The 72089-nt window shown below is 43.2% G+C and overlaps 1 protein-coding gene and 1 long non-coding RNA gene across 7 annotated transcripts; one reads left to right on the top strand and one right to left on the bottom strand.

Annotated features, from left to right (window-relative positions):
• Positions 1-16628: 16628 nt before the first annotated feature.
• LOC137518293 (xin actin-binding repeat-containing protein 1-like) lies at positions 16629-57710 on the top strand. 6 transcript variants are annotated; one of them, XM_068235949.1, is made up of 4 exons: positions 16629-16715; positions 44906-45078; positions 46451-46511; positions 49404-57710. In XM_068235949.1, exon 4 carries the CDS (start codon positions 49406-49408, stop codon positions 56414-56416), a length of 7011 nt encoding a protein of 2336 aa, XP_068092050.1. In that variant the 5' UTR covers positions 16629-16715; positions 44906-45078; positions 46451-46511; positions 49404-49405; the 3' UTR covers positions 56417-57710. The 6 variants fall into 6 exon arrangements, with proteins under 6 accessions (XP_068092050.1, XP_068092053.1, XP_068092054.1 ...); XM_068235950.1 differs by lacking the exon at positions 16629-16715 and adding an exon at positions 36350-36465; XM_068235952.1 differs by lacking the exon at positions 44906-45078 and having other exon boundaries at positions 16637-16715.
• LOC137518294 (uncharacterized) lies at positions 29949-31094 on the bottom strand. The gene is made up of 2 exons (XR_011020779.1): positions 30878-31094; positions 29949-30029 (listed from the first exon to the last, which is right to left on the bottom strand). It is a non-coding gene; the product is annotated as an uncharacterized lncRNA (long non-coding RNA).
• Positions 57711-72089: the final 14379 nt, after the last annotated feature.

The following is a 72089-nucleotide window of genomic DNA, read 5'->3' as shown; positions in this document are numbered from 1 at the left end:
TACTGTAAGTGACAGCATTATAGGAGAAAAGTAATTTATGGCTCATTTTACTCAGGAAAAAATGTACTTCTTATTTGTATATGTTTGCACATATTTTACATTTTATAGTTTTTAGCTTTAGTGCCCCTTTAAATACAACACAATATTTTTTTAAATGCTATTATCTCTTATCATTTCCACTACGCGCCCTTTTTTCCCCGACGCCCTTTTTTGCATGGCTGGCTGTTGCCTACCTGGCTCCACTTGAAGGGGCACTATGGCAAAAAAATGTTAAATGTAAAATATGTGCAAACATAGACAAATAAGAAGTACAATTTTTTCCAGAGTAAAATGAGCCATAAATTACTTTTTCTCCTATGTTGCTGACACTTAGGCCCCGTTCACACTTGCGGTTTTGCTAAAACCGCACCGGATGTCCGGACCGCACCGGAGCCGGATCGGACCTGACCCGTACGGTTCCGGTCCGGATCCGGTCCGGTTGCATACGGTTTCCGTGCGGTATGAACACGGTTGCGGTCCGGATCCGGATTCTTAAAGAGAAAACAACCTGTATAAATACCTGGGGTTCTGGGAGGTCAGCAGAAGCTCTGGGGTCATTGTTGGAGACAGCTGGACGTGTGGAGACCATCCTTGGATACAGAGACAGCAGTTGGGACCATGGATCCAGTCATTTTTTACGCTTATTACCTGGGAATTCTCTCCTTCTTGTTGTTTACCTACTACTATGTGGGGAGAAGGCGTGCTCCTCGCAGGAGATGGTGGGTGCACCCTCTACTAGCCAGGAGGCAGAGGAAGGGAGAGTTCCAGGCCCTCTACCGGGACCTCAGACGACACCCACAGAAGTTCTACAGCTACACTCGGATGTCTATTCCCCTGTAAGTATCTAGGCCTAAATACACCAACCCCCACCATCCCTAAACACCCCACCCTCACCCCCACAACACCTCATCCCTGTATACCTAGCTAAACACACCACCCTGACCCCCACACCCCTGTATACCTAGCTATACACTACACCCCCACCCTCCACAACACTCCCAAACCTCTGTAAACACACCTCCCCCATCCTCCACCCAACACCTTGTCCCACAACATAATTTACAGCTTCTTCCTTTCCATCTCCTGACAGGTTTGATACCCTTTTGGAGATAATGAAGGATGACCTTAGGAAGAAGGATACCACGTTCAGGAGAGCAGTCACACCACAAGAACAACTACTCATCACACTGAGGTATGTAAAAACAATTTTTTTTATTGCAAAAACAACCACTTTCCAACATGGAAACATTCTTCCAACATGGAAGACAAAAACTAACATATCTATGGTATAGCCCGGTCAGTTTTAAGGAACACCAACCACCAACTTTGTGCTGGAAGAGTTGCAGGGCATAGCTGCCCAAGTGTCTTTCGGGGACACCAGTCCCTAATATTAAAGTGCTTCAAAAACCTAACCACTGGCACAGGACCCTCTGAGCCATGGATGAAGGACACAGGTCAGTGAAAAGGCTAGGCCTCTCACCGACCAGTCAAGGTGTCCTTCACCCATGGCTCCAAGGGTCTTGTGCAAGTGGTTAGGAACAAGAACAAAGTGAGGAGCAAGAGGAACCGATGGCAGAGGTGCATGACTACAGGTGCAGTGCAACAGGCACAAGGTTGTGACCCAGGTAGTGTCTTTCGGGGACACCAGGCCCTAAAATTGAAGTGCTTTAAAAACCTAACCACTGGCACATGACCCTCTGAGCCATGGATGAAGGACACAGGTCAGTGAAAAGGCTAGGCCTCTCACCGACCAGTCAAGGTGTCCTTCATCCATGGTTCAAAGGGTCTTGTGCAAGTGGTTAGGAACAAGAACAAAGTGAGGAGCAAGAGGAACCGATGGCAGAGGTGCATGACTACAGGTGCAGTGCAACAGGCACAAGGTTGTGACCCAGGTAGTGTCTTTCGGGGACACCAGGCCCTAAAATTGAAGTGCTTTAACCTGCCTGGCGTTCTATTAAGATCGCCAGGCAGGCTGCGGGAGGGTTTTTTTTTAATAAAAAAAAACTATTTCATGCAGCCAACTGAAAGTTGGCTGCATGAAAGCCCACTAGAGGGCGTTCTGGAGGCGTTCTTCCGATCGCCTCCGGCGCCCAGAATAAACAAGGAAGGCCGCAATGAGCGGCCTTCCTTGTTTTGCTTACATCGTCGCCATAGCGACGAGCGGAGTGACGTCATCGACGTCAGCCGACGTCCTGACGTCAGCCGCCTCCGATCCAGCCCTTAGCGCTGGCCGGAACTTTTTGTTCCGGCTACGCTGGGCTCAGGCGGCTGGGGGGACCCTCTTTCGCCGCTGCTCGCGGCGGATCGCCGCAGAGCGGCGGCGATCAGGCAGCACACGCGGCTGGCAAAGTGCCGGCTGCGTGTGCTGCTTTTTATTTCAGCCAAATCGGCCCAGCAGGGCCTGAGCGGCAGGCTCCGGCGGTACTGGACGAGCTGAGCTCGTCCAGACCGCCCAGCAGGTTAAAAACCTAACCACTGGCACATGACCCTCTGAGCCATGGATGAAGGACACAGGTCAGTGAAAAGGCTAGGCCTCTCACCGACCAGTGTAGGTGTCCTTCATCCATGGTTTCAAGGGTCTTGTGCAAGTGATTAGGAACAAGAACAAAGTGAGGAGCAAGAGGAACCGATGGCAGAGGAGCAGGACTACAGGTAGTGTCTTTCGGGGACACCAGGCCCTAAATTTTTAGTGCTTCTAAAACCTAACCACTGGCACAGGACCCTCTGAGCCATGGATGAAGGACACAGGTTAGTGAAAAGGCTAGGCCTCTCACCGACCAGTCAAGGTGTCCTTCATCCATGGTTCAAAGGGTCTTGTGCAAGTGGTTAGGAACAAGAACAAAGTGAGGAGCAAGAAGAACCGATGGCAGAGGTGCATGACTACAGGTGCAGTGCAACAGGCACAAGGTTGTGACCCAGGTAGTGTCTTTCGGGGACACCAGGCCCTAAAATTGAAGTGCTTTAAAAACCTAACCACTGGCACATGACCCTCTGAGCCATGGATGAAGGACACAGGTCAGTGAAAAGGCTAGGCCTCTCACCGACCAGTGTAGGTGTCCTTCATCCATGGTTTCAAGGGTCTTGTGCAAGTGATTAGGAACAAGAACAAAGTGAGGAGCAAGAGGAACCGATGGCAGAGGAGCAGGACTACAGGTAGTGTCTTTCGGGGACACCAGGCCCTAAATTTTTAGTGCTTCTAAAACCTAACCACTGGCACAGGACCCTCTGAGCCATGGATGAAGGACACAGGTCAGTGAAAAGGCTAGGCCTCTCACCGACCAGTCAAGGTGTCCTTCATCCATGGTTCAAAGGGTCTTGTGCAAGTGGTTAGGAACAAGAACAAAGTGAGGAGCAAGAGGAACCGATGGCAGAGGAGCAGGACTATAGGTAGTGTCTTTCGGGGACACCAGGCCCTAAATTTTTAGTGCTTCTAAAACCTAACCACTGGCACAGGACCCTCTGAGCCATGGATGAAGGACACAGGTCAGTGAAAAGGCTAGGCCTCTCACCGACCAGTCAAGGTGTCCTTCACCCATGGCTCCAAGGGTCTTGTGCAAGTGATTAGGAACAACAAAGTAAGGAACAAGAGGAATCAAAGGCACAGGTGCAGGACTACAGGTGCAGTGCAACAGGCACAAGGTTGTGACCCAGGTAGTGTCTTTCGGGGACACCAGGCCCTAAAGTTCAAGTCCAGCAAAAACAAAAGTTCCCTGACATGGTCATCTGAACACCTCTGAACCTTGGTTGAAGGAGATGGGGCAGGGAAAAGGTTGGGCTAAAAAGCCCTGGGATGGTATCCTTCCTCCGAGGATCGGAGGTATTCAGAGGAGCATGTCCAGGAACAATTTGACTTTTTTTTTCAAATTGTATCGGCACCACTACTAGAAAAGGTGGGAGTTGCTGCCTGGAAATCTGGACTCTCTTGGGTGCTGGTCGTGGATGAGCTGGACCCTGACAGCGGTGGCCCATATTGACTGCCTCTGTAGCCGGTGTACATCTGTGATGATTGCCAGGTGGGCACCGCTGTTGGTTGTGGGGGTCTAAAAATTGGTGGTTGCAATAATGGCGTGTCCATGTGTTGTTTGATCACCTCCAGCAAAGTGGAATGGCACGCCATCATGTTTTGGGAAGGCACCTTTTCCAAATATGGTATTAGAGACATCTCAGTGTGAAAACACGGGTGTGCCTGCAATTTCAGTAGTTCCTTGCTTTGTTGATGCATTTGCTGCATCATGTTCTGCAGCTGGCCCACCGACTGATGATGCTGCGCACGCAGTTGGTCGATTTCTCCTCTGTGCATCTCATGCATCATTTTAAGCTCGTCCCTGTAGTGCCCATGTACAGCGTCGAGCTCACATTGCAGTGAAGTGATGTGGGACTTGTACTGCTCCATGATATGGCCCCTGTCCTCATCTTGCAACTGCCGGGTTATGAGAGTTTGGTGGCTCTGAAGAATCCCGAGAAGTCCGGAGACAGCCCCGGACATCTCGGACTCTGTCTCTCTCCTTGTTGGGGGGAGGGTACCTCGACGCCTCACTGGTGGGGTGGTCCTCACTGGTGGTGTGGCAGCATCTTCCCGTCCTCTGGCCTGTGTCGGGGTTGCCCTGCGCGCTGGTTGTGCTGCAGTCTCTCGGTGCTCCTCACTTTGTTCTTGTTCCCCTGGATCTTCCATAGCGGTCGATTGTGGAGGTGCAGCTTCTTCCACACTCGGTCCTGCAACCTCAACATCCAAGCTCTCTTCTACCAAGTCATCATCAAAGGAGAGAGCTGGGATAGCTAAGGACTCCCTCCTCCTACTCCTCTCCTCGGGGCAATAGGTTACATCGGCGACGTCATCATCCACCAAGCTCTCCTCACTGCTGAACCGTGCCTCCTGGGTCGGTTCCTCTTGCTCCAAATTGTCTTCAGTCCTGTAGATAAAAACAATATTTATTGGTGTGCCAAACAGCATGTGGCGTCAATTCACAGAGCTAGCAAACACTAGCAAACACTTTATCAACCGTTTCTACCAAACATTTGATAAAGCTTGTGAGAAAAGTTCGCTAGCCATAGGAATTGAGGCCAGTTTATAGCAATACATGGCCGAAGTCATGGTAGTTGTCTGCTAAAATGAGCTCTCAGTTCCTGCCCACAGTAGTGGTACTTACAGTCTAGGTTCCAGGCTTGCATTGATAAAAGACAATTGCTTGGCAAATTGGTAGTCTTTTTGTCGCTTTCCCCCGCCACTGCCACTTCGTTCGGCAAGTTTTTTCTTCCGTAGCCATTTCACGTATGCATCACGTATATTGCGCCACCTTGTCTTGAACCTTTCTCCTGTAACGACATGAAAAATTGATTTCGATTATTTCTCTTGTAGGTACATCGCAACTGGACAAACATATACATCGCTACATGTCACATTTCGTATTGGGAAGAGCACGGTGGCAGGCATCGTCGTGAGGACTTCGAGGATCCTTTGGACGCGACTGAGGGCCAGATACATGCCTGTGCCGGACACCACGAAATGGGAGGAGATCGCCCAGGGCTTCTGGACCGAGTGCAAGTTTCCTAATTGTGTTGGCGCACTGGATGGGAAACACATCCGGATTCAGAAACCCGTGGGTAGTGGCAGCCATTATTTCAACTATAAAAAATACTTCAGCATTGTTCTAATGGCAGTGGCAGATGCGGACTACAAGTTTGTGTACGTGGACGTGGGGTCGTACGGTAGTTCCAATGACTCTGGAATTTTCCAGCGTACGACCCTTTGCCGGCTGATGGAGGAAGGCAGACTGCGTCTCCCCCGTGACAGACCCTGGCCTGGGACAAGGGCACCGGCCTACCCCTATGTGTTTGTGGGGGACGAGGCCTTCGCCCTGTCCGACCATGTAATGCGTCCGTACCCAGACAGGGGACTTGATGCCAGCCAGCTACACTTCAATGCTCGGTTGAGCCGTGCAAGGAGAATGGTGGAGTGCACATTTGGGATCCTGGTGTCAAAGTGGAGGGTGTTCCACACGCCCATGCTGCTGAAACCGGGCAACGCAGTTGTCGTGGTGAAGGCAGCATGCATCCTCCACAACTTTGTGCGGCAGGAGGAAAGAGAGACTCCGGAACCCCCGAATGTGCTTCCACTAATGCCCCTGCGGAGGTATGCAACCAGGCCAAGGGTAGTGTCACTGCGGAACAGGGACCAACTGAGACTTTATTTTACCACACCACCAGGACGAGGGTGAATGTTTGGTTTTTAATATGTTTTGTTGAAATGTGTTTATTTTGGAGTTTCAAGTTTTTAAGTGATTTTAAATGTCTTAATTTTTTACAATAAATTGATGTTTAATAATTGGTCATTGTGTATGTTTTATGTGCACAGGTGGGGTACATCGCAGGTGGGTGGGAGACATCACAGGTGGGTGGGAGACATCACAGGTGGGTGGGATACATCACAGGTGGGTGGGATACATCACAGGTGGGTGGGATACATCACAGGTGGGGTACAGGTGGGTGGGATACATCACAGGTGGGTGGGATACATCACAGGTGGGGTACAGGTGGGTGGGATACATCACAGGTGGGTGGGATACATCACAGGTGGGTGGGATACATCACAGGTGGGTGGGATACATCACAGGTGGGGTACAGGTGGGTGGGATACATCACAGGTGGGTGGGATACATCACAGGTGGGTGGGATACATCACAGGTGGGTGGGATACATCACAGGTGGGGTACAGGTGGGTGGGATACATCACAGGTGGGTGGGATACATCACAGGTGGGGTACAGGTGGGTGGGATACATCACAGGTGGGTGGGATACATCACAGGTGGGTGGGATACATCACAGGTGGGGTACAGGTGGGTGGGATACATTACAGGTGGGTGGGATACATCACAGGTGGGGTACAGGTGGGTGGGATACATCACAGGTGGGTGGGATACATCACAGGTGGGTGGGATACATCACAGGTGGGGTACAGGTGGGTGGGATACATCACAGGTGGGTGGGATACATCACAGGTGGGGTACAGGTGGGTGGGATACATCACAGGTGGGTGGGATACATCACAGGTGGGGTACAGGTGGGTGGGATACATCACAGGTGGGTGGGATACATCACAGGTGGGTGGGATACATCACAGGTGGGGTACAGGTGGGTGGGATACATCACAGGTGGGTGGGATACATCACAGGTGGGGTACAGGTGGGTGGGATACATCACAGGTGGGTGGGATACATCACAGGTGGGGTACAGGTGGGTGGGATACATCACAGGTGGGTGGGATACATCACAGGTGGGTGGGATACATTACAGGTGGGGTACAGGTGGGTGGGATACATCACAGGTGGGTGGGATACATCACAGGTGGGGTACAGGTGGGTGGGATACATCACAGGTGGGTGGGATACATCACAGGTGGGGTACAGGTGGGTGGGATACATCACAGGTGGGTGGGATACATCACAGGTGGGGTACAGGTGGGTGGGATACATCACAGGTGGGTGGGATACATCACAGGTGGGGTACAGGTGGGTGGGATACATCACAGGTGGGTGGGATACATCACAGGTGGGTGAAATACATCACAGGTGGGGTACAGGTGGGTGGGATACATCACAGGTGGGTGGGATACATCACAGGTGGGTGGGATACATCACAGGTGGGTGGGATACATCACAGGTGGGGTACAGGTGGGTGGGATACATCACAGGTGGGTGGGATACATCACAGGTGGGTGGGATACATCACAGGTGGGGTACAGGTGGGTGGGATACATCACAGGTGGGTGGGATACATCACAGGTGGGTGGGATACATCACAGGTGGGTGGGATACATCACAGGTGGGGTACAGGTGGGTGGGATACATCACAGGTGGGTGGGATACATCACAGGTGGGGTACAGGTGGGTGGGATACATCACAGGTGGGTGGGATACATCACAGGTGGGTGGGATACATCACAGGTGGGGTACAGGTGGGTGGGATACATCACAGGTGGGTGGGATACATCACAGGTGGGGTACAGGTGGGTGGGATACATCACAGGTGGGTGGGATACATCACAGGTGGGGTACAGGTGGGTGGGATACATCACAGGTGGGTGGGATACATCACAGGTGGGGTACAGGTGGGTGGGATACATCACAGGTGGGTGGGATACATCACAGGTGGGTGGGATACATCACAGGTGGGGTACAGGTGGGTGGGATACATCACAGGTGGGTGGGATACATCACAGGTGGGGTACAGGTGGGTGGGATACATCACAGGTGGGTGGGATACATCACAGGTGGGGTACAGGTGGGTGGGATACATCACAGGTGGGTGGGATACATCACAGGTGGGTGGGATACATCACAGGTGGGGTACAGGTGGGTGGGATACATCACAGGTAGGTGGGATACATCACAGGTGGGGTACAGGTGGGTGGGATACATCACAGGTGGGTGGGATACATCACAGGTGGGTGGGATACATCACAGGTGGGGTACAGGTGGGTGGGATACATCACAGGTGGGTGGGATACATCACAGGTGGGGTACAGGTGGGTGGGATACATCACAGGTGGGTGGGATACATCACAGGTGGGGTACAGGTGGGTGGGCCACGGGTGGGTGGGCAACACGTGGGTGACACAAATCCATAGCAAAAGTGGAATACATCACAAGCTAACCACAAGCCCCCCCAAAAACTTCTAGTCAACATACCCTCTGTGCCTTGCTGTCTCTTGCTCAAGTGCTCAAAGTCCTCCACATACAGCTTGGCAATTTTTTTCCACAGGCCTCTGCATTTTTTGATGTTGCTGTGGTCCGCATCCCCCTTGTCCCACAGGGCTGGTACCTGCTGCACCTGTAGGATGAGGTCTTCTGATGTGTAGGGCCTCACCCCCTCGTTATCAGACATATCGTCAGACATGTTGCTGCCAAAGAGCTCCAGCATGAAGTCACTGCTGCTCCACTCTGTGAACGCTGGTGACATGTGGACCCCATCCAAAATGGCCACCATACCATAGAGTCAGCATAGGAAGTGTGGTATAACATCCGGTTTTTATAGCCAGTGTGTTGTGCGCTCTCCGGTTCTCATTGGTTTCCATTGGCCGGATGCAACATTCCGGCTCCGGTCCGGATACGTCAGCCGGACCAGCCGGACCAAAAAATAGCGCATGTTGGAACGGACGCCGGAGTCCGGATCCGGTCCGGCTCCGGTCCGGACGAAACGGACGCATGTGAACGGTCGCATAGACTTTCATTGCTATGCCGTGCGTCCGTTTCGTCCGGTCCACATGCGGTCCGGCTCCGGCACGGCTCCGGCACGGCGATTCCGGATAGCAACCGCTAATGTGAACCGGGCCTTACAGTAGGTAGTAGAAATCTGACAGAAGTGACAGTTTTTGGACTAGTCCATCTCTTCATAGGGAGTTCTCAGCAAGGCTTTTATTCTTTATAAATATATTCCCTAAAAAGGATTTAGTCGGTCATCATGCCACTGACTGGGTCCCAGCTTTTTATACCCTCTTAGGCCTGGAACCCACTGAAATCAGCAAACGCAAAACGCAACCGCTAGCGTTTTGTCTGAGCGGTTTGCAAGCGGATTCATGCGCGTTTTTGGTCGTGTTTTGCAACATTGTATTTTTTTGCCCAGCGGGTGCGTAGCGTTTTGCGTTTTGCGTTTTTATCCTGATTGGTCCTGTGAATTATTTTTAATTTTGTTACAGTGTGCTGAACCGCAAAACGCTAGCAAAACCGCTCAGTTTAGGTTTTGCTGAGCGTTTCTGCTAGCGTTTCAATACTTTACATTGAAGCGCTAACGCTCCCAAAATGCTGCAGGTCCTGCGTTTGCGTTTCTGGGAAACGCAAACGCTCCTGTGGAAGTTGCCCCATCCATTAACATTAGCCCAGCGTTTTGGCAAACTGCTAGCATATCGCAGTGCTGCCAAAACGCTGCCAAAAGCGCTCCTGTGGGTTCCAGCCCTAATCCTCTACATGGGGTAACTGAATTTAGGTATTTGGGCATTTTAATAACAAACTCTGTGAATGATTATATTAGGCATAATATACGGTCGGTTATTGAGGCCTTTCGTAGGAAATCCCAGACTTGGAAAAACCTACCGCTCTCACTTATTGGGAAAATAAATATATTTAAAATGATCTTTCTACCCAAATTTCTATATGTCCTTCGCAACTCGCCAGTAGCTATTCCTAAAAAATTCTTTAAAGACCTCCATTCCTTAATCTCATCTTTATCTGGTCAGGGCAAGTTCCCAGAATTGCTCTTAATACGTTACAACTAGCTATTGATCAAGGAGGTCTGGCCCTTCCTAATATGCAACTATACTACTATGCTGCAATATTGGTCACGGCCAGATGGTGGTTTTCCCAAGATAACTATAACCCTGCAGTGGTGACTGAGGTGGCTTGTTTGGGTTCCTACGAGAGACTTACTCTCCTACTGTACAGAGGTACTAGCAATGATAAGCGCTGCACTGTCCCAATGCAAACAGTATGCAAAGTATGGTCTGCAGCGGTTAAATATCTAAAGGTAGAGAAACTAATATCTCCCTACACACCTATATGGGATAATACTAATCTGGTGCATTTTACTCAGATACCTGACCCCAAGCTCTGGGCGTCGGCAGGAATTAAGAATCTACAACATATCATTAAAGATGGTACACTATTAACGTTTAATGAACTGAAGCAATCCTACTCTATTACAAATAAAATGTTTTTCCGCTACCTGCAGCTTCGGCATGCCTTCACAGCGCAGTTCCCTGGGGGTACGCCCGTGCTGGAGGTACACCACCTTGAAAATACTCTTCTGTCAAAGCATCTGGACAAATCCTTGTCCGTGATATACTCAGACCTAATGTCCAAGAATAATGAAAAGATTCTTCGCTGCCAAGAAAAATGGAATCTGGACATTCTAGGCCTAGATAGTACTGATTGGGAGGACATTCTAGCTGACTTTGTGAAAGTTCCTATTTCAGCTAGGGATAGGCTTATACAGGTTAAATTCCTGCATAGGACGTATCTTACTCCTATAAGAATGCACAATATTAGCAATACCAATAGTGCGCTGTGTCAACGATGCTCTGCTGAGAATGGTACATTCTATCATATGTTTTGGAGCTGTGCAAAGGTTCAGATATTTTGGAAACGTGTCTTTGATACTTTAAATGAAATTCTGGAGACATATGTCGAATGCACGCCCAAACTTGCACTGTTAGGATTATTCGAGGAGTCAACATATAATAAATATACGCAATACCTAATTCGCATACTGTGCTTTTATGCACGCAAAGAAATATTAAGGGTTTGGAAAGGGGAGGAGGTGCCCTCTATAAATATGTGGAAACGCACTATTAATCGGGCTCTTCCATTATACCAAATGACATATAAAAACCGTAATTGTCCCTTGAGATTCCATAAAATCTGGACACCATGGTGTGAGAATTTTTCCACAACTGGCTCAGATGTGGAGTCTTAATGCCCTATACCTTTTATTTATAATATCACGTTCGGGACCATTGGAAATGGTGGTGCCTTGGTGTGTGGCCGGGGGGGTCGGAGTCGTTCATCTTTTCTCTTCTTTTCTTTCCTTCTAACTTTTCTTTTCCTCTCTTCCTTGGGGACGCTGTGGCTCATGCGGTATGTCCTCCTATTGCTTATTATACGTGGGCAGGGTTAAGTTAGTTTTCTGTGCAGAATATATATACTATGCAAATCCTAACTACTATGGTTATTATATGTAGTATTATTTACTTTATCAACCTATGTGTTAATGCCATAAGTTACTGTTCCATTCCTAATTGCCGATGTATTTTGAGCTAATGGGATGGTATCTCTTGTATACCGGGATGCAGTGTTCCCACTGTTTCTTTTTCTGTACTTGTACATGTTTTTCTCTGTGACTTATCAAAATAAAAATTGATTTGTTAAAAAAAAAAAAAAAAGGATTTAAACAATAATGCTGGCCAGCTTCCCTGCTCGCTACACAGTTTTTTAGAAGTTGGACAGAGCAACTGCCATTCACTAAGTGCTTTTGAAAATAAATAAATTCCTGAGAATCCCCTACGAAGAGATGGGCTAGTCCAAAACCTGTCGCTTCTGTGATATTTCTACTACCTACTGTAAGTGACAGCAACATAGGAGAAAAGTAATTCATGGCTCATTTTACTCAGGAAAAAATGTACTTCTTATTTGTCAATGTTTGCACATATTTAAAAATTTTACAAGTTTTCACCATAGTGCCCCTTTAATGCTAATTTCCTGGACATTGTGCCGATAATCTGATAATCTGTATTCAACATCTTCAGTCACACGTACAGCAAGCTGGCAGCTAATACAGGCACAGATAGACACTGTGATGTACTAAGGACACATAGGGCCTTATGCAATTAACCTTTTCTCCTGAGTTTTCTCCTAGGAGGTTATTTTTCATCTTCTATTTAGATTAACTTTTCATCACGTTGCAATAGACAAAGTACCACAAAGTAGGTGAAAAAGTACTATCGAAATTCTTTTGAATATTTTTTTGCTTGTTCGTCATTTAAAAGGCATTTTATTGACAAATTTGAAAATATCAACCAGGAGAAAACTCAGGTGAAAAAGTGAATTGCATATGGCCCATGATCTGCATACTTATACTGGGTTTAGTGACTCCGAAATGATTAAATATAGAGGATCAATGCTCAATCCAGGAAACAGCATGTTTTTTTAGATGAAAGCTGGCTGTGGCCACTACCAAAATCTCTCAGTGTAAGTCCAATGTTATTATTCCTGTAAGATGTTATTCCATTATATACTGTATGGAGTTACTAAAGAGTACACCAGAGAAGTGATACAAAAAAAAAAACCTGGACTGGATTTGTTGGAAATTGTTTACAGTTAGGTGGCAAACCTTTTGCCATCTTCTTCTGTGTCATGAAACAGTCACATGATCATCAGGTCAGTGTGGATGAAAATACAGCAGCAGGATCACACCAATTCCGGAGTGTGGGGGGAGAGAATGGACAAGCAAGAAGTTCTGAATCAGGATGATATTCAATTTATTGGCTAACTTAAAAGAATAAGTGTAAGCAAGCTTTCGGCTGTATAGCCTTTGTCAGGCTCAATCCTGTTTGCTTACAAGCCAATGTAACAGACAGCTTTATACCGTATATGCAACATCAAAAGGGGATACATAGATAATTTTCAAGCATAAATATATGTCATTAAGATGCCTTAAGTGAAACAGAACATCTAAATGGGGTGAGAGGTTGTATAGGCTATGCAGCTGAAAGCTTGCTTACTTACTTCTCTTTTAAGTTAGCCAATAAATGGTATTATCCTGATTCAAAAATTCTTGCTTTTACTGACGGCTTACATGGTACAATACCATATTGATACTATTCTGTAAGGACAGGTTAGTACTTCCCAGCGGCAATGTGGATGATGCACGGGGACCACGTCGGCAGACAGCGGACAAGTAAAGTATTAAATGCATAGATGGGGGGATACATTCACATTAGGAGTAACAGCGGAAGGGGTTCCGTCGTATTTATCGCTTTTCCCGATATCGTGCACCGTTACTTCTGCGCACACAATTGACCATGTTGGCCCGACATCTTGCAGTATGTCTGATCGATCCATTTGACCAATTTGGGGCATGACATTGGTTAAATTGTTGATTGGGCATGCTTGATTTACAGATTTCATAATAATAATCATCAAATCAGATGCTCAAGTTGACTGATGTATGGCCACTTTTAGAACTACAATTGATAAGTAAAACTTCAAAGCCTGTTTCTGTTGTATTTTGTTGATTAAGAAGAGATAAGGAAAGAATCATGCATGGATATTTGTCATCATAACTAGAGTAACGGCTCATACACAAGCCAGGTAAAAGTCGACGAACACAAAAGAGAGACATCACTCAAATGACATTCCCTAGCAATAGGAAACGACAAGTAGTTTAAACTACATTGTCCACATACACTGATATTCCTAATGGTTACTGAAATGCTTGTGTGCATAAGCAATACTGTCTGTTTACAAATCACAAGTGTAATGCTTGGGGGATAAACTTTGACCACCCAGAGCAACAAGACTGGTAGCTGATTAATGGAAGAGGCTACACAGGCTGCCCAGAGCAACTGCAGCTCTGGGCTTCTGATATCGCTACAAATAAGACACAATGGCAGCGCAGTGCGATGTTGCGCTGCCCTTGCGATAGCAAGCACGCCGACAGGTACAAGACAGGACTATAGATTGGAGTGTAACTAGACAAGAAAGACACAATGGCAGCGCAGTGCTATGTTGCGCTGTCTTGGCGATAGCAAACATTCAGACAGGTACAAGACAGGACTAGATTGGAGCGTAACTAGTAGCAACCACAGCTCACAGTTCCGTCCACAGAAGCAGAGCAAGCAGGCTAACAACAATCACCAGCAATCATCCACACAGACAAAACTACAGGAAAGAACATAACTAATAGCAACCGCAGCCTATAGTTATGTTCCCAGAACTAGAGTAGCAGGAATACTACCAGTCGCCAACGTGGTGATGGCAGAATCCAAGTTATCAGGATAATGGACTTCACTGATCCACTGCCGATACAGCAAACGTCCATCGGGCATGGAAACAAGGCAACACACAATAATACAGAAAAATAACAAACAGCTCAACTAATGGATAAATATATATTAGCAAGTCTGCATATATATTTATCAAGAACTAGCTAAAGCACAAGTAATAAGGTCGCATTGAACTACAATAACAGAACTATACAGAGTAGCACAGTGCCCAGCAGACCAGCATAGTGATCGCTATGATGGCCGAGGTCTAAAAGGGGAGACAGACTTTTATGCCGGCATCGACCACTGGATGCAAGCATGAAAATCTCCACACAGCTGAATGGTAATCATTCAATCCTGAGCTGGCTTGATTACCATTTGCTAGCTGGTTGTGAATGCACAGGACTCTTATAGGAAATACATGCAGTATTATGTAACAACATGCCTGCAGGAAATCCAGGGCTATCTGGCCGCAGCTCAGCAGTAGTAAGCCATTGGTGGAATGATGACAGCATCCTGAGCTGCCCAGAACTGCAGAGCAATTGCAAATGACAATGTGACTGATTGTGAATGCACAACCGAATAACCGAATGCAGGCAGACAAGCCAGAACTGCCCATTTGCGGCTCCACCGCAACGGACAGAACACGCCACAGGAGGAATCTTTACAGTTATGTTGTTCACAAACTGTGCGCGTAAGTGGAAAGTGACATTTCACACGACATGTGCGCATGCTCTGGAACAATGGCGTTTGAACGATGTGTACACACCGGACTGCTGCACGTTATCTGCCCAATAGTCGTCTGAGTTCATCCGCCACTTGGATCGAACACCCGATATCAGTCGCTCGTTGTTGTCGTTTAGCTACATTTTTTACAACTGTAGTCTAAGGCCCGGTTCACATTAGCGGTCGCCGTCCGGAATCGCCGTGCCGGAGCCGGACCGCATGCGGAACGGATGGAACGGACGCACGGCATAGCAATGAAAGTCTATGCGTCCGTTCTCATGCGTCCGTTTCGTCCGGACCGGATCCGGACTGCGGCGTAAGACCCAACATGCGCTATTTTTTGGTCCGGCTCCTCCGGCAGACGTATCCGGAGCGGAGCCGGACTGCACCATCCGGCCAATACAAACCAATGAGAACCGGAGAGCGCACAACACACTGGCTATAAAATCCGGATGTTCTACCCCACTTCCTATGCGTATTGTAGCGGCGATTTTGGATGGGGACACATGGGCAAGCATTTTGGAGTGGAGCAGCAGTGACGTTTAACGTGCTGGAGATGTTGGCAGTATGTCGGAGGTGGAGGTGAGTTCTAAACAGCGGAGGGCCTGATTCCACAGGTCCACCTTCTGCTGACCTCCCAGACCCCAACATTTTTATTTTATTTCTACTCTCTTTTGCCAAACGGATCCGGATCAAATCCTGATGCACACCTGATGCAACCTGACCGGATCCGGATCGGATCCGGATCAGAACCGTACGGTTCCGATCCGGATCCGGTCCGGATCCGGTCAGGTCATCCGGTCCGTTTGGCAGAGAACCGCAAGTGTGAACCGGGCCTTAAATGGCAAAATCTATATTTCGCTGGATGTTTCAAATGACGTATCTAGCATGTGTGTACACGGCTTAACACTCATCTCATAAAGGTGCATTTTGGTTGGAATAATAGCCATTCTGGTCCTTACTGATGGAACATTGAGATCCTGTTATCTTTGCAGTCTTGCTAATAACCTTGTTAAGGTGTAACATGCAGACCCTTCTAAGGTGTTTCTGGCCTGGGTACCCTTAAATCTGTGACATCATCTGCCTGGATATCTGACAATGACTCAGCCAGACGCATAGCAGACCTCACTTCCAAACAGTCATGAGTTAAGTGTTCCTTACGGCTTCCCTTTACCTGACGTCTCCCCCTCCTTTGGTTTCAGCCGAGTAATGCTTGAGTCAAACTCGTAGAATAGTAGAGCAGTTGCAGCTCCCTAAAAATAGACCTGTAGGTTCATCGTCCCAACATAGCTCAGTTCCCTGATAAAAACAGCTGCCACTTGCTAGAGCCAGATACAGAGGGAGCAGGCCCTGACAAGGACACACGGGAACTGAGCTACCAACTAGGCGGCTTTCTACGCTGGAACTGACCATTTTCTTGTAAGTCATTGATTTCAAAGCTTTCTTTAATATTTTAGATATTTTATTATTAGTGCACATGGAGCATCATGTGACAGTTATTTATATCTGGTTTAATTTCAGTGGCACTGAGAATATGAAGTGTGCCTTCCTTCCTGGTGCAACCATAGTTAGAGATCTTACAGATTTCTGTTTTGTGACAAACTACAGATGCTGTGTTAAAATATCATATCTCTTGTATTTAAAACTACTTTTGTTACTCATTCAACACACAGTAGCGAGAGAGAGAGAGAGAGAGAGAGACAGAGACAGAGAGAGAGTTATATAATCAGGTCAGGTAAGAGTTGGGAATGACCAACAAGCCCTTCCAAGCAAAAAGAGTTTATCTCATGCATTCACACATAGATGGAAAGTCTGTGGTTAGGCCAAATCTACCTCCTTTTGTCCACAGGACATTCAGGACATTCGGTATTATGTATGTGCCACAGCTATATATGCCCATCACACAGGAGAGGAACTAAAACTAATTGATTTACATGGATACATGGTTCAGTCTTCCAATTTTTTTCTTAATTTTACATTAATGATTAAACTAATGAGTCACCTAGGTTTTTCCCACAAGTACTAATCAGGCATTGTATTACACTTTCTATAAAACGGATCTAGAATTCTTGTTTGAAAGACAATGTCTATTCAATTCTCTGACACAGGGGAGCTGGATTCGAATCTCAGCTCTTCATGTTCAGTAAACCTGCACCTATTCAGTAAGGAGACCTTGGACAAGACTCCCTAACCCTGCTTCTGCCTATAGAGCACGCCCTAGTGGTTGCAGCTCTGGCGCTTTGAGTCTGCCAGGAGAAAAGTGCAATATAAATGTTCTGTGTCTTGTCTTCTATATAATTATTTTATTAAATAATGCTAAAAGTCTAACTGTTTTGTTGTATCGTGTATGGTATCCTTGATGCATAGTATGAGAAGTAGCAGATGTTTTACTGCTTCTCAGTGAATGTCTGTCATTTCGATGCAGCTACTAATAGGAAGTTATTTTTTTGACCCTGGAGGAGGTGGAGCCATTACTGACAATAATGGCCACTCAAAATTATTTTTCTTGATTGTTTCAAGGGACCTTGCCTCATAGAAACCTGCTACTTGGTTGTCTGCTGAGCTGTGTGTACTACTCTATGCTTCGGGGAGGGGGGGGGGGGGGGGAGAATGTGTGGGAGCGAGCTACCACTGGCTGCATAATAACAACAGCATTCAGGGATGGGTTTCCAGCATGTCTCATTGTTAGTGGAGAATGTGCAAATTATTATTTATTATTATAATTTATTGTATTTATAAAGCGCCAACATATTGGTGCTTTATAAATACATGTCAGGGAACAATGTATGCACTTAAAACTAAAAAGTGGACCTGGACTCTTGCACAGGACACAAGGAAAACAGAGAGAATTGCACCCTGTGTGTTTTTAGAGAGAAGAAGCCTGGTATCTCTCAGCTGTGTCGGCACAGAAATTTGGCAGTCCTAGGAAAACATGGCTAATATGTAAACACAGGATGTTAATGCTTTGTCTGCTTCCAAGAAAGCAGGAAGTAGACAAGATGCAGATTTATTGCAGGAGTTCTGCAAGCTGAAACAACGAAATGTTTTTCTATAAAGGTTATTATGTTGTTGCTAATCTTTTAGAGCAGAGAGAAAGTTCTGGGTTCAGGTCCGCTTTAAAATGACCATTTCAGATGATGAGTGTGTATGGGCCTTTACACCTTATCAGATTGTGTTACCATTGCAATACTGACTAGATAAGAGGTCTATTAGATTCCCTTGTTTATGTATACCAACCCTAAAGCCGCATCTACACACGTAGATGCGGCCGCGATGCTCCTTATCAATCGAGCCGCTGATGCGGCTCGATTGATAAGATCCAACAGGACGGATCTTGCTTCCGCCGATTCCCTGCTCGCTCCCCGCGAGAGGACAATGGCAGGGAATCGAGCGGAAGAAAAGCGGTGCCGGCGGGGACGAGCGGGAAATCGAATGCGGCGCACGCGCGGGTACGCGGAAGAGGCGATCCGGTAGCTAATCGAGCTGCCGGATCGCAGCCTCATCTACGCGTGTAGATGAGGCTTAAAGCTCCATACACACACTCAACAGCGGTCTTATATGCAGCTTAATTATCAAACGACTTTAGTTGTAAAACAAGTTGAACAACCAAAAAAAAGTTGCTTGCTATTGTTGTATTGACGGCTTATCAGTATTATCAGTTCTTTGAACAATAGCAAGCAACTTTTTTCTAGTTGTTCAACTTGTTTCACAACAAAAGTTGCTTGATAATTGTGCTGCATAAAAGACCGCTGTTGAGCGTGTGTATGGGGCTGTAGACTGCCAGCTATTTTTACAAACTCTACATGCCAGTGCCAGCAATATTTGTATTGTGTTTATTAATGTCTTGCTCAAATACATGTGTACCAAAGCCCAAATCAGTCATTAGGATTGTTATTGAGGTGCAAATAAATGTGAGATGATTGAGAATTAGGCTAATTATAAAGATACAGTGTGATACTAATTATAATTATGAAAATCTATTGTGAAAGGTACTAATCAGATCTTGCAGTAAAGGCATTTCACTGGTCCATATTCAAGCTTCATTTTTGCAGTAACATTTGTATATTTCTGCATCAACTTAGAATTATTGGCATATTTCAAGTAAAGTTGGCCCTAAACCACTAAACTTTGTACTAAATGCTGTTTAGATGTACATGGCAATTATGGGGACACAAAATGGCCTATAGATGTATGCTGCAGGCAGAAGTAGTTTTGTATTGAAAAGCTTTTAGGCATCCGTAACACATGGATGTGAAAATACAGAACACCTATAGATGTCTAAAGGTTAAGAAGAAAAAAATAAATTAAAAAATTAACTATATTTGGTGACTGAAAATTATTTAAGCATTACTTAAATCAAACCCGAATTCTTGCACAGCACAGAAGTAAGAGTATTTATTCCACATATAGTTACTGAAGAAGTTCATTTCTCTATGTTCTGCGTTTGTTTAAGCAGTTAAACGTGTTTAATTAGCTCTTATCAGCAACTGTGAGTAGACAGCAGGAGAGCTTTGGGGAGGCATCTCTCCAAATAGTAAACACTGAGACTTAACTCTTTTAGTGCCTAATGCAGAAATGAAACTAAGAAAAACTTGTTTAGCATTTCCATAAATTGTATTTAAGATTTTTTTCCCATAAAGGTTATCATGCTGTAGCTAATCTTTTAGAGCAGAGAGGAAGTTCTGAGTTTAGTTCCACTTTAAAGGGAACCCGAGGTGCCATATTTGTTTCCTTTTAAACAATACTAGTTGCCTGGCAGCCCTCCTGATCCTGGGTCTCCAATACTTTTAGCCATTGACCCTGAACAAGCATATGCAGATCAGGGACTAGGAATCAGGTTTTACTGGATTAGCCATATGCTTGTTCCAAGGTTTTGACACTACGTGAGCCAGAAGATCAACAGGGCTGCCAGGCAACTGGTATTGTTTACAAGGAAATAAATATGGCAGCCTCCATATCCCTCTCACCTCGGGTTCCCTTTAAGGGAGAGCCCGAACCTTGAATGGGATTTCAGAAGTAAACAACTTCATTTTTTGCACTAAGAGGACTTAAACGACTGATAATGCCTAGGGCTACTAAACAGATTAACAAAAAAGAGAGAAATAGATAGGTATAAGCTACTATAGGTCTCAAAAATTACACAAATGTATTAGATAGTACAATTTTTTTTTTGCAAACTAATAAATGAATGAATATTCAGGCATTTAGCCAATCCACCTCCTCATGGAAAAAGGATATAGTCCATATAGTTGACTCAGTATTGGCTTGGTATTGGTTTGGTGTTTCTTTAACAGTTTCACAGCATCAGAACTTTGTTTTTCTTACCAAAGCATCATTTTTAGCTGCATTTTTAGCTAAGCTTCACCCATCAAAGAAAAAAAGCCCGGGCTTTTTTCCCCTGATGCTGTGCAGAGCATGATGGGATTTCCTATGTTTTTATTCACATTGCCTAGCAACTGGGAGGGGTGATCAGCACACAGGACAGTTGGAACTGTGTATCATGCTCCCTGTCACCTCCTTTCAACCAAAAATACTTCTGTAAATTTTAGAAAAAACATACGCTTGCTGCAGATTGAAAAGGAACAGTGTCTTTTAACTAGAGATGGACAGTGAGATGCAATTAATTCAGAGTTGATGGATGATTATGCAAGCTTTGTATGCAAATGTATGCAGCTTGAAAGTGGACTTAATATGTAGTGCTGAATATCACTGGAGTATATTAAATTCTTCAGCCTATTTCATATTGCCCCATTCTTCACAGCTTATGACATACATCATCACTTATCAGCTAAACCGCTAATGGTTAGCACTCTTGCCTTGCAGTGCTGGGTCCCTGGTTTGAATACCAGCCAGAGCACTATCTGAATGGAGTTTGTATGTTCTCCCGTGTCTGTGTGGATTTCTTCAGGGCACTCTGGTTTCCTCCCACATTCCCAAAACATACAGATAAGTTAGTTGGCATCCCCCTAAAATTGGCCCTAGACTACGATACATACACCACATGATATATACTTAGACATATGACTATGGTAGGGATTAGATTGTGAACCCTTCTGAGGGACAGTTAAGTGACTAGACATTATACTCTGTACAGCACTGCGGAAGTTGTCAGCACTATATAAATAATAATAATAATAATCAGTGTTTTGACCAAGGCATTATTAGTTTGAACCGGTTATGGGTGGAGTTCATACAGCTCTTGGACACACCAACCAACAAAACTCTCTTCAAAATGCCTGGGATGCCTCAGTGAAGAAGAGGGGACCAGCTTAGGACAGCTGCCTAGTGGTAGAAGAAGACACTTTTTTGGAGCCTGAGGACAGCTGCATGGGACCTCAATGCAGCGTAGCTCTTAGAATACACAAGACACATTCCACTGCTAGACATCATTTTGTAAAGACTAAAATATAGTATAGTGGGTTCTATTTTGCTGCTATCAGTTTTACAGACCAGTTGTCTCCAGAAAGGGTGTGACATATTGCATATCTGCTATTTTTATAAGTGTAAAAGATCTTTTTTTGGAAACAATGACAAAATTTATTACTTGTGGTAAATGTTTACTCAACAATACATTGTCAGGGGTATGGAACATACAGCCAGAGGAGCTGAGCCCATTGAAGGCAACATTTGGGTTTGAAAAAGCTATACCAGTAATTAAAATATATGCATATACACTGAACTGATTCTCAAAACGAAAAAGTTCTTTTTTGAGCATATATGCATATTTTTATATACGATGCAATGCAATGGACTTGAGGTCTATTGCACTAACTAGCGGTAATATTGCTGTGCAGAGACACGACAGTGTGACTGCGTTAGTAACGCTCACATTACTTGAGTACCGTGGGTTGCGCTGATAGCGTAACTCGCAGTACACTGCTGTGGTAGTAATATGTCTGTGAATGGCAATATTACCTCTAGTTAGTGCATCAGACTCATCAGGCTGATAGGCTCATAGCCCAATGAGCCTAAAGGCCTGTACCCACTATGCAATTTTTAGACGATTATTACGACAACCAATGATTTTTTTGACCGACAAGCGATGGTTACCATGATCTCGCGACTTGGGTTTCCTGTGATAACGACCATCATGGTGGATCAGATCTTTAAGATCTCCAATGACTCCTGCACAAAGTACTGCTATTCATTGAACTCTCTTTGGCACCCATCGTGATCTGTTGCGTAACATCGGATATATCCCCCACCAGGAAGATGGATCGGGTAGCACTCGCCGTCGTGGGATGTCCCTGGAATCCATTTTCCTGGGTCATGAGGTGAGTATTCAGCCTTACACTTTATTGCTCTCGAACTGTAGCTGGGCAGACAGAATGGACAGTTTATCAAAACTGGAGCAAAAGCAGAGCAGTTGATGAGAGAAGACAATCAGAATTCTGTTGGTGAATGAAACAAGGATTCTAATTGGTTGCTCTAGATAACATCTCCCTGCATCCACCAGTTTTCTCTGCAGCTGTCTTAATAAATCACCCCCAGAGGATGTCACTATTCATCCAAAACATTTATACAGGTAGCTTGCTTCGCAACAGGTTCCAGTTAAAGTGGACCCAAATTAAAAATACAAGATTTCAGAAATAAAATCTATTTTCTAACTTATAATAATAAATAGCAGCCTTTTTTCAGCTGCATGATGACAAATATAAAATATTTTACATTTATTGGAGGAACCACTCCCTGCCTTCCATATTGCCGGGACAGAATCCGGCAGACTGGTGGAGGAAATAAAAAACAAAACAAAACACATGCTGCTACTGATGATGTCACAGGGGAGGTGATCTCAGCATGTGTGAGATTTCACATAGACGACACCCCTGTGAGGGAGGGTAGCTAAAGACAAACACACCCATGATCTAAAACCTCCTACTTAGCTCAGAAGTTATGGCTGCCACCTGTATAACCCTAGTTATGAAAATAGAAGGGTGAAAAGCATGCACTGAAATGCTCATAGGCTTGAAGGAGTGTTTATTAATCTTTTTCTGTGTCAGAGTGGTGCAACTAAATATTTTGATTTAAAGAAATGTGTGGTTTGGGTCCGCTTTAACAGCTTCCAGGGTTGTTAATGCTGGTGAGTCAGTAATCTAGAGCAACTATGCTGGATGACAGTTCAGACTTTTCAGATGTCATTGGCTGCATGCTTATTCCAGATTACAACCCCTAAAATAATGAATTCAGGATCAGGATGACAGCCTTGGAACTTGTAAAAGAGAAACCGAGAGCCCAATATAGTGTAATATGTTAAAAAACAAGTTGAGTATAGAAAGAGTATAAATTATACTCACAAACCAGGGTTACCTCCAGGCAACCACTGTATAGGCAGGTGAGGAGATTTTCCTGTCCTCACTCAGGATTAAGAAGTCGCTCTCTGTAGACAGTAGAAACAAAAGGGGTATCCCCCTCCACCAGGGGTGGATATATATGAGCAATTAAGGAAAAACAGAGGCGCCAAAAGTATAAAACCAATTCTTAACAACTTTAAAAATGCTTAGGAGGCAGTGGTGGACTTACCTCCCACAAGCAGACCCAAGAGGCTGTATTATTCAAAAAAAATATTTATTGGGTATACTCCAGGGGGATTTCGCAACGCGTTTCACAGGCTTTGTACCCGCTTCCTCAGGCAATAAACAATAGGAGCATACACCAGCAATTGGTCAGGGACACGCTTGGCGCCTTGTTTTCAACCTTAATTAGCCTTGGAACTTGCACCTTTAAAAGAAAGCTATCATTTTTCATTTCATGTGTTTCCTGTATTCCTCTGCTAAGGTCCACCTTAAAGCACACCTGACACAAACGTAGGCAATTCGAACAGAACATGATGAAATAATATATCAAAGGCTACTTGTTGTGAAAACTCCATGTCAAAATGGGGTGTAGTTTCAGAAATGTTGGTAGCTGAAGTAATATGCTAATTCTGACTTTTGTTGTAAAAGTCACATCTGACTCCTCCCCCTCCCAAGTCTCCTTTTTGGTCTGTGATGGATAACATCTTCAAAAGGGGAGGCTCTGAGTTCAACCACTTTACTTTCACTTTCTTATTCACCAGATGTCAGTAGTTTCAGCTTTGACACTCCTCTGGCTGTGTATTTATCCCTCATATGATTAATTTCTACTGCCCCTGTTTGCGACAGGTCTGCTGTACTGAGATATGCATATCAACATTTTGAACTCCCCTTCCCCCCCCCCCATTTTTCATTTAAAAGATGTTTTCTGATTCAGTCCTAACATTAAAACGGGTGAAGGCGCCCAATGTAAAAAAAAAAAGATACTCTAGTAAATCTGTTGATCTTACCTCTCTTGAAGAATTTGGACCAGTGTATTGAAAAAAGATCTTTTATTTGAGCACATAACACTGGCAACACGTTTTGCGGGTGTTTGCCCACTTCCTCAGGTCAGTGAAAAACAGGTGCCTTAATTGCTATGGCTGTGTAGCAAGCATGAGCGCCTCTCCACAGCCATATCAGTTATGGCATCATTTTCTCTTTGGAACAACACAAATAAATTCAGAAACTGAGCAGTATCAGTAATAGTATCAGGCCCAGCTGAGCATGTATCACTACATATAAAATGAGATGTAAAAATCATTTGAAACTTTGATCAGACACCTTGGAAAGTCCCTGAGTAACGATAGCATTTCAGAAATACATTATGCTGTCACTTGCCCTAAAACATCTGACAACAAATGTCATACAAAAGTGTCAAAAGTAATTGGATGATAGGCATCCTGTGTTTACGCCTGTAATTAAAGTGGCCCTTGAACTTTCGCACAAGTACTCAATTCTGGATTTATACTGTGTGTCCCCCTAGGCCAAATATGTTCCCCTTCCATGTGCAGCGGCACCCCCGCCTCTCAATGTGCAACCCCCTCTTTCACGTGTATCACCCATGTATACAGCCCCTCTCTTTCATGAACAGCTCCAATGAGCATCCGTTTCCCTTTGTCATGTGTTGTTCCCTATTTCAGTTTCCTCTTTCATATGTAGCAACCCCTCTTTCATGTCCAGGCGCCCAAGGCCCAGGCCTCAGTGGCCTTCCCAGAGCTCTGGCCCTGCAAGTGATGCAATATTGTTAAAACTACTGATCCTTCTGTTCTTTCCTCCTTCTATCCAAACAAACCACTCTGGCTTTCCCCAGAACTAAGGGTAGAACTTTGTACTGTAGAACTTACTGAGTTCCCTGCTGTGCAATTAGGGCTTGTTCACATTAGAGGCGTTTTTTGGATTTTTTTAAGCGCAGGCAATTTGTACAAATCGCCCTAAAAGCGCTTACACTATGCTTTCTAATGAGATAGTTCTCATTGGTGCATTCCGTTTGCTTGCGGCTGACTAAAGCGCTGCATGGACTATTTTCAGGGCGATTTTCCCTGAATGTAAGTTATAGAAAAAATGCAAAACTCTCCCAAAATCGCTTTGTGCAGCGATTGCGTGTTTTTTAAGAATAAATACATTGTATTTATTCTTTTCCGGATCAAAGAGTTCACTTCCTGTGTCAGGGAGTGAATTAAAAAACGCTCTGGAAAAGCGCTTAGAAAAGCGCTTTTAACAAAAACGCATCACCCACCAAGCGCAAGGAAACGGAAAAAAAAAATGCCTTTAACACAATGTGAACAAGGCCTTAGTGTTATTTTCCAGATTTTTCTTATCAAGGGTGTTAGGAAGAGGAAACTAATGAGCATTTACAAACCGACCGATAAGGGTGGAAATGTTTGTGTCTGGGCTGTGCTCTGACACAGCTTATCAGTAAATGTCATACCGTATGTCACCAATAATAGGTTAATTTAAAAAGAGAACTGCAGCCATATTAGCCTGACAAGCAAGCAAACTAACTTCAGTTTACGATAAGCCTGAATTATGTTCTGCAGGTAGCGCACAGCAATAATACCGGTACTAGCAGTGACAGAGTACTGAGCTGTGCGCAATAAGCACGAGCCGCAGTACATAGGTAATAGTGGTGCTAGGAGAACTCATGGAGAAGCATGTGATTTGTTTGATCAGCTGGTAGATTTGCAGAGCTCTGATTTGCTAGACATAATTATGACACATGCTATTCCATGATTTCACCTAGACATGAGCATTGCTAATAGGTAACCATTGCTATGGTAACCATTTATACATTATTTTGCTTATTTGTAATACTGTTGCCATGGGACTGTGCAAATACCCCCCACCTTACTGAAGGAGTAATTAGTTGCACAGCTTAAAGGAAAACTCTAGTAAAAAAAAATGGAGGCTGCCATATGTATTTCCTTTTAAACAATACCAATTGCCTGGCAGCCTTGCTGATCTATTTGGCTGCAGTAGTGTCTGAATCCCACCAGTAACAAGGATGCAGCTAATATTGTCAGACCTGACAATATGTCAGAAACACCTGATCTGCTGCATGCTTGTTCAGGGTCTATGGTTAAAAGTATTAGATGCAGAGGATTAGCAGGATAGCCAGGCAACTGGTATTGCCTAAAAGGAAATAAATATGGCAGCCTCCCTATCCCTCTCGCTTCAGTTGTTAACTAGTTATTTTCAACTCCTACCCTAATCCATTGATTAACAGGTAACACTCCAAACAAACTGCCAGGTATGTAATGTACATTGTACAAACTGTACATCATGTTACCTAGGTAACGCACAAATGGAGTGAGCACGTAGCTGGAGATTGCTGAGGAGGACATGAGAATTTTAAATTCACGCAGAAGGGCAAAGAAAAGAGCAAATGCTGTAAATGGTTTTATACGGGAGACCATGTAAAAAGCTAATAATTATATTTTATTAATTCATGCAGCGAACTAAAAATTCATGCAGCAGGTAGTTTTGTACACATGGGCAAGCATTTTGGAGTGGAGCAGCAGTGACTTTTAACGTGCTGGAGCTGTTGGCAGTATGTCGGAGGTGGAGGTGAGGCCTAAACAGCGGAGGACCTGATTCCACAGGTGCACCTTCTGCTGACCTCCCAGACCCCAACATTTTTATTTATTTCTACTCTCTTTTGCCAAACGGATCCGGATCACATCCTGATGTACACCTGATGCAACCTGACCGGATCCGGACGGTTCCGAACCGGATCCGATCCAGATCCGGTCAGGTCATCTGGTCCGTTTAGCAGAGAAACGCAAGTGTGAACGAGGCCTAAGGCTGGGGTCACACTTGCCCATGCGGAAAAACATCAGTTTTCTGCGATGTGCATTTCTGAATTTTTTCTTGCGTTTGCGTTTTTTCGAGTGTGTTTTATGTGTGTTTTTTTTGTACATTTCTGTTATGCATTTTAACCACTTCACCTACAAGGTTTTTCCCCATAAACAACAGAGCAATAGCGCTCCTTCCATTCATTCGCCTGTAACTTTATTACTACTTTTCACAACGAAACAATCTATATCTTCGGTTTTTTTCGCCACCAATTAGGCTTTCTCTAGGGGGTACTTTTTGCTAAGAATTATTTTACTCTAACTGCATTTTAACAGAAAAAATAAGAAAAGATTGGAAAAAAATAATTATTTCTCAGTTTTCGGCCATTATAGTTTTAAAATAATTCATTCTACCATAATTAAAACCCACACATTTTGTTTGCCCATTTATCCCAGCTATTGCAATGTTTAGAAATTTTGGCACCAACATTTTATTTGGAAATAAAGGTGCAATTTTTCTGTTTTGCATCCATCCCTAACTACAAGCCCATAATTTGAAAAGTAACCGTAATATATACCCTCTTGACATCCATAATATGTCCTTGCCACAAACTTTGTGATGCGTTGTATTAGTATGCAAACAGGAAACACTGCATGGACAGGCTTTGTGAATGGTGGCGCTGTCTTATGGACGGCTGCAGCCATTCACACGGGGACTTAGATCAATGAATGGGAAGGAGCGCGAGGCGGTAATGAGCGCGCGAGTGTGCGGGGGCAAGCGGGATTGCGCAGCAGTTTCTACATCCCTTTTTACTGAACAGGGACGTAGATACTTGTGCCGAGAGAGGGGAAGTGGTTAATGAATATTCATAATGGACAAATAAAAACAAATCTAGTTTTTCTTTCCTATTTTTAAAAAAAATTGCATCAAAATTGTATTTGTTTTTGAAGTCCCATAAGATTGCATTGAGTGTGAATCGCATGCAAATTCGCATGCAGAGACAAAGAACTTGCTGAGCGTTTTTTCTGCACCTGAAAACACACATCATTGTGTTGTTTGTGTGGCCCATAGTGTAACATTATGTGCGTTCTGCATGTGTTTTTCGCTCTGCTGCAAAACGCATGCAATTTAAATAAGTGTGATCCCTGCCTTACATTGTTCAATGATGTCAAAACGTATTAACTCCACCCCAGTACGTTTCTCCAGGAAAGTGATATCTCCACTAAAAAATAAATAAAATCCAGGTCAGCCTATGGCAGCTCCAGCGATCCACCTATCGTTTTTAGAGCTATCGCTATTTTAGTTACAGTTTTTAGTTAGAGTTATAGAGGTATACTAGGAGTCAATTACTCCTGCATCTGTAACAGAATACAGATATCCATACAATGGATTCTGTATCCATGAGTTGGAACGGCCATGAATGGCTGACAGATATAAACTCTCCCAGATTAGACTGACACACTGGTTTCTTATCCAGCTATTATGAGTGCCTAGCCATCTATGAGAATTCCACAAGACAGGCCACAGCAGAGGCGCCGGAGATTAGCGAGCCCTTTGTCAGAGCACATATTTCCATTCACAGCGAGGGAGGATGTGCCCAGCCTCTCTCTCCATTTACCACTAACTGCCAGGCACATCATACCAAGGGCAAATATTATGACTGGAATACACGTTGGCAGCGGCACGTGTTGACTGATGTGCTATACAGTCTGCAACTTGAGAATCTCTTTCTAATCTTGCTCACCTCAGCTTCATTATATAATTAGAATACAAAAAAAAATCCACAATCTACAAAGGCTGATAAAGGGGAAAAAATAGAGGAAAGAAAATATGCCGTTGTTGCCTATAGCAACAGGTGACATTCCTGCAGTCACTTTCTGACTTAATTCACTTTTTCTCCTGAGTTCTCTCCTAGGGGATAATTTTTCATCTTCTGTTTAAAATCAATTTAAAATAGACGCTGAAAGGGATGCAGCTGCAGGGGGGGGGCAGAAGCCGCAGGGCCCCCATGGGGGGAGAAGTTTATTTTCCCTGTACTGAGAAACTGAAAACTAAGGACACAGAGAGAAAAAAACTTTCTGCTCTCTGCACAATTGTTTTAATGACTGCATCTGCTTAGCCACTGATAAGAAACCATACAAAGTTTTGAAGACAAAGATTTGTAGACAGCCCCTATTCAGTGTGCACAGTGCAGCAGGTTTTGTGTACAATGCCCAGCCCCCAACCTCTCTACACCTCCCCAAGTGCTGTGTACGGTAGGGATGCTGGATGAGTCTGCAGAGCCAGTTCTGCTCCATCACAGATGGACAGAGTGAGTGTAATAAGCTGAGGCTGGGAGCACAGTCATCTGTTGGTTTTCTGCACACCATGGGCTTGATTCACTAAACCGTGATAACTCAAATATTAAATCTTATGAAAAGATGCACAATAAGGGAAAGAGGCGCCCTGATTTGAATAAAAGCTTTTAAAACCAGTTTAAAAACGAAAAAGAAAAATGAGGTATCTTACCTCAATGACGAAATCTCTGTAAACTTACAAAAGATTTTTATTTGAGCACAGGCAACGCGTTTCGCGGGTCTGAGCCCGCTTCCTCAGGCCAATACAGTGCCTAGAACAGCAGAAAGAGTTCCTCAATGTACATACATATACATATTTCATAAAAAATTATAAAAATAATAACGGTCAGAGTACATATATAAATGAATAAATAGCATAACATGAATTTAATTTGGCAGATTTATCCATGCCCTAATAGTTGATTCCATGCTGTGCATATGCAAACGCATATTTATGCGCACGCACACACACACCAAAGAGAACACACTACTGTGTCTCATATCTAAGGGCAAACTTGATGGTTTAGTCTAAGCTCCATTTGCCGTAATGCACAATACCATTATCATTATGCACCTTCTAGATGAATGATAAATATAATATATATATATATATATATATATATATATATATATATATATATATATATATATGGAAAAAATAAATTATATACAGACCAAGGAAGAAAAAAAAAAAAAAAAAAAAAAGGGGGGGGGGGGGGGTTCCATTGATGATAATGTATGCATCATCAATTAAAAAGAGCTAGGAACATAGTGGATAGTATTCTAAAATTAGCCATGCGCCCATAGGAATGATATAATATAAAACACAGATATCTAGCAATGTATAAAAAATATAAACATATATATACACATATATACACATACATACATACACAACAACATAGGAAATACTAAAAACTTGGCCAGTTCTAAACAAAGACAAAATCCAGGCAGCGCTGCAAGCATTTCACAGTGTTGCTCTGCATAAGTAAAAGGAACTGGTCACTGACTTTTAAAAGCATTGCAGTACATTGTGCACAGCATAATACATGTTCAGTCAGCAGGGGGAGTAAAAAGGCAGGATACAATGGAGACCAGAAAACAACGTTGTAATACTCACCAAATGACAGAAATCATGTAGCATAGGGAGCCTCTACAGGACATTCCCTGTCTCTGCATTATATAACCTTACTTGATTTGTTTAAGCAGCTGCAGGTCTGCACACTCTCAGCAGATTAGGGAAGGGGAGGGTGCGTGATGATGTAATCACAGGAAGTAGTGGTGGGGCCATATTGGAAAGGGGCATAGCATAGGAAGGCAATGTATTTTGCCAGTCCTACGCTGGATTCATAGAAAAGATAGGACCAGGAGTTGATGTATTAAATTATTTGGCCACTAGATGGCGATGGGACTTTCTCATTAGCATCTCATTGCTAGTGGACTGGATTTCTGTTCTCATAGTGATAGATTTTGACAGTTAGTTGGTGAAAGACAAAATATATATTAAAATACATTGGCGCAATAGTGGATTATTTAGATAAATATCTAATAGTTAGTGGTAAAAATAGTGATTAGATGAATTAAATTATATAGGAATCTTTGCATTAAACACGATTATACAATAAAACTGCATTGTTTTGTGGTATATATCTCTCTATTTAGCACATATATAATGCTCAGGACGTGTATATAATAGTTTATGTGTCACTCTCAAAATCATATGAGTGATGTCATAAGGATAAGATATTTTTATTTTTTATTTATATATATATTTTCCAATATGTATGAAATGTGTGCATATGAGTGGTGTAAATGAGAATGACTATGTGGTGGAATGATTTTATTGGCAGGTGGATGGCCGAGCTGAGAGAAAGAAAAGAAAAGTGGGGTTGGTGTGTGAGGGGAGGGAAGAGTGAGGGGGCGAAGGATGAATTGGAACATTGTTATACAGGATAATAAGCAAACATTGGTGTGTGTCAATGCATGATAACTTGTGGGGGGGGGGGACCCAGATGACAGGCTAGTTCGGAAAAATTTGTACTTAATGTCGGAGCTAGATTAGTAATTGTGCTCCAGGCATTCATTGAGTCCTTCTGGTTTCAATGTTCTTAATTTGAAAATCCAAAACATTTCTCTAGCCCGAAGGCGAGTCATGCGTTCGGTATGGGACAGGTTGTTAGATACGTATTCAACTGGCATGAATGTGAAGAGCCTATGATCTGAATTATGAAATTCTGCAAAATGTCTTGAGAGGCTATGTTTGGCATATGCTTTTTGAATATTCCTCCTGTGTTGTCCTATGCGAGCTCTTGTTTGTTGACTTGTGCGGCCGACATATTGTTTATTACAAGGACAAGTTATCAAATAGATGATGTGTGTAGTGCTGCAAGTGAAATGGTGGTCAATGCTGAATGTTTCTTGAGTGACAGTGCATTTAAAAGAGGAGGTTCCTGGGTGCAGGTATTCACAGGCTAAGCATTTTTGTGAATGGCATCTTTGTATACCAGGGGAGATTTTGAGGGTGGGTTCCCTGGGGGCAAGTGCTCGGGGTCTGCTCGGGGCTATGATGTTCTTTAAGGTTTTGGCTCTTCTGAATATCAGTTTGGGCTTGGATTCTAGTTTTGGACAAAGGTAAGGGTCTTTAAGCAATGTTGACCAGTGTTTATTGATAACAGATCTTATATTGTTGTGGTTAGAGCAGAAGCGGGTAATGAACGAGGGTTGTGTGTCAGTGGCTGTGACTTTCCTTTTTTGTGTGGTAAGGAGGGATCTTTGTTCTAGAAGTCTCGCTCTTGTTCTAGCTGATTTTATCAGGGGTTTTGGGAAGGATCGTTCCAAAAATTTGCTTTCTAGGGTGTCTGCCTGGTTGTCAAATGTAGATGTATCTGAACAGTTTTTGCGTATCCGTCTGAACTGCCCGAATGGAATGTTTGTTTTCCAAGGTTTATGGTGCGAACTCTTGTAATGGACATATGAGTTCGCATCAACCTTTTTAAAAAAGGTTTTTGATTTAACAACATTGTTTTCTACATAAAGGGTTATGTCCAGAAAATCTATGGTATAAGGATGGGTATTGACGGTAAAGGAAAGCCCCCAATCGTTGTTGTTGATGGAGTCCACAAATTGACCAATCGAGTCAACTTCTCCTTCCCAGATTAGTATAATATCGTCTATGTACCGCCAGTACTTAACTTAACCACATTGCTATGAAAAGATATCACACCTTATCAAAGATATCACACCATATTAAAGTTAACATGCTTTATCAGAGTAGCACAGCAAGGGATACGAACCCGCAGGGGCTAAGGGCAGGACGAGTGCCATTGCCAATTAGCAGGCATAAGTTTGTAGCGCTTGCTATGCTACTCTGTTAAGGCGTGTTAACTTTGATAAGGTGTGATATCTTTTCATAAGGTGTGATCTTTGATAAGGTGTGATATTTGAGTTATCATGGTTTAGAGAATGAAGCCCCATGGCCCATATGCAATTCACTTTTTTACCTAAGTTTTTTCCCAGGAGATAATTTTTCGTTTTTTATTAAATCAACTTTCCAGCACTCAGCAATTGAAAAGGTGCCAAAAATCAGGTAAAAGAGTACTATCAAAACTATTTTAAATATTGTTTTGCTTGCTGAGGGTTTAAAGGGCATTTTATTTACAAGTTTCAAAATATCACCTAGAAGAAAACTCAGGAGAAAAAATGAATTGCATATGGGCCCATGTGTGTCTGTATGTGTGAAGACATGCACATTTTATCACAGAAACTAATGTAATTGATAGAGAAAATGCGTGCAGTGCTTCACTGCTGTCTGTTTTTATCTGCATGGGGAAAACACATTCAAGTGTGCACTAGATAGCCGATTGAATAACATTGCTTCTCAGTTTACCTGTGCAGAAAGCGATGTGGGGGAGGAGGCACCATCCAAAGTTTCGCAGGGGGGCCAATTGATTTCTAGTTACGCCCCTGTCTTGCTTGTTGGAGGTTTCAAAGGCATTTTATTGACAAGGTGTGCAAATATCACCTAGGAGAGAGGTCAGGAGAAAAAGGAAATTGCATATGGGCCCTTGTAAATAAAATTATTTTTAAAACACCAGCAAGCGAGAAAATACTCAAAATCATTTTGATGGTACCCGTATATTCCGGCGTATAAGACGACTTGGCGTATAAGACGACCTCCCAAATGTTACAGTTAAAATTTAGAGTTTGATATATACTCGCCATACACATCAAATAAAAATGTGGGAAAAAATCATGTACTGGTGCTATGTATGAACAGATACTGGTGCTGTACTGTATGTGGTACCCAGTATATAACAGTATATAGGCGATTGACTGGTTAGATTGGTCAACTCTCCCTCTCCCGAAGTGGATTGGTCAGCTCTCCTTGTCTACCTGTTTATCAGAGTGGTATGGAAGAACAGATTGCGTTGTACCCATAAAACACCCCTTTTTCACCTGTCCAGCCCGCCCTTGTATACTATTTGCCTCCTTCTCTGCCTCTCGGATCTCGCACATGTACGTCTGCACCTCTTCACTGCAGTCCTTAGCAGCGAGATCTGAGAGGCATTAACAGGATAGGGAGTATCACCCGGCATCAGTGACATCCGGTGTATAAGACGACCCCTGACTTTTCAGAAGATTTTCAAAGGTTAAAAAGTAGTCTTATACGCCAGAATATACTGTACTTTTTTTATCTACTTTTTGGTACTTTTCAATTGCTAAGTAATGAAATGTTATTTTGAAAAGGGGTTGAAAAATTATCTTCTAGGAGAAAGCTCAGGAGAAAAAGTTAATTGCATATGGGCCAAGGATTCTGCTCTTTGAGTGGTTAATATTGAATGAGCAGATATTATTTAAAGAATAAACAACACAATAATTGTGGGGGGAAAAAATGCTTCTTGTTTTCTAAAGGTGGCCACACACCATATCTTTTTCAATTCCAGAATTGCAATCAATTTTTCCGATGAGTGTAATTTTTGAAAACATCTGAACAATGTATCTCACCTGTGTGTTTTATTTTGTTTTCCCCAATTATGACAAAAATTGTTAAAACTCTGAAAAAAATAGCTTGGGTCTATAAATCAAAAAATGTACAATCTATCCTACACCATTCAATTTTCTTTTAAATTAATCTGAATGTTTTGCCACTTCCGATCAACGGATAGAAAGAAAAAACGTTCTCACTGACAGCAAATAAAAAATTTCATGTTTTCTGTATGACCGTTTTATCCAAAAAAGGGTATTATTTTTATTGTATTATGTGTGGCCACCTTAACCCAAAATAGACATTGATATTCCTGGTAGAGGTGCATTTGAGTTTGTAAACATGAGATGCACCTCCAAAAACGGACTGCTTCCCTCGCAGCAATTTCCATAATATAAAGTAACTTTAAATCATTATTATGATTGATTTTTAAAGCGCCAAATTAAGAAACAAACACAGGGTACAAAATAATACAGACAATGATATACGCCAATATAGAAAAATACAGAGTTGGTACAAAATAAAGAATCGGTACAAAATACAGAATTGACAATTACAGTGACGAAAGTAACATGAATAAAATGTGTAACAAATTCCAAGACACAAAGAGTGAGAGAGCCCTGCCCTTGCGAGTTTACAACAAGACCTTCATACCAATTTGAAGGCTCAAGCCCAAAGATCTTACATTTCGTTCAGAAATTGGATAACTGTCAACCTTCCTGTCTATGTAAAGGTTCATCATATGAACCTCGTATGCCTATAGAAGTGCTGCCTGTCAATCGCAGTTGACCTTTTACAGAGAAATTAGGGACCAGCTGCATTGAGTTTCATTGACCAATCACTATTGTAACCCCCACAGTGGGAGGTCTTCTGCTGCTCCCTCCCCTCCCTCTTCCATACACAACACACGCTATGGGCCAAACCAAGCATAGGTGTCTGATCAGTGGCCTTGGGTCAAAGAGAATCATGATAGCTGGAATATGCTTTATGTGTCCAGCTACTGTTTACTGCCCATAATGACATTTACTATGAAAGATAAAATGGACCAGTAAGTAAATCAACTTGTTGTTGTCTCCCAAAATACCAAATATTGGTTTTGGGTGGACCGACCCATCTACCGTAATTAGACTAGATCTAATTTTAGTCATATTCACTCTCTGCCTTCAATTTAAGCCTGCAAAACTCAAGAAAGCCCAAGTAAACAAACTAATATTCCATGGATAAGAGAACTATGTAAATATGTAGTGGCAATGGTAGCACCATATGAGCATCTGCTAACTACTGTGCTGGTTTTAGTCATCATTAATTATATCAATACTATTACAGCTCTCACTGAGAGGGGATGTTGTTATGTACATTATGTGAATGTGAATAAGACAGACAAACAAATAATATATAGATAGATAAATAGGTAGGTAGACAGATAAAGATGAAAAACAGCATAAAAAGTGGAACGCCAAAGTTTGAGCCTACTGTGTAAGTGACATTAGCAATATAAAGTCAGCAGGCTGAGAGTCATAATAACAGGGAGCTGGCAGGACTGCATTGTGTCCAGTCTCTCGGATAGGGATTACAAGAGGTGATTGCAGACAACCAGCTCTGGGTGCCCAGTCTGGACTGCCTGTTGCTGAGCTTGCAGTTTGCTTTATAGACACAGGCAGGGCACCACTGTTGGTGTTCCTACTCACTCTACAAAAACACAAGACTATGATGGCTGTGAACAGGTGGGTGTTTATGTTCCATATGACTATGTAACTCTTGTGACATGAAGAACAACACAACTGTTCTTTATAGTACCTAACCTCCTAACGAGGCTTGGATTCATTGCCTGAAGCAGAATATCTGCTACACAGGATTACTCAGTACCAGTGAGAGTCATTTCTGCTATCCAAACGTGTCTTCTCACTGACTATAGAACTAAAACCCGCAGGACCTTCAAATTACAGCATAGCTACATGTAGGAACCATAGCATTTGTTTGTAACACATGATTGCTCTTATGAGAACCTAAAATGTTGTCAATATAAGAGATGTAGATTAGAGGACATTCTGGTAAATATTATAGTCAGATGAAGCTTACAAAATGTTTTACTTACTTTAGGATGACTAAAATGTACTATGTTGATTAAAAAAAGGGAAAAAAAGCAACAACATAAATCTAAAGCAATATTAATACTATTGTTATTGCAAGACATTTTTTCATGTAATCATCACTGTATAAATTATCCAACCTCTCGGAAATCTAAAGAAAACTTGGTTAGATAATATCCTGTGCTTAAAGCTGTAATGTGTGCTACAAGTGGCACAAGAAGAAAGTTTATTTTTATTCTTTATTTAATTTAATTTTTTTTTATGTGAGTAATGTTTTCGCTTAAGCACTTCCAGTGGTCCATAATGGCTTTGCTTTTTATAAATAAAGGGTAATAATAATTATGGTGATATTATTATTATTATTATAATCATCAACAGTTATCATTTTACAGTAACAAGATTTATAACTTCTAGTTTTCAAGGGCTGGTTTTCTTATTATCTATACCTCCAGACAGGAGCATATAAGTAATACCTGCCTATGGAAATAATTTCTTCTGCCGCTGTGTGACGAGTAACATTGTTTTTAGTGGTCCCTGACCCTGAAGACCTGTTTGGAATCACTTCATCATTGTTTGTTTTTCTGTTTTTATTTTTTTATGATCACTGGGATCTATGAGACTCAAGGTGGCCACTAACATTACAATTTGCTGAGCGATCGTTTACCAACGATTCTTCATTTGAATGATCAGAAATTGTTCGGGACCACTAATGAACAAAACTCTGCCAAACAATTCGATCAGATTAATACAACTGATCCAAAAATCAGATCAATTTCATTAATCTTATTGGATTGGTTAGGAGATTTTTCTGCATTAGTGGTCCTGAATGATCATTTCCGATCATTCATATGAAGAATCATTCGTAAAAGATCGTTTGGAAAATTGAATAATTAGCGGCCAACTTCAGGCCCATATGCAATTCTCCTGAGTTTTCTCCAAGGAGATAATTTTTCATCTTTTCTTTAAAATAACTTTTCAGCAATTTGTAATTAAAAAAATACCAAAAAGTAGGTGAAAAAGTACTATCAAAATAGATTTGAGTATTTTCTTGCTTGCTGGTGGTTTAAAGGGCATCGTATTTACAAGTTTGAAAATATCACCTGGGAGATAACTCAGGAGAAAAAGTGACTTGCATACTGTATAGGCCTTGGGCCCTTATTCAAGTCCCCTTTTCTCCTAGTTGATATTTTCACGCCTTAATAAAAAATTGCCTTTTAAGCCATCAATGAGCAAGAAAATACAAAAATGTACACTTTTCACCTACTTATTGGTACTTTTTTCAGTTGCAGAGTGCTGAAAAGTTGTATTAAACAGAGGATGGAAAATGATCTCCTAGGAGAAGAAACAAATAAGGTTTTACAGGTGTGAAAACAAGTAAAATATGTTCTTGCTCCAGGCAGCCCAGGTACTGTCAATCCTGGTAGCCCAGGTACTGTCCCCTCCCTGCAGGAATAGCTGCTATTCCTGCAGGAAAGGGACAGTACCTGGGCTACCTGGATTGAAAAGTAATGCAACAAATAGTAAAAATTCCAGACTATAACATCAATGCAACTTGGGCTTACTGTGAGATTTGGAAGTTCACAGTTGTCTGCAAATTGAGACAGAAAATGTTGTTAGAATTGTCATGAGCAAGGAGTGCACAGCACATTTACCAGTACTCTTTGCAGGTAGCTCATGTTCCGCAATTAGCGCGACCCACGTTACCTAGGAAACGCACACTTTGCCAGGGTACTGTGTGCTCTCTCTAAGCAATTTCAATGACATTTAAGGGAACATACCTCACTGTAATTTTAATTTTAAAAATTATGATTGCTGCATTCTGGGCTGCTCTCTTTAATTTAATGTACTTTTACTTTTAAATGCAAACTCCAAAAGTTCTACTATCTTCAAAGATAAGTTATAGGAAAAACTGTGTGAATTCATATTTAGTTTATTGACATTGATATAAGTAGTGGAATTTTGTCAGGGTTGCTCTATCAATACTCATTAGCTCAGAGAGGACATAATGACATCTCTAAAAGCCTTGTTGCTACAGTGGGTTGCAAAAGTATTCGGCCCCCTTGAAGTTTTCCACATTTTGTCACATTACTGCCACTGCAAACATGCATCAATTTTATTAGAATTCCATGTGAAAGACCAACACAAAGTGGTGTACATGTGAGAAGTGGATCAAAAATCATACATCATTCCAAACATTTTTTACAAATAAATAACTGCAAAGTGGGGTGTGCATAATTATTCGTCCCCCTGAGTCAATACTTCGTAGAACCACCTTTTGCTGCAATTACAGCTGCCAGTCTTTTAGGGTATGTCTCTACCAGCTTTGCACATCTAGAGACTGAAATCCTTGCCCATTCTTCTTTGCAAAACAGCTCCAGCTCAGGCAGATTAGATGGACAGCGTTTGTGAACAGCAGTTTTCAGATCTTGCCACAGATTCTCGATTGGATTTAGATCTGGACTTTGACTGGGCCATTCTAACACATAAATATGTTTTGTTTTAAACCATTCCATTGTTGCCCTGGCTTTATGTTTAGGGTCATTGTCTTGCTGGAAGGTGAACCTCCGCCCCAGTCTCAAGTCTTTTGCAGTCTCCAAGAGGCTTTCTTCCAAGTTTGCCCTGTATTTGGCTCCATCCATCTTCCCATCAACTCTGACCAGCTTCCCTGTCCCTGCTGAAGAGATGCACCCCCCGAGCATGATGCTGCCACCACCATATTTGACAGTGGGGATGGTGTGTTCAGAGTGATGTGCAGTGTTAGTTTTCTGCCACACATAGCGTTTTTCATTTTGGCCAAAAAGTTCCATTTTGGTCTCATCTGACCAGAGCACCTTCTTCCACATGTTTGCTGTGTCCCCCACGTGGCTTGTGGCAAACTGCAAACTGGACTTCTTATGCTTTTCTGTTAACAATGCCTTTCTTCTTGCCACTCTTCCATTAAGGCCAACTTTGTACAGTGCATGACTAATAGTTGTCCTATGGACAGAGTCTCCCACCTAAGCTGTAGATCTCTGCAGCTCGTCCATAGTCACCATGGGCCTTTTGACTGCATTTCTGATCAGCGCTCTCCTTGTTCGGCCTGTGAGTTTAGGTGGATGGCCTTGTCTTGGTAGGTTTACAGTTGTGCCATACTCCTTCCATTTCTGAATGATCGCTTGAACAGTGCTCCGTGGGATGTTCAAGGCTTTAGAAATCTTTTTGTAGCCTAAGCCTGCTTTAAATTTCTCAATAACTTGATCCCTGACCTGTCTTGTGTGTTCTTTGGACTTCACGGTGTTGTTGCTTCCAATATTCTCTTAGACAACCTTTGAGGCCCTCACAGAGCAGCTGTATTTGTACTTAAATGAGATTACACACAGGTGCACTCTGTTTAGTCATTAGCACTCATCAGGCAATGTCTATAGGCAACTGACTGCACCTAGATCAAAGGGGGACGAATAATTATGCACACACCACTTTGCAGTTATTTATTTGTAAAACATGTTTGGAATCATGTATGATTTTCGTTCCACTTCTCATGTGTACACCACTTTGTGTTGGTCTTTCATGTGGAATTCCAATAAAATTGATTCATGTTTGTGGCAGTAATATGACAAAATGTGGAAAACTTCAAGGGGGTTGAATACTTTTGCAACCCACTGTACCCACATGCTAAGTGGGAACATGAGGGTTATTGGCAAGCTAATGACGGCTGCATAGCTTTGCAGTGCATCAAGTGGTAGGCGGCTAGTGGTGAGGGCATTCCTATCAATATCCTAATATACAGAGTTGCAAGGTGTTAATCCAGGTAAACTACGGATATAGGGAGATATCAATTGTTTACCTGATCTACAAAAAATGTAATAGCGTGTGGCCACCTCTTCACGATCTCATAAATGATCACTTTTTTTGCAGACATTAAAAAACCATTCATTTAAGAAATAATGTTAATGCTTCTTCCAAGGTACAATCTTTCTATAGATCCTTTTTAGTAAAAATGTGAAAGATTTATTTTACAGAGATACCAGTGGTTTGATAAACCTGGATCTCCTACTGGTAGCATTATTTCAGATAAAAACAACTATGATCAATCTCTATGATCCTGTGTGTGGCCATTTCCTGCCACATCCTGGTATGTAGGAGAAAACCCCAGCCAACACAAGGAGAATTTACATAATGCATGCGGACAGTGTCCTAGTCCAGATTTGCAATGGGGACCCTAGCATTGCAAAGCAAGAGAATCCGCTACACCACCATTTGGATATATGGGAGCCATTAGGCCTAAATAATAAGCTTGACGTGAGATGGTATTGGTGAGACGTTGCTCGTTGTTCGTTTCCAGCTATGTAACTTATTAAACATGAGTACACCCCTTATTGATTGAAATAGAGGCATGCCATTATGTATGTAATGGTTTCCACATTTGCCAAAGGGTACATCACAAAATCTTGTACCCAGTTATAAGTTGTAATTGGCTGATGTCATGTTATTACTAAATTTCTAATAAAAAGGAGTATATCAAAGAAAGTTGAGCTCCTACCTGTTTTTAACTTTACATTCCATGCATTAACCACTGGAAGTGTAGTCTAGTCACTTATAGTGATGAACTTACCGTAATCTTCTAATTTCAATTACACTAAATTTCACGTACATTTTCACAATTATGATTTGGAAATTGAGTGGTTTTGTGTAATCCATTCATAATTTGGCGTAATTTCATGACAACTTTAGTGGTAAATAGCAAAGCCCCCATATATGTTATATTTACCAAAATTGCTCTGTATGTTAAGAGGAATAGTGGCAACATGTCAAAATAATTTTTCAAAAAAACCTTGACGTTTTTGAGAAAATCGATTATAAAATGCAAAAAAAAAATGTTTTTAAAACTCCGAAAATTTCAGTTTAAAAATCTATTTTTTGCGTATTTAAAATCAATTGTCTCAAAAACTACAAGGTCTTTTTGAAAAAAAAAATTTTTGTCTTGTTCACTGAATTCTCATTCACATACATAGAAATGTTGGTTAAGACAGCCTGTTAAAATCACTTGTGCAGCCAGAAAACATTCAACCTCCAGTGTGAAGTGTACCCTACTGATTGAAGTGAAGTTCAGTGATAAGTCTAGTTTAACTGTCGCAAATTACATAATTGAGTCCTAAAAAGCCTACCTTGAAAAGTCCCTGATAAGTATGGTTTGCTTATCTTATTTCAGTGGCAGCCCTGATCTGTGTCACTGAGTCTGGAATAATTTTATGGTCAAACAATGCAGCAGTCTATTTTTGGAGTGTCTCATGGCTCTAGTGGCAGAGCAGGTGTTACTCTCAGGAAACCCAACTGAGCATAGTTCTAGGGAAATCTGCTGTTTCTCCAGCCCAAAGCTTCCTGTGGGACTCAGGCCAGGGAAATGCATACTTGGCATATTTGAGAGACATATGCTGATTATTTTTGGCAGCCTTATCTTGTGAACAGTGATAAGGAATTGTTCTAAATTTCTTTCCCTACCAGCAGAATGCATAGAGGGCATGCAAGAGGCGCTAAAATAAACAGACCAATGAAGCAACACAGACAGAAGTTGTTGCAGGATTAACACATGAATTACTTTTTAAAGAAGGCCTGAAGTGTTTCCAAAATAATTAAACTGATGGTAAAGCTGGTTATGGGCTGGTTATTATAGCCAAACCAAAAGTGGCATAGCAATAGGGGACGCAGAGGTAACGACAGCACCTGGGCCCTCCTTCAATTGCCGTATTTGCTCTTCTTTGGTTCTATGCTGGTAATGATGACTTCTACAGTATATGTGCTTTGCATGGTAGTAATATTAGCAAACTGTTCTCCTTCTCCTGTTTACAACTATCTGTCTTTGCAGCTGTTGTTTTTGGCAGATTTTATTGCTGCATATCAATTGCTTTAGAGGGGTCCAATGTAAAAGTTGCAATGGGGACCCTAGCTATTTAGTTATGCCACTGCAAACTACTAGTATTTTTTTCTTAGCTGTTTTTCAGGTTCACTGTGAAGCCCAGTTGTGGCACACACCATATGAATGTATTTTATTCAGGCCAGTTTTACATCTATTTTTCGTGTTGTGCTGGGGATGCAATGCTCCTGCCGCATCCCACCGCAACGCAAAAAATGAAAAACACATGACCCTGCGGCAGAGTGCGTCAACAGGGTCATATGCATAGCGCCGCCCCCCACTCAGTGACGTATTTCCTGCCCAGCAGGAAATACGTCACTGGGCTTCACAACGCTCCACACATGTGAGCCATGATGCACTGCACCCTGTCGTTCGCACATAGTGCGTCACTTATAGACTTCCATTACCCCAAACACTATGCTTTAAGCCCGATGCTTGCCGTAAGGTGCTGTTGCCCTTTCGTCGGCTCGGATACTTCTGGCCACAAGGGACTGCAATAAGTGCAATAAGTGTGAAAGTCTACATAGACTTTCATTGCTTTTGTGGCCCCTTGCGGCAAAAAATAAAATGCCACACTGGTTTAGCCTGCTAGTGTAAAAGGGACCTCAAACATACACTTGTTCCATTAAAACACTTTAATGTTTACCTTTTTTTTTTTTTTTTTTTCTACAAAAACAAAAATGACCTGGTGCTGCAGAAGATCACAGATGTCCAACTTTTGCTGGCAACTGTCCAGGGCCCTCCTCAGCTCATTTTCATCCTTACACCTGTGCGATTGTAGGGACAAAAAGTTAGATACTCACCTCAGTAGAGGCAATCCTCTGGATCCTCCAGAGGCATCCTCCATCTTCCTCCACCTCTCAGTTCCAACCCTGGGACCCTCCAAGTTTGGGACAGCTCTCTCACACTTTGCAGGTGCAGGACACTACATATTTCAAGTGTATGTTTGAGGTCCCTTTTACACTAGCAGGTTAAACCAGTGTGGCATTTTATTTTTTGCTGCAAGGGGCCACAAAAGCAATGAAAGTAGCTATGAAGTAGCATAGAGCAGCTGCTCGGGCTCGTCAGAAAACACCAAGCCAGTTCAGCTCTGTCACTGTGCAGACGCGAGCCCTCTGCGTCTGCGCAGTGTGGCCAAGCTCCGCCTACACTAACAATCAGAACTATGCATGCAAAAAAAAAAAAATAACACCAGAAGACTCACAATAGCAGAGGAGAGGATCTGACTGCGATCCCTCTGAAGCAAAACATTCCCAGTAGGGATGGCAATGCTTAGGAGAACAAATGTAAAAACAAATGATCAGTATAATCAGGTAATAGATTTGTAAGGGCTCTTTCACACCAGAGCCCACTTCTGGCGTTTTAACGCAAAGTCTATACTTTGCGTTAACCAAGGTAAAAGGAAAGTCCATAGACTTTCTTTTTACCTTTCACACCCGACGCTGCGTTTCGATACGTTGCGGTACGACGCATGCCGGCGCATTTTATCATCGGGAATCGCCATTTCCCCTTCGGGGTAATTAACTACTACCGCCGCTACTCAGCGTCGCACCGGAGTTTCCCGACGACACTCCGCAACGCGTGCAGGAGCCGTTCTCCTGCACGCTTTTGGTGTGTAACGGGCCTAAGGTTCTGATTTGCTGTGATAACTTCCTGGTTTAACGCATGATCATAACCAGCAAATCGGAGCCTTTCAAATCTATCAGCTGATCAAATTGATCACATGCTTCTACATGAGTTCTCCTAAGCATTGCCATCCCTAGTTCCCAGTGACAGTAACAAGCCATGTTAGAGATAGGACACAAGGACAAAAGAATGAAATGACTATATTTGTATGTAGAGTAATGCACATTCATCCCTGACCAGTAGGAGCACCAGAGATGACAGACATGGATGTCATATTTTCTTCCCTAAGCATCTGTCATATCTACCCTGTGTTTACAGGAGGCTGGGCCTAACATATTACACATTGTGATATATTTACTCCACTGGGCTGTGGTGACATTTTGGACAGACAAGCACAGATGAGAGCACACAGAAAGCATGTAAGATCTTGTATGTACAAGCCATTAGCTAGCAGCATGCATTTAGCATTAAATGCTGTGTTTAGCGTCTGAAAAAATACAGTTTTACTCTAAACCCAGATAACAGGTGTAACAAGAAGTCTTAATGTCACTCTAACAGATAAGACATCAGTGCATCCCAGAAGAGTGACGTCACAGAAGCTTTCGGCAAAGAGAAGCAGATCTATCCCCTCCGTGAGGGAATTATCATAACATTTTTCTGACAAAGAGATCCGTTGCTGCCTTTAAAGGATACCAGTTGGGTTTTCTGGACAGTAAAGAAATACATAATCAGTAAGTCTTTTCCAATTTTGGGCTTTAAAAAAAAAATAGAGGCAAGGGAAAAGTTCAGACTTACTTACCTGGGGCATCTTCTAGTCCCCCTGCAGTATATTAGGTCCCTCGCTGTGTTTCGAATCGACTCCCGTGCACTTCTGCCCCCTCCGAAAGATCCACCTAATGCATGCGTGTGGTAAAACAGGAAATGTGGGCGCCCGCAATCTGCTAGCTAGAGTTTGATGTGACGGTCACCATACGCACCCATATAAACAGCAGTAGCTGGAGCCGCCCGAAATGCAAAATGCAGGGGGGTTGGGGGTGTTAAGGTTAGGCATCTGTGGGGGGAGTTTACGGTTAAGCATCGGAGAGGGGTGGTTAGGGTTAGGCATCAGTAGAAGAATCATTGCCAATATTTTTCTATCATAATTGCCCTGCAAAAAGAGTAACATTTCTGTGCGCCCTTTTTGCATGTTCCCGCATGTTCTGTCCCATCCATATGCCTCCTCAGTCACATTCCCATGGCCAGGAACATTCTGCGCATGCACAGCTTAAATATTTGTGAACTGCACAAGTGCAGAATGTTCCCAGCCGCAGGAGCGTGATCGAGGAGGCATGCAGATAGGACTGCACATGTGCAGTAACTGTGACCAGAGTTATGGTAGGGGATATTTCGGTCGGGGAAGTGGCACACTGGAGGGGATCCGGAGTACAGTAAGGGAACTGAAATGCTGCGGGAGGCTGAAAGAAGACCCAGGTAAGTAAAACCAAGCTGACTACTGCCATCTAAGATGTAATCCATTCCAATATAATAATACATGTTTCTGCTGTAACTAAATCCACTCTTAGTCAGCCTGGCTCTATTTGTTACATTGCCGAGGAGAGGGAAGCGTGTTATCTCCCCTCCCACATCCCTGCTACTCATTGATTGGCTGAAGGCAGTTCAGTGTGACAAGAGGGTGAGAAAGGAGAAGCTGCTGAAATATAATCTATGCTGTGCTCACATGTGTTTACAAAGCAAGCAATATACGACAGTGCAGTTTCTAGGAGAAAAAAAAAGAATAAGGGAGGAAATTACATCAGGATTGGCTTCAGTCAGAGGCATCAAAGATGGAAAAAGCCTGAAACAGTTTTCTCTTTATGTACTATATAAAATTAATTGAAATAAAAACACAAGACAAGATTAGCTGCATGCTTGTTTCTGGAGCGATTCAGACACTACTGCAGCCAAATAGATCAGCAGGACTGCCAGGCAACTGGTATTGTTTAAAAGGAAATAAATATGATGGCCTTCATATTCTTCTCACTAAAGTTGTCCTTTAAAGAACCATACATCTTTTCGTGATTGGTTAGCTGAACATTTTGAGTGATTTCATTTATTTTCTTTCAGGCGAAGAAGACAACAAGATAGGAAACAACTTTGCAGTGCAGGTTTTCACTGAACAGTGAAGGTATAATGAACTCCTCCTTTTATAAAATCTAACATATTAACATGGAGATCAGTATTCATTGTTGCTTTTACTGAACTGTAGATCATCTTACCTGCTCTACAGCTGGATCTTATCTTCTCCCCAAATGAGCAACTGCAGAGGTGTACACATTGCCTTACCAGAAGGCCGTTCACAATAAGGGACGCCTTCCTCTGGCCATTTGGTATACAAACAAACAAGATTACAAACACAATAGCTCATCAGTTTCTCTTTTATTCTCCACCTACTCTCTCTCTTCTGAGTTGATGCAAGAGTATGTAAACTTTGTATGAAAACATATGGACCTTTGCAGGAGCTGGGCGGGACATTTTTTGGCTTTGCCCTATGCCCAAATTTCCCAGCACCATTTTTGCCTGTAGCTTCAGCAGACTTCGGGGAAAATTAATGAATTGTGAGCGCAGGTGATTCTATAATGCTACCACGCGCTGATCCTTGCAGCAATAATAGAGAACCTTACATTGAAGGCTTTCTGTTTTGCACTGGAAGTACTTTTTAACTAGATTTGGATATAACAGTCATTTCAGAAAATATTTTGTGTTCAGGCAACTTGCTTTCTTATCCCTGTTAAAAATAACAATAACATGTTAATAAACACAGCATCGAGATAACTAATTGTACTTAGTATTCACAACGGTTAAAAGTTATTCCTAATCTGTAATATGCTTGTGTGAAATTATTGATTTCAACACTTGAAATGCTTAACTAAGAAAAAGGAAACATGTGGATCCTCTAGAGCAGGGGTGTCAAACTCAAATACAAAGTGGGCCGAAATTGTACACTGGGACCAAGTCACAGGCCAACCTCAATGTCTACTGGCCACCTTTCTCCCTTTTAAAATTCCCAGTTGTCTAATGGCCCACCATCCAACCCCTACATAGTTCCCTGATGTCTAGTGGTCCTCCCTCCCCTATACAGTTCCCTGGTGTCTAGAGGCCCCACTCTCCCTTATACAGTTCCCTAGTGTTAAGTGCTTTCCCCCTACCACCCCCATATGGCTTCCCTGGTGTTCTTGGGCTTCACCTCCAATATAGCTTCCCTAGTGATCTAGAATGGGCCAAACATAAAGAAAAGTGGGGAAGCCACTTGAGGGCCAAATTTAATGGCTCTGAGGGCCAGATTTGGCCTGCGGGCCGGAGTTTGACATGTATGCTCTAGACTCTAGAGGCTCCCCACACTGTCCTCTGGATCACCGCCATTGCCCGGGACTCTTCTGCATCATGGCATCGCTCCTCTTCATGCACAAGCATGGTAGTGCTGCACGCGTGCAAGCATGACCACACTTAAAGAGGAACTGTAACGCCAAAACGGCCCCTGGGGGGTACTCACCTCGGGTGGGGGAAGCCTCAGGATCCTAATGAGGCTTCCCACGCCGTCCTGCGTCCCTCGGGGGTCTCGCTGTAGCCCTCCGTGCAGTCCGGGCAGCGGTGACGTCATTATTTACCTTCCTGGCTCCTGCGCAGGCGCTCTGATGCCTCTCGGCGCCGAAGTAGGCGGAAATACCCGATCGCCGTCGGGTCTGCTCTACTGCGCAGGCGCAAGTTTCCGGCGCCTGCGCAGTAGAGCGGACCCGACGGAGATCGGGTATTTCCGTCTATTTCCGTGCCGAAAGTCGCCACAGCGCCCCCGCTGGAGCCAGCAAAGGTAAATATTGAACTGACAGTCGGCACAGTCGCCGGCTGTTCGGAGGGCTGCGGCGAGACCCCCGTGGGACAGAGGACGGCGTGGGAAGCCTCATTAGGATCCGGAGGCTTCCCCCACCCGAGGTGAGTACCCCCCAGGGGAGGTTTTTGTTGTTACAGAGTCTCTTTAAGCAGTAGCACAGAGCTCCTCATGCACAAGTGGCTCTGGCTTACTATGCAGACATGGTCATGCTCATGCAGGCACAGTATGGTAATGCTCGTACTTGAAGAGGAGCATGGTCACGAGCTTGAAATCCAACAGGCTCTCATCAGATTTATTTGGAGGGGGCTTGTGCTTGGCAACAGTGGACTGGAAGATGGCGTGGAAATCCTCTAGGATCCAGAGGCTTCCTCCTTCTTAGGTAAATGTTTGATTTGGTTTTTACCGGAGGTTTGTCTCAGGTACACTTCAAAGAGAAGATATCATAACTCCATTGCCTTGCCATCACTTGTGTATAATGGCTTGTCTGCATCTCCACTTTGTTGCACTGCTAGTGCTAACACTAAGCCTGTATCAGCCAGGTGTTACTTATTATGTATCTAGTCAAGACTAGATACGTAATAAGTAAGTACGGTAAGTATCACATATCTAGTCAAGATGCATATGCATCAAAATTCTGACTGAAAGTAGGTGACTCAGTACCGGCTGCTGCACTTCTGAACCTTTGGCCAAGTTGGGATAAGAAGGCAGCAGAAAGAGAAAGCACTTTTGGACTGTATCATCATAGTTAGTGTAGTGTTAGCTGGACCCATGGCTGGAGGTGCAGAGAAAAACCTGCAGATACACAGTATATACAACACTGCATCTGTAAACAATGGATCCAGCATTTTCACGAAAAAAAAAAATGTGTTTTTGTGAATTTTTACCATATTGCAAAAATACTCTGTATTTTTGCAAACATTTTCTCGAAATCAAAAATGCCATTTTCGATGCGAAAATTACTTTGGCGAAAATTCACAAGCAACACTGCTTCCTGTATCTCCACATAGGAAGGGAACAAATAATGTTATGTATTTGCTCTATTGATAACAACTAGTACTCTAGTTTAGATAAAGTAATAATTCAACATGTATTTGTCCTTCTAATAGTAATATCAGCTTTGTTTAGTAAACAATATTTATATTGGAAAGAAAGAAGCAAAAATGTGTTAACCATTGTATTTCTTATTTCCAGAGATGGCAGACAACATCACCAAGGGACCTCAAGAAAAGAGACTTGATGCTGACCTACCTTTACCACCTCCACCTGAGTCACTACAACACTCAGTAACTGGTGCACAAGACCAAAGCTTTATGCCTCCACCACCTCCAAAAGAATCATTTTCCAAATTCTATGAACAGCGGCAAGTAAACGAACTAAAAAGACTTTATCGTCACATGCATCCAGAGCTCAGAAAAAACTTAGAGCATGCTGTTACCACGGACATTAATGAACTGTTAAGCACAGATGAGCCTAACCAACAAGCTTCAATCAACTTAGATGCTGTGTTACCTGGAGAAGTGCAATCCATGCGCTGGATCTTTGAAAACTGGAACTTGGATACCATTGGAGAACATCAAGGTAGTCGGAAAGTGACTGAAGAGGAATCCGTACTTGGTGGAGATGTCAAAAATAGATCTTTGAGGTTTCAAAATGAAACACGTATAGATGGTAGCGACTCCTCTCCTTTAAGAGAAGGTCAAACAAAAGGTGACGTAAAAACAGCTTTGTGGCTTTTTGAAACCCAACCACTTGATTCATTGAATAAAATCTATCCTGAAGACACTGAAGTGCAAGAAGCTGTCCTAAAAGATCCAGTCGAAAAGGTAGATGTGAAGGGCACCAAAATGCTATTTGAGACACAATCTCTAGATGAAGTAGGCCGCTGCAACTCTGTAGAAGAAAACAGTATACTCCAGCTTAAGTCTGAAGTACAACAAACAAAGGGAGATGTAAGCAAAACCATTAAACTTTTCCAGACTGAGCCTTTGTGTGCCATAAGAGACAAAACTGGGAATATCCATGAAATAAAATCCATTTGTAGGGAAGAAACCCAAGACAACAATGTAAACACAGCAAGGTGGCTGTTTGAAACCCAGCCATTAGACACTATTAACAAAGACAAGTCTAAGGTTCAGCTTATCCGGGGAATTTCCTTGGAGGAAATAGCAAAAGGTGGTGTGAATGCAGCAAAGTGGATCTTTGAAACTCAGCCTCTGGACACAATAAAAGAACATATGGACGAAGGAGTGTTCCAGGCATCTATAGATACAATCCAAGGGACAGATTCCTCTAAGCAATACAATGTATTTGAGACACAATATTTGGACTCTATAAATGGCAACATTGAGAACCAATTTGCCTCCAAGGAAGAAATACTGCCTGGTGATGTGAAGTCCACACTTTGGATGTTTGAAACCCAGCCAATGGAAAGACTAAAAGGGAGCATGGAAGTTGGCCAATTGAAAAAGGTTGAACTATTAAATGAAGAAAAGGGAGATGTTAAACAAAGGAAACATGCTTTTGAGACGTGCTCCCTGGACAGACTATCAAACCAAGAAGGAGAGTTGAGAAAGCAGTTTGGAAAAGACACACAAGAAATTGTGAAAGGAGAAGTTAAGACATTTAAACATTTATTTGAAACATATCCTTTAGATAACATCAAAGCCTCCCAGAGTGTTCATGTTTCTGACCAGGAAAACATAAAAATAGGGAATGTGAAGGCTAATCAAGCATTATTTGAAAACACTCCGCTTTATGCTATTGAAGATAGTTTGGGCAACTATCATGAAGTCACATCTGTTAGTCGGGAGCAAGAAATAAGTGGTGATGTTAAAAATTACAAATGGATGTTTGAAACCAGGCCTCTGGATCAATTTAACGATGGTATCCAAAAAGTTGATATAATAAAAGGTATCACTAAGCAAGAAATTATGTCTGGTGATGTGGGCACAGCCAAATGGCTCTTTGAAACGCAACCTACTGATGTTTTTTCAAAAGATTCACAAGGTATTAGCCAGAAAGAGGTTTTACAAAAAGGGGATGTGAAGAAATGCAGATGGCTCTTTGAAACCCAGCCCATTGATATGTTATATGATAAATCAGAGAAGCCACAGAAGGAAGCTCTTGTTCAAGGTGATGTTAAATCTTATACTTGGATGTTTGAAACTCAACCACTGGATGCCATCAAAGACTCAGAAGAACGTTACATAAGAGTGAACAGTGTTTCCCATGGAGATTTAGGAGTCAGCGTTAAAACAACAAAACATTTGTTTGAAACAGAACCTTTAGAAAGTAATTTCTCTGCTAGAGAATTCCCCAAAATGATTAGGTATGCAAGCCGTGTTGAAATCCAGTCAGGTGAGGTTTCCAGAGTGAAGGAGATTTTTGAATCAAAACCAAACGAAAAAGTAAATCTATTGAAAGAAAATATTCCTGCAGAAGAAAATATACAGGCAGGCTCTGTAAATAAATTCACCTGGCTTTTTGAAAATTGCCCGATGGATTCATTAAAAGTCAACAAAGATGGTTTTCAAGAATTGTCACCTGATAGAGAAATCAAAGGAGGAGATGTGGGTGGAAAAAAATTTATCTTTGAAACCTATTCTTTAGATCAAATCCACCAGGAGTCTGATGAGCAGGAGATTATTAAAGTGCAAGAATCTCTCATGAAAGGAGACGTTAAATCATGCACCATGCTTTTCGAAAGTAAGCCACTGTATGCTATACAAGACAAAGGTGGTGAATACCATGAGGTGACATCAGTAAAGAAAGAGGAAATACAAAAAGGGGATGTGAGAGGTGCAAAGTGGCTTTTTGAAACCAAACCTCTTGATAGAATTAATAAAGATGAAGAAGTGTTCGTCATCAGAGCTGTTACACAAGAAGATATTGAGAAAGGCTGTGTCAAGTCTGCACGGTGGAGATTTGAGACAGAACCACTGGATGCCACCACTGATATTGCCAAATGTCCTGCTAGAACAGTTGATGATGTTCAAAAGGGAGATGTCCTTTCAAACAAGCAGCTTTTCGAAACTGAGCAAGTGAGCCAAAAAAAGTATGTCCGACTGGTTAGTGTCAGTGATGTGCAAAAAGGAAACGTTAGAACTTCTACATGGCTCTTTGAAAACCAACCCATAGATAGCTTGAAAGGAGAAGATCAAGAACATAAAGGGATAATTAAAGTGCAAAGAGAAGATAATCAAAAAGGAGATGTAAAGAGGAGCACTTGGTTATTTGAGTCTCAACCTCTAGACAGCCTAAAAGATACAGAAAGCCCAGCAGCTTTTCAAGCTACAGAAGATATTCCTCAAGCCAATGTAAAAAGCACTACATGGTTATTTGAAAGTACACCTCTCGACAAATTTGATAGCACACATTCAACTAGTATTGAGCAAAGAGAAATAACTGTGAAAGAAACCCTTGATGCATTCTTCTCTTGCAAAATTATTCAGAATAAAGGAATTGTTATAGAAAATATCCATGGTGGGAATGTAAAGATGACAAAATTTCAATCAACAGTACAGTGTAAAACAGATATCCAAAAGGAAGAAATTGTCGGAGGCAATCTACAGAGAATACTTTTACAATTACTCCACAGAACTGATATTGAACCATATGGTCTCTTGGTTGAAGAAAGTTGTAGTGGACATCTTCAAATGACTGGACTAAATCTGTTAGAAACAATCCAATCCAGAGAAGAAGACAAAGAATCCATCAGAGATGATGTAGCTAAAGCACTAAAAATATTATTAAATGAAGATACCACTAATAAGACTGGCATTATTATGGAAGAATCTGAAAGAGGCTCAGTGAAGATCATCATTTACTCTATTTCATCAACTTGCAAATTTCATTTGAATGAGGAGGTCATTGCAAAAGGTGATGTGAAATCCACTATTGGTTCTCTCCTTGCTTGTAGTCAAGAAAACAAAGCCAAAGTCTCAGTGACCCGTGATGAAATTGAAAAAGGAAATGTACAGTTATACACAAGCTGCATTGAAAAAGGCGATTTGAATTACTTAAAAAGCCTTCAAGCTGAGTCTGAAATAGATGCTCTTGCATTTTCTCCAAGTCAACCCATTTTTGAAGGTACTGTTGAATCTGAAAACCATAGTACTGGAAAACAAAGTGATAACCAAAGCATTGGAGGTCCAGAATGTGTATATATCACATCCACTCCTGTATTCCATCCTATACAGCCTACACAGCAGGTGCAATCTTGTGGAATGCTGGAAACTACTGGAACCACTGATGTTCAAAAAGCTACAAAGGGATGCAAAGTAGCAAAACAAGACATCATTCTAAGTGACACAAAAAGAAACGTAACCAATGTACAAGAAACCAAAGTCATCAAATGCACATCTGAACAAAAGAGCCAATGCACATCAGTCAAACAGTGTTGTGTCGGGGCTTCCCTCTCCAATGCAGAACAAAGTCCCTGCAACAGTAGTGATCTTCAAGCTGCTTTGTCAGATCTAAGGCAAGCCACAGCTGAAGCCAAAAGCATTCAGCAGCAAGTTCAGTGCAAGATTCAAAGAACCAACCAAGAAACCCAGCTTACCAAAAAAGATGCTCCACTGAATAATGTACAACCCATTCAAGCAACACTGTATCAAGAATGCACAGCCACAAAGCATACCACGAGTGCCAAGATTAAAGTTCAAGAAAAACAGACAACTTATTCAAGTGTCCAGAAATCTACAGCATCAACCAAAAAGGTCAGTGTTTCTCAGGAGGAGGAGGAGGAGAAGGAGGCTACACTGGTGGATAGTGAGCTCTCTAGATCAGGAAATATGAGTATTAAAGATGATGACAAGTCACCCAAACAAGAAAGAAAATATTTAAATCCCTTTTCTGATTATGACTATAAAACACAGTTAGAGAACGAGGGAAGTGAAGAAATTGTCAGAGGAGATGTAAAGGCAGCGATCAGAGCATTACAGAATGCTTCAGCAGAGCAGAGAGCAGTAGAAAAGGAGGAAGTTGTAAAAGGTAATTTAACATCTGCCCTTCAGTCCCTTCAAAAGTCTAATGTTAATATATCAAAGGGTGACTTTAAAGCTGCTATGATATACAGAAATGCAGGTCAGTCTTACGCTGCTAACAAACGAAAGTCTGAGGTTCAGCAGATTAAAAATGAAGGTCAGATTAAATCAGTGCAACCATCTGACAATGATTCTTATCCTTCTTCAGCTGCTGTGATTGGACAAGAAACGTGTCAAGCTTCCAATACAAGTAATGTTGAGGCAAGAAAAGATGACATCACAAAAGTGAATGATCCAGTTTTGACAATTCCTGCTCCCATTAACCAAAAGGCAAGTGAAAGCACAACTGATGTGACTGCAAACGCTGAAAATAAATCTCTGACAGCACCAAGGAAAAAACCTGTGCCACCACCAAAACCAAAACATCTTTTACCAGGTACACGTCCCCCTCCTCGTCGTAGACCTAAAGCTTTAGTCACCTCAACTCCAGCTTCTTCTCCTATGTCTACTATTTTGACAGATAATTCTTGCTCCACAATTTTAACAGATCCCGAAAGTATGTCAAATGAGGTTGACTCTTCTATTGTTGGCTCAACTGAGCTTGTTGATACATACCGTTGTATAAAGGAACATGAAGGGTCTGAAAAGCAAATGCTCTCTCAAGTTGCAGACATGACCAGTGTTGAAAGACTCACCAAAGATCAAGCATGCAAGGATGTCTGTAAATCCATACCAGACTCTCAAACCACAGAAAAACTATTAAATGAATGTAGTACTACTTCAGTCAATGATGTCAAGTTTTGTACCACAGAGCAGGGACAGTTAGAAAGCATTTCAGAAGATAACCCAAGTGGCTACAAAAGCATAAATAATCAAGAGAAAACAGTAGAAAACACAAGTGTCAATGAAACAGACTCAAAGAGTAGTTACAGTAACAGTGACAGCAAAGGTGTTGTTATGAGGGTAAAAAAGAGGAGAGAAACAGAAGATGAAAAGCGAAAAAGATTATCTATCCACATGGACGAAATTATGAAGGAAAATGTTAAAGCAGCAACAGACATTTTTGAAAACTTGAGAAAGCAAGATGAGCTTGAGATGATTTTGAAAAAAGTAGAAGAATTTGAAGACACCAGCACTGTAGATGTGAAATCCATGAAGGGTCTATTTGAAACTGTTCCAGATTGGGTTGCGAGCAGTAAAGAAACATCTCTCCCTACTCATAAGCAAAATGAAGGGCACAAAGATGAAAGTTTTGAATTGCCAAAGGATGATACAGAAAGTGTCTCATCGGTTGAACTTGCCTTTGAGGATCTTGAAAAAGCAAGTACTGAAATAAAGCATTTAAAAGAGCAGACATTAGCAAGACTGCTAGATATTGAGGAGACAATTAAGAAAGCACTTTATTCTGTTTCAAATTTAAAATCAGACTCTGATATCACAAGTCTTTCAAGTCTTTTCCGAGAATCTCTTGAAAGTTCCTCAACTACATCCAACAACATTCGAAAAATTAGCATTGTTTCAAGTAAGTCTAAACCAGACAAACTACCACAAATATATGAACAAAAATATCTTAATGCTTTCAATAATCAAGAAAGGGCAGAAAACAGAAAATCTGAGCTAGAGGTGACTGCTGTTCCAAGTCGTCTTTCTCCGACATCTCCATCTTTTATTACTATTGAATCTGCAGCCCGAAAGCCAACACATCAAAATGGAAGCTGTCCATCTTCATCATCTTCAATGAAAAATATCCAGGAATGCAAAGATCCCTTCAGTCAAAGCAGCACTTGCACTGATAATAGACAATGTTCTTCAGCTGACCTTCTACGTATTCCAGCAGTTCCTGAGCAAAATAATGAGTCAAACCTCACCTCACCGTCAAGTCCGAACACTCAACGTCAAAAAAGTGTCCTAGAGTTGAAAACTGGACTAGAAGGGCCAAAAGTAATTGGTACAACAATAGTGTCTGAAAAATATGAAGAATCTGATCAATATGGTAACAAAATTATAAGGTCCAAGACATCTACAACAGTAACAAAACAGTCAGACACCCAAAGTTCATCAACCTATGAGGTTGTATCATCTCATCCCCGATATGAGGTGACTTCCTCTCCTCTTCTTAGAAGACACGCAATGAGTGCAGCAGAAAACCCCAACAGCACAACAAACAATACAGGAGGAGTGGTGTTTGTTACTTTTGCAAATTCAAAACCAGCCAAATAATATTTTTTTAGTCCACCAAAACAATGTATTTTTATTGAGAATTTCTAAATATCAGTTTTTTCAGACTGTTCAGTCCATGTTACACTAGACATGAGGGGAATCTTATTTGCACGGTACTAAGTTCTTTTGCCATATTCCAATCTATAGCCAGATTAAAATTGGCTGAAAAAAAAAAACTAATCCCCAATGAATGTTTTGAAGCTTTACTATGAGTTATTTTACTGTCTACTTACTTAATTCTTTGACAGTAACCTCTAAGCTTCCAGGGAAATATTAAATGTCCTAGCTTCTAGCTAATAATAAAATTAATGTCTACACTAGTAAAGAGATATTTGAAAGAAAACCCTAAGGGCCCGTTCACACTGCACGCGTTTCCAGCCGCGTTTTGGAAACGCGTGCAGGTGGCCGATACGCACGACATCAGACATTGCATAGAGTGCACTGTCTGATGTTCACTCTGCATGCGTTCCGGACCTGTGCGGTCCGGGAACGCATGCTGCACGCAGATTTTGCTAAAACGCGTGGCTGTCCCATTCACTTTTAAGTGATGGGATCAGCCACGCAACGCACACAAACACGGATGGCCATGCGTTCGTACGCGTTGCGGTTTGCACGCGTTCTGCACGCATGGCCATCCGCATTTGTGATCTGAACGGGCCCTAAATTGCTGTAGGTTAGAGTCAGCTTTAGTTATCTAGTCCGTTATAAACCATCACCTGGAACTTATTAAAAAAATATGTTTGGGATAGTTTAGAGTGAAAAATCTGACTGCTATTTTTGTGTACACTTAAATACATATATCTATACACACTCCGAAAATTCCCAAATAATGTCTTAATTTAGACAATGTATTTGAAAGTCCACTACTCTACTATCTTTAAACATAAAATGTTATGGAAAATTAAAACTGTTCACTTATGTGGAACCATCTAATAATGTGTTATGTCACCTTTGTGCCTTAAAGCATTCAAGCTTTATGCAATACAAAAGTTTATAAATAAATATCCAGTAAAATATGTGTCTTGTTTTTTACATTTGCTTTCCAATATATGCATTTTCATTTTAAAAAAAGTTTTAGAGTATTTAAATATTGGGAAAATAATTTATTATTTATCATATCAGAAGTGATGTTTTTATAGAGTTTTATGCCAAAAAAAAGTTTCATATATAGAAAAATGAATCACCTTTGTATTTTTATTTTTTTTTCATTCAAATCTTTTGTATCTGTTATGTACTGTCTGTGATAAATTCTTTGTTTAACCTGCTGCGTAATAAACTTGTGAATGTGATCTTCTTCAATTATCTATTTTGTTATTTATAAATTAACTACAGGTTTTATAGAACTTTTATTTTGATCATATTGTTATAGGCTGTGCAGAAAATGCAGGACATTTCTAATAAACTCAGTCACATGGTTTTATTTATTTATTTTTTTGCACAAGGGACCATATGTAATTCACATTTTCTTCTGAGTTTTCTCCTGGGAGATAATTTTTAATTTAAAATAACTTTTTTAGCACTTTGCAATGGAAAAAGTACCAAAAAGAAGGTGAAAAAGTACTTTTAAAAATGTGTTTGCTTGCTGGTGGTTTAAAAGCCATTTTATTTCCAAGTTGTTAAAATATCACCTGGGAGAAAATGTAGGTAAAGAAGTGAACTGCATTTGGACCATGCTGTCATATTTGGTTCAACTCCCATGTCGCTCATGACCACCAGAAAAAGTAAATAAACTTATGAAATCAATATTCAAAAAATCAAAACTTTACAACTTTATATGTCAATGGCTCTTCTTCTAGCACAAATAAATGGTTTGCCCCTTAAATGTTAACTACCAAAGAAATTGTCCTTCTGTAAACCCCACATACCTATGGAGCTATTAGGCAGTAACATTAGAAGGCTTTTCAGAAGTCTCTTATCACAGCCTGTATGAAGGAAATGCCCTGTCTGTCAGGTCCCTGCTTCTAAAGTCTTCTAAAGTTGGCATCGAGGCCAGGACTGTACCATGTAGATAGGTGCCACTCTACTGTCCCTATTCACCGAGAAATGTTTCATGTTTGTTTCTGCCCTGCCCAAACACACTGCTTTCTCACAGATCATATGAGAACAGCTGAGAGATTTTTCAACTACAGAGAAAGGATATAAAGAGAAGGACCCTTGTGTTATTCCTGTTCTTGGATGCTTACACCCACCATTCAGAATGAGCTCTTCCTGGCTGTAATCTCTATTTACTTTAGAACTGCGTGAAGCAGAAAGTGACACAGGAACAGGGCTGCAGCTGATGAGTTATTTACACACTATGCTATATCTGCTTTCTGTTGTTCTAAATACATTTCGGTTACAGCATTACTGCCAGTAAGGACTGCTTCTGTATGCTGGATGTTCTGGATACAGTCTTCCATAGTAATGCCCACAGTGAAAACTGTTCTCAGAAAATGTCCTTTTTTTCACATTAAAAAATGAAAAGATGTAAAAAACCTTTGTATTGCTATTTGGTAGTAATTACTGGAAATATATGTGGCATTTAGAATTTTAGTTAACTTTGTTAGTTAGATAAAACATTGCAGTGCATAAAATTGTATCCTTCATATGGTCAATTGAGTCACACTAATTACAGACATAAGATTACACTAATTAAAAATATAAACTCATGCATAGCATTGATAATAATGTTTTTTGACCGCAATCATGAAATGAGGGGACAAGGCACCCAAACTTCAAACTCAGAATTCAGAAAATTATTACCATTATGCTGAAAAGACAAAGAATCTGAAACCATAAAAAAATGTTATTTTATGGTCAAAGGTATATAGGCGACCTATAGATAAAAACAGAAGATTGTTCTTTTTATGTTATTTTCGTATATTTATTTTTACTGTTAAGATGTGATATAAATGTTTTTCACATTTCAGAATACCATTTATCTATTTTTACTTTGTATCAAATCTACATTGATATGACCAAACATAATAAAATATATTCTTTAACTGAAAAAAGCTATATAAAAAGAGAAATCAGTAGAAATAAGTACATCTGAAAAAGCAACTCAGCAAATTGCAAAGTGATATTAGTAATATTGTTTAAAGTCTTAAGCCTGGTACACACCATGCAATTTCCCATTAGATAGATGGGTCGAATAGATAATTTCCGACAGGTCCGATCTGATTTCTGATCAGTTCTGATCGATTTGCATAGAAGTGATCAGAAAATCGATCAGAAAAATGACCGGAAATCCGATCGGATCTGTCGGACATTATCTATTGAGCCATCTATCTGATGGGAAATGGCATGGTGTGTACCAGGCATAACCATTATCAATTGCACTATTTTGTAGATATTGTCCATAAATATGTTGGTCAGTTCCTGATTAAAGGAGAACTGTAGTGAGAGGTATATGGAGGCTGCCATATTTATTTCATTTTAAGCAATACCAGTTGCCTGGCTATTCAGCTGATCCTCTGCCTCTAATACTTCCAGCCATAGGCCCTGAACAAGCATGCAGCAGATCAGGTGTTTCTGACAAATTTAGACAGATATGAAAGATTAGCTGCATGCTTGTTTCTGGTGTGATTCAGACACTTCTTTAGGCAAATAGACCATCAGGGCTGCCAGGCAACTGGTATTGCTTAAAAGGAAATAAATATGGCAGCCTCCATATCCCTCTCACTACAGTTCTCCTTTAAGACTTTAACCCCCTTGGCGGTATGAAAAATACCGCCAGGGGGCAGCGCAGCAGTTTTTTTTTATTTATTTTTTTATAAATCATGTAGCGAGCCCAGGGCTCGCTACAGGATAGCCGCTGCTCAGCGGCATCCCCCCGCCCGCTTCGATCGCCTTCGGCGATCTCCGATCAGGAAATCCCGTTCAAAGCGACGTCGGGACGTCATTGGGACTCCGGATCCAACCCTCGGTGCTGCCTGGCACTGATTGGCCAGGCAGCGCACGGGGTCTGGGGGGGGGGGGCCGCGCGCCGCACCGGATAGCAGCGATCGGGCGCGGCGGCGATCGGGGTGCTGGCGCAGCTAGCAAAGTGCTAGCTGCGTCCAGCAAAAAAAAAATTATTTAAATCGGCCCAGCAGAGCCTGAGCGGCACCCTCCGGCGGCTTACCCCGTGTCACACACGGGGTTACCGCTAAGGAGGTTAAGGCCCGGTTCACATTTGCGTTTTTTACCAAAACGGACCAGATGTCCGGATCCGTTCCGTCCGGATCCGGTCCGGATGCATCCGGTTGCAATCCGGATCCGGTCAGGATCCGGTCTGTTTGCATCCGGATTTTCATCTGTTTCTGATCCGTTTGCTATCCGGATCCGTTTTTTAAAGAGATAACAGACTATATAAATTCCTGGGGTCTGGGAAGTCTGCAGAAGCCCTGGAGTCATTGTTGGAGACAGCCTGACGTGTGGAGACCATCCTTGGATAGAGAGACTGCAGTTTGGACCATGGATCCAGTGTGTTTTTACTCATTTTACCTGGGAATTGTCTCCTTTTTAATTTTTACCAGGGCCACAGCTGGCAAGGGCCACGTGAGACACGCGTGGCAGGGCCACGGTGTTGGCAAGGTGACACACATCAATAGCAAAAGTGGAATACATCACAATCAAACAAAACACAAATGAAAAGCCACAAGCCCCCCAAAACAACACTTGTAGTCAACAAAACCTGTGCCGTTTTCTCTTTGCGGGGCAGGTCATCAAAGCTCTGGACGTAGGACTTGGCTATTTGCTCCCACAGTCTTTTGCACAGCCTGACATTGCTGTGGTCTTGGTGCCCCTTGTCCCACAGGGCAAGTAACTGCTGCACCTGTAGAATCAGGTCCTCAGGTGTGAAAGTCCTGACCTCTTCTTGTGACATGGTCCCAAATAGCTCCAGCAAGAACTCACTGCTGCTCCACTCCTCAAATGCTGGGCCCATGTGTCACCATCCAAAATGGCCGCTATCACCATAGAAAACTCTACGGAAGTGGGGTACATAGGCCGGATTTTATAGCCAGTGTGTTGTGTCATTTCAGTTTCTCATTGGTTTCTGCTGTGCAGATAGTGTAGTCAGGATCCGGTCCGGGTGCGGCGGCCAGATGAAACGTACGGCAAAGATACAGCAGGTTGGAAAAATCCGGACCGTAGCCCAGAGTCCGGATCCGGTCAGTGAGGAACGGATGAATGTGTACGGATCCATAGATTTACATTGGATCGCCGAACGTCCGTTCCGTTTGTACAGTATACGGTCCGGATCCGGTCCGGAAAATCCTGATGGCGAACGCCAATGTGAACCAGGCCTTAATGGAATGTAAGTGCACTGCAGTATGGTGGAGAAATAATCTCATTCAGGGGGTGCAGTTACAACAAAGTTGCAAATATTGCTACTACTACAAGTTTGCTATATGCTGGGCTGCTTTCCTTGTATGGCTATATCTAATGTTAAAGAGGAACTCTAATGAAAATAACTTAATTAATAAAATTGCTTATTTTTTACAATATTTACTTATAGATTATATAGTTAATGTCTGCTCATTATAAATCTTAACTGACCCTTAATTACATTCTTAAAATTGTTAGCGATATCAGCATCTTAAAGCTGACCCAAACCAAACATTTTTTTAATTAAAAATATTTAGTTGCACCACTCTGACACATACAAAGATAAATAAACACTCCTTCAAACCTATGATCATTTCAGTGCATGCTTTTCACCCTTCTCTTTTCATAGCTAGGATTATACTGGGGGTAGCCATTAGCAATTCCTCCATTGCCAGACACTACCTACTCCACCAGTTTGCCGGAAAAATTCCCGCAATTTGAAAGGAAGGGAGGGGTTCCTCCAATAAATGTAAAATATTTTATATTTGTCATCATGCAGCTGAAAAAAGGCTGCTATTTATTATTATAATTTAGAAAATAGATTTCATTTCTGAAATCTTGCATTTTTAATTTGGGTCCACTTTAACTGCTGGCAAGGTGAATCACTGTGGAATGTTTTTCGTTCCCTCTGTGGAATGAGCAGAAAAATAATGTGATCTCAAAGAGTGCTCTGGGGAGAAGGCTGTATGATCTCACAGCCAAGGCTAAACATCATTGGAAGGGGAGAATAAATACCAGTATATAGCAATATATAGATTATTACATTCTACTATAGTCACTCTTTACGATATGTACACATGCTCAGTGAGTGTCATCCATGATGATGGAGTTCGATTCTCAGGTGACACTGCAGTGTGAAAGGCAAGTGATGTGCAGACATGCCCTATGGCTATAGAATGTCTGTTTCTATGGAAAAGGGAGGAGGGAAAATGGCACCAGCAGGCGGGGTAAGGAGGGGAACAATAGACTTCTGCACCACTCGGACATCACTGTCGTATAAGGCCTAGTGTGCTGGATATTTATGCAACCTCGGGGACACCTATATAAAGGGCTAGATTCTAGCCCAAGACTGTCCTCAAACAGCTGTCTAAGCTAAGTGTCTTCTAAGGTTTATGCACAGCTTAATTTGACTTGATTTATTTGTTTAGCTCATTATCCGATATATGAAAATGTGTGTACAGGACTGTTTAATAATGGAAACATGCAGAGAATACAAACCTCGATTTAATTTTTTATGTTTTTCATCCCGATGTAATTAATACAAAATGGCAGTTTAAAGGGCTAATTATTGCGCCAGTAGCTCTTTAAGTAATACCCGTGATCATATAATAAAAAGTTCAGCATTTCCTTCTTAAAACAGAAGGTGTTTACATGTCACCATTTGTACTATAAATTCAATTCAATAATATATTTACCCCTTGAGAAAACTGGGTCCATGAAAATTATTTTATGTTCCTGCAGTTAGCCATACATTCAGGCGTGAAAGTGGATTGCACAAATACAACCTCAAAAAAGGACCTTAAACTCCTTGCTGAAGCCTCCTTTAAGATTTTTGGCATTACCATTTAAGTTATATGGTAAAGATGAATCCGGCACCATCAACTTAAGTATATATGCTCTTTTATTGGCATATAACAGCTGTCATCAGTGGTGCTCAAATACCCCTTTTCAAAATTCGAGTTTGGTCGAATTCGAATAGTAAATTATTCGAGGTCAGTCGAATATTCGAGTCGAATAAATTTTACTATTCGATTCGACCTCGGACTTCGAGCTCACTATTCGAGTCGGTATTCGAGCTCATTATTCGAGCTGACTATTCGAATTGGCCTTAAATAGCTTCCTACACTTGTTTTGAGGGTGAATGATGCAAGAAACATCTTTTTTTCCAAGTAACAACAGCAAGTGATTATGTGGGGATGTTCCTTTAAAAAAAAAAAAGGTGAAAAGAGAAGTTGTGTCCAGAATTTTGTTCAGTACTGTATATACTTCTTCTTCTTCTTCTTCTTCTTTATCTTCTATATCTTCTTCTTCTTCTTCTATATCTTCTTCTTCTATATCTTCTTCTTCTATATCTTCTTCTATATCTTCTTCTTCTTCTTTTATATTGCCTTCTTCTTCTTCTTCATCTTCTTCATCTTCTTCATCATCATCTTCTTCTTCTTCATCTTCTTTTTCTTCATCTTCTTCATCTTCTTCTTCTTCTTCATCTTCTTCTTCTTCATCTTCTTCATCTTCTTCTTCATCTTCTTCATCTTCATCTTCATCTTCTTCATCTTCTTCTTCTTCATCTTCTTCTTCTTCTCCTTCTTCATCTTCTTCTTCTTCATCTTCTTCTTCTTCATCTTCTTCATCTTCTTCTTCATCTTCTTCATCTTCTTCTTCATCTTCTTCATCTTCTTCATCTTCTTCTTCATCTTCTTCATCTTCTTCATCTTCTTCTTCATCATCTTCATCTTCTTCCTCTTCTTCTCCTTCTTCTTCTTCTTCTTCTTCTTCATCTTCTTCTTCTTCATCTTCTTCTATATGGTCTTCTTCTTCACTTATTTCTCTTTTCAATTTTTTTTTTAAAGAAATGCAGCTATTTTTGAGCGTAACAAATAGCTGGTGGCGCACGCATGTTGGAAGCGCCATTGTATGTGCTCCCTGGCAGTGGAAACACACAGACAGCAGGAGGTAAATTCAGCAGCAGGAGGAGGAGGATGAGTGTGTGGCAGCAGGCAGTCAATGAGGCAGGCAGCGTGACATAATAGCCCTGGTACCTAGCGGTGATACCAGGGCTGTAAATAAACACAGCAGGCAGGAGGTCCCAGACAGCGGTCGTGCAGCCCACATCGTGTCCAATACACAACTGGGACAACACAGTTTTCAACCAGGGCACCTCAGAAAAATTAAACCTTTTTTTTATGGTTTTTTGGTTTTGTTTGTAAAACAAATTACACAGATATATAGCTATTGTTTGACGTAATAGCTGGTGGCAGAGTGGCAGCAGAATGTAATTCTGTGTACCCTGGCAGTGGGAAACACAGACCGACAGCAGCAGCAGCAGGAGGAATGGAGGAGTAATGTGAGCAGCTATTGTTTGACGTAATAGCTGGTGGCAGACTGGCAGCAGAAGGTAATTCTGTGTACCCTGGCAGTGGGAAACACAGACAGACAGCAGCATCAGCAGGAGGAATGGAGGAGTAGTGTGAGTGTGGCAGCAGGTAGGCAGCGTGACATAATAGCCCTGGTACCTAGCGGTGATACCAGGCCGTAAATAAACACAACAGGAGGTCCCAGACAGCGGTCGTGCAGCCCACATCGTGTCCAATACACAACTGGGACAACACAGTTTTCAACCCGGGCACCTCAGAAAAATTAAACCTTTTTTTTTGTAATGGTTTTGTAGTTTTGGTTTTACAACCAATTACACAGATATAGCTATTTTTTGACGTAATAGCTGGTGGCAGAGTGGCAGCAGAAGGTAAATCTGTGTACCCTGGCGTTGGGAAACACAGACAGACAGCAGCAGCAGGAGGAATGGAGGAGTAATTATGTGAGCAGCTATTGTTTGACGTAATAGCTGGTGGCAGAGTGGCAGCAGAAGCTAATTCTGTGTACCCTGGCAGTGGGAAACACAGACAGACAGCAGCATCAGCAGGAGGAATGGAGGAGTAGTGTGAGTGTGGCAGCAGGTAGGCAGCGTGACATAATAGCCCTGGTACCTAGCGGTGATACCAGGCCGTAAATAAACACAACAGGAGGTCCCAGACAGCGGTCGTGCAGCCCACATCGTGTCCAATACACAACTGGGACAACACAGTTTTCAACCCGGGCACCTCAGAAAAATTAAACCTTTTTTTTTGTAATGGTTTTGTAGTTTTGGTTTTACAACCAATTACACAGATATAGCTATTTTTTGACGTAATAGCTGGTGGCAGAGTGGCAGTAGAAGGTAAATCTGTGTACCCTGGCGTTGGGAAACACAGACAGACAGCAGCAGCAGCAGGAGGAATGGAGGAGTAATTATGTGTGCAGCTATTGTTTGACGTAATAGCTGGTGGCAGACTGGCAGCAGAAGGTAATTCTGTGTACCCTGGCAGTGGGAAACACAGACAGACAGCAGCAGCAGGAGGAATGGAGGAGTAGTGTGAGTGTGGCAGCAGGTAGGCAGCGTGACATAATAGCCCTGGTACCTAGCGGTGATACCAGGCCGTAAATAAACACAACAGGAGGTCCCAGACAGCGGTCGTGCAGCCCACATCGTGTCCAATACACAACTGGGACAACACAGTTTTCAACCCGGGCACCTCAGAAAAATTAAACCTTTTTTTTTGTAATGGTTTTGTAGTTTTGGTTTTACAACCAATTACACAGATATAGCTATTTTTTGACGTAATAGCTGGTGGCAGAGTGGCAGCAGAAGGTAAATCTGTGTACCCTGGCGTTGGGAAACACAGACAGACAGCAGCAGCAGCAGGAGGAATGGAGGAGTAATTATGTGTGCAGCTATTGTTTGACGTAATAGCTGGTGGCAGACTGGCAGCAGAAGGTAATTCTGTGTACCCTGGCAGTGGGAAACACAGACAGACAGCAGCAGCAGGAGGAATGGAGGAGTAGTGTGAGTGTGGCAGCAGGCAGGCAGCGTGACATAATAGCCCTGGTACCTAGCGGTGATACCAGGCCGTAAATAAACACAACAGGAGGTCCCAGACAGCGGTCGTGCAGCCCACATCGTGTCCAATACACAACTGGGACAACACAGTTTTCAACCCGGGCACCTCAGAAAAATTAAACCTTTTTTTTTGTAATGGTTTTGTAGTTTTGGTTTTACAACCAATTACACAGATATAGCTATTTTTTGACGTAATAGCTGGTGGCAGAGTGGCAGCAGAAGGTAAATCTGTGTACCCTGGCGTTGGGAAACACAGACAGACAGCAGCAGCAGCAGGAGGAATGGAGGAGTAATTATGTGTGCAGCTATTGTTTGATGTAATAGCTGGTGGCAGACTGGCAGCAGAAGGTAATTCTGTGTACCCTGGCAGTGGGAAACACAGACAGACAGCATCAGCAGGAGGAATGGAGGAGTAGTGTGAGTGTGGCAGCAGGCAGGCAGCGTGACATAATAGCCCTGGTACCTAGCGGTGATACCAGGCCGTAAATGAACACAACAGGAGGTCCCAGACAGCGGTCGTGCAGCCCACATCGTGTCCAATACACAACTGGGACAACACAGTTTTCAACCCGGGCACCTCAGAAAAATTAAACCTTTTTTTTTATGGTTTTTTGGTTTTGTTTGTAAAACAAATTACACAGATATATAGCTATTGTTTGACGTAATAGCTGGTGGCAGAGTGGCAGCAGAATGTAATTCTGTGTACCCTGGCGTTGGGAAACACAGACCGACAGCAGCAGCAGCAGGAGGAATGGAGGAGTAATGTGAGCAGCTATTGTTTGACGTAATAGCTGGTGGCAGTGTGGCAGCAGAAGGTAATTCTGTGTACCCTGGCAGTGGGAAACACAGACAGACAGCAGCAGCAGGAGGAATGGAGGAGTAGTGTGAGTGTGGCAGCAGGCAGGCAGCGTCACATAATAGCCCTGGTACCTAGCGGTGATACCAGGCCGTAAATGAACACAACAGGAGGTCCCAGACAGCGGTCGTGCAGCCCACATCGTGTCCAATACACAACTGGGACAACACAGTTTTCAACCCGGGCACCTCAGAAAAATTAAACCTTTTTTTTTTTTTTAATGGTTTTTTAGTTTTGTTTGTAAAACAAATTACACAGATATATAGCTATTGTTTGACGTAATAGCTGGTGGCAGAGTGGCAGCAGAAGGTAAATCTGTGTACCCTGGCAGTGGGAAACACAGACAGACAGCAGAAGGGCAGTACACAGCAGCCCACTGTAGGTGTAAAATGTGTGGCTGCAGGCGACGTAATAGTCAAAGTGAACCAGGCTGGCTTAGTGAGCAGGAGCCAGGAGGTGGTAAAGGGTGGTAAGGCACATTAACGATGGTTCTTAGCCAGTTCATGTCCCCCTCTCGCCGACAACAGGGGCCAGGAACTCGCCTTCCACCCACGCCTGGTTCATCTTGAGAAACGTCAGTCTGTCCACAGACTTGTGAGACAGACGTGAGCGTTTCTCGGTGACCACACCACCAGCTGCACTGAAGCAGCGCTCGGACAGCACGCTGGAAGGGGGGCAGGACAGCACTTCCAGGGCGTACTGCGCCAGCTCGCTCCAGATCTCCAGGCGCTTGACCCAATACTCCATGGGATCAACAGGGGCATCGCTGTCAAGCCCGCTGTAGGACCCCATGTAGTCAGCCACCATGCGGGTCAGGCGCTGGCTGTGACCGGAGGAGGATGCTGCTGCATGCACCTCCTCTCTAGTCACTGCTGCCGGAGCCTCTACAGTCCTGTAGAGCTCGTGGCTGAGAGACAGCAGGTCTGTGGGGCGCTTGCTGCTGGATGCAGGCACCTGCTGCTGCCTCTGTGCTGGCTGCTGGACAGTGGGGGTGGAAGGCTGGGGGAAGGCTTCCTCCAAGCGCTCAACAAGGGCCTGCTGCAAGCTCCTTATTTGTTGCGCTGGGTCTCCTCCTGCAGGCGGCAGGAACTGGCTCAACTTCCCCTTGAGGCGTGGGTCCAACATCATGCTGATCCAGATGTCCTCCCTCTGCTTCATCTGGATCACCCTGGGGTCCCTGCACAGGCACGTCAGCATGTGCGCTGCCATTGGGAAGAGGCGGACCACGTCTGCTGGCACATCGACGGCAGTGCTGCTGTCCTCATCCTCCTCCTCTGCCTCGTCAGCCTCATCCTCTCTCCACCCCCGCACCAACTCAGCTGCACTGTGCTGCTCCCCCTCATCAGCAGCAAGGTCAGGGACCTCCACCAAGTCCTCCTCCTCCTCCCCCTCAGAGGTGGACTGTGCAGCTGCTTGCCGCTCCTGCTGGTCCAAGGCTGCCGCTCCCTGTTCCAGCAAAGCATCGAGGGCCCTGTTCAGCAGACAAACCAGGGGCACCCACTCGCAGACCATAGCATGGTCCCTGCTCACCATGTTAGTGGCCTGCAGAAAGGGAGCCAGCACTAAGCACACCTGCTGCATGTGCCTCCAGTCATCATCGGGGACGATGGACGGGATGCTGCTGGTCTTGTCCCTTCTCTGAGCGGCGGAAACAGTGGCCAGGGCAAGGTACTGGTTGACAGCGTGCTTCTGTTCAACCAGACGCTCCAACATCGCCAGGGTGGAGTTCCAGCGAGTCGGAACGTCAAGGATCAGCCGATGGCGTGGCAGATCCAGCTCCTTTTCCACGTCTTCCAGGCTCGCACAGGCTGCAGCCGAGCGCCGGAAGTGACGCACAACGTTCCTTGCCGTTTCCAGCAGTTCGCCCATCCCCTGGTAGGTGCGCAAGAACTTCTGCACCACCAGGTTCAGCACGTGGGCAAGACAGGGGATGTGGGTCAGGTTTCCCCTGTCTATTGCGGCAACCAGATTGGCCCCATTGTCGGCCACCACCTCTCCGACTCTGAGGCCTCTGGGGGTCAGCCAAATCCTCTCCTGCTCCTGGAGTTTGGCCAACACATGGGTTGCCGTCAGCTTGGTCTTCCCAAGGCTGACCAAGTGCAGCAGCGCTTGGCAGTGGCGGGCCTTCACGCTGCTGCTGAGGCGGGGGGTTTGGCCAGGTGTGCCGGAGGATGGCAGAGGATCGGAGGAACCTGCTGCAGTAACCCTGACCCTGCGGGGTGGCACCACCCACTGTGTTGCTGCTGCTGCTGTGCCCGCTGCTGCTCTCCCATCCTCACCCCCTTCCACCAAGCTGACCCAGTGGACAGTGAAGGACAGGTAGCGGCCTGTCCCGAAGCGGCTGCTCCAGGAGTCCATGGTGACGTGGACCCTTTCACCAACCGCGTGCTCCAGCCCTCGCTCCACATTGGCCATCACAAAGCGGTGCAGTGCAGGAATGGCCTTGCGGGCAAAGAAGTGTCTGCTGGGGAGCTGCCAGTCTGGGGCTGCGCAAGCAAGCAGCGCACGAATGTCGCTCCCCTCCTGCACGAGCGTGTACGGCAGGAGTTGGGAGCACATGGCCCATGCCAGCAAGCCGTTCAGCTGCCGCACGCGACGGCTGCTGGGAGGCAGAGCCCTAACCACCCCCTGGAAGGACTCGCTCAAAAGGCTCTGGCGTGGCCTTTTGCTGGCACGGGAATCAGCAGACACAGCGGAGGAGGCCACTGAGGACTGGCTGCCAGAACAGGCCTCAGTGTCGGCGGCAGGAGTTGCAGAGGGGGGAGGAGCAGTGCGTTTCCGCACTCCTGCTGGTGCTGCTGGAGGAGCAGGAGGGCGGGTGGCTGCTGTTGCTGCTGCTGCTGCAGCTGAAGGCTGTGCAGTGATGGGTGTGGTGCCACTGCCAGCACCAGATGCCTTCAGCCTCTGGAACTCCTCATGCTGGTGGAAATGTTTCGCAGCAAGGTGGTTGATGAGCGAGCTGGTGCTGAACTTTAAGGGGTCTGCACCTCTGCTCAACTTCCGCTGACAGTGGTTGCAAGTGGCGTACTTGCTGTACACAGTGGGCATGGTGAAAAATCGCCAGATTGGTGACAGAAACATCCCCCTACGGCATGGAAGCGCTGCTGCCGCCTGTCTCCCTGTGGTGGTTGGGGGGGGGGGGGGCTTGGGTGCGGCTGGTGGCTGGTGGTGGTACTGGCAGATGCTGCTGCTGCTGCTGCTGAGCCTGAGACACCAGCAGGCTGTGGGACCTGCCTACTGCTGCCAATGCTTGCAATGATGCGCCTCCTTGCAAGGCCCACAAGCGCATCCTCCTCCTCCTCCTCAGAGCTGCTGAGGACGACATCCCCTGGAGGTGGTGGCACCCAGTCTCTGTCTGTCACCGGGTCATCATCATCCTCCCCCTCCTGAAACATGTCCTGCTGGGATGATGACCCCCCAAACTCCTCTCCTGATGCATGGATGGGCTGCTTGACTGTCGCCACAGTCTTGCTGTCCAATCCCTCATCCCCCAAAGTGCCCATCAGCATCTCCTCCTCCAAATCGCCAACAACAGCAGACAATACCCTGATGGTGCCTGGGGTAAAAATACTGCTGAGTGACAGGTCGCCAACTTGTGACGGTGAACTGGCCTCCTCCCCAGACCCTGCTGGGCGGCTGCTGCGAACAGGGGTGGTGGTGGTGGTGGTGAGGGCGGAGGCCTCGGATGCAGAGCTGATGGCGGGCTGCTCATCCTCCGTCATGAGTTGCACCACAGTGTCTGCATGCTTTTCCTCAATGGGACGTTTCCAACCCGGCTGGAGGAAAATCGGAGCAGGTGCTACACGCTGCTGCTGCTGTGTCTCTGCAGCGTGAGTTGCAGATGCTCCTGCTGGGCGGCGCCCAAGGCGTCCACGGCCAGTGGCTATGGGAGGAATGTTAGCCACTGACGCTGCTGCTGCTGCTGCTGCTGCGGAACTGTGCATGGTGGCGCGGCCGCGGCCTGCCACAATGCTGCTCCCTCTCCTCCTGATTCCCTTGCTGCCCTTCCCCTTGCCCAAACCGCGCTGGCTGCCACTTCCAGACATCTTCGATGTTTTGGGCGTAAAGACAAAAGTTTTTTAAAAGGGTGGGTAAAGTGGGGTACTTTAATGGAGTGGGTTGGTGGGTGAGGTGACTGAGTGAGTGTCCCTAGTACAGTAAGTAAGTAGTAACAGTCAGGAAGTACAACTAGAAGTTACAATAATCAGTAGTAATCACAAGGAAATTTAGTGTGTGTACACTACAGACAGTGAGTGCACGCACGCGCAAACACGCGCAGGAGCTAGCCTATGAACAGTGACTGAGTGAGTGTCCCTAGTACAGTAAGTAAGTAGTAACAGTCAGGAAGTACAACTAGAAGTTACAATAATCAGTAGTAATCACAAGTAAATTTAGTGTGTGTACACTACAGACAGTGAGTGCACGCACGCGCAAACACGCGCAGGAGCTAGCCTATGAACAGTGACTGAGTGAGTGTCCCTACTACAGTAAGTAAGTAGTAAGAGTCAGGAAGTACAACTAGAAATTACAATAATCAATCAGTAATCAGAAGGAAATAGAGTGTGTGTAGTGTGTACACACTACACAGACAGTGAGTGCACACACACACGCAGGAGCTAGCCTATGAACAGTGACTGAGTGTCCTAGTACAGTAAGAGTAAGTAGTAAAAGTAAGTACAACTAATTACAATAATCAATCAGTAATCAGAACTTCAGAAGGAAATAGAGTGTGTTGTACACAGACAGTGAGTGCACACACGCAGGAGCTAGTAGCCTATGAACAGTGACTGAGTGTCCTAGACTCCTATAGT

Source organism: Hyperolius riggenbachi, chromosome 5 (genome assembly GCF_040937935.1).
Source record: "Hyperolius riggenbachi isolate aHypRig1 chromosome 5, aHypRig1.pri, whole genome shotgun sequence".
Taxonomy (NCBI): Eukaryota; Metazoa; Chordata; class Amphibia; order Anura; family Hyperoliidae; genus Hyperolius; species Hyperolius riggenbachi.
This window is presented reverse-complemented; position numbering and strand designations above follow the sequence as displayed.

What these genes read in the sequence shown, in the direction of transcription:
- LOC137518293 (XM_068235949.1), top strand. Translation starts at nt 49,406, where the DNA reads ATGGCAGACAACATCACCAAGGGACCTCAAGAAAAGAGACTTGATGCT.